Below are 72089 nucleotides of genomic sequence, written 5' to 3'. Positions count from 1 at the left end.
AAAGCAAGAAAGAATTCAAAGATGACTTTTCAAGGTGTTGATGAACCTGAAGAACCTGGATTATCACGATGAGAATGTGAAAAAAGGGGAGCTACACAGCAGGTATGGGGTTGAGAATGAACTTGTTTGTGTGATGTGAAGAGTGAAAGTGGGAGTGAGAGGCCCATGAGCAGGGAAAAGGAAATGCTGATGAAGGTGAAGTCCAGCTGTCATGGTTATAAAGGGACTGGGAATTAGATCCAAAACCTGAAATCATGCAATGCCTGGAGTATTTTTATACTACCAAAAAAAAAAAGAAAAAGAAAAAAAGAAAGAAAGAAAGAAAAAGAGGAAGAAAGAAAAAAGAAAGAAAGAAAGAGAGAGAGAGAAAGAGAAAGAAAATTTGCTTTTAAAAACTGAATTCAAAAGAGAGTTTCCCACTCTTAGGAGACTCAGGTGAGGACCACTCAACCTCTCTGGGTACACGTGCTTCTTAAGACATCAGAGGACTCTGGTGGGAATTTGGGTGGGAGTTCTTATCTTTTATCAAAGCCCAAGGTCTCACCCAAGACTAATGAGCAGGGAATTGAGTCGGTGATCTGAGGCATGAAAGAGGTTCATTATGAGGAAGTGGAGAGGGAAGTCTGGATGAACAGAAAGTTCCTCGGCCATTCTCTCCCCAAAGGCAGGGGGCACTGGGGTCAGTTACAGACTCCAAAACAGTCAGTAGTCTGTTCTGGAAACCTGAAGCTCCCCATTGAATAGTGTAATCTTTCCTCAAGAAATGGAAGAACCAGCACTAGTGAAGTCAGCCCTTCTTCCTAATCAGGTACTGGGGACAGAGGGGTGGGTGTGAGATGGGCTGCAGGCCTATGGTCATCCTAACATGAACCCTGGCCACTGAGATAGGAATACCCTTCTCATGAGCCCGGCCCTAATTCCTTCTCGCACCATCTGGAGTCTGTCAAATCCCTGGTGTAGCTCTGAGCAGGGCAGCCGTGAGGGTACATGGCTGGTGAGGTTACACAGGGCCTGTGCTTGGCTTAAGGGACTGACATGAGACCCCACATTTTATTTTGCACTGACCCTATCCCTGTAAAATATGTAGCCAGTCCTGATTATGAGAACTTCTTTTAGCAGCAGGTAAAACAACTATCATTCATCGATCAATCATGGGTAAATGGAAAAGGCTCTCTGGCTCCCCTAGGGCAGTTTAATGTCTTTGTGGAGTTCAGATTATAGAGCTAAAGAGGGCTTCATCAGGCATGGTGGTGCAGGCTTCAGCAACATTGAACACTGGCTGTGTCAGGCCAGTGAATCTCAGGCTGTGAAGTCCTGTCTGTGATTTCTACCAAATCTATTAACTTCGACGCAGAAATCAGCAGAGCTACTTCAGCAGAAACCTTGAGGTGACCCTCGTTTCAGACATTCACTAATGCTACACTTGACAAGATAACTGTCTAGTCAGATCCTTTTCCAGCCCCTTGACAAAGTGAATTAGCTTTTCCAAGGTCACACACTGTCCTTACCCTCACCCAACAAAGCCAGGTACAGTAGCCATTGCCTGATTTGCTGCAGTGGTGGAAACCCTGACTTACAGTTGCAAAGTCCTTGATAGAGAATCTGCTTAACTCTGAGCTTTTGCTGAATGTACCATCTTGCCCTAGCATAACATGTGAAGCCTTGACAGGAAGAAGTTCCCCCTATCCACCCCCCACCCCTTGCAGTCCCTTGTGCCCCTGAAAATCATACTTATAGTTGGCAAAATAATTCACCACAAGCAGGTTGGGCAGGAAGGGAACAAATTCAGCCTTCACCTTCGCCCTTAAATGGTGTTGGAATATGTAAGCATCTGTACCTCTCTCATATCTGTCTCTCTAGCATTGAGCACTAGGCCTGGCACTTGCCCACTCAGCTGAGGGGTGAACTTCTCAGGGGCTCTGCTCTTAATGAGTCACGTCTTGGGGCCCGGGTAAGGCCAGCTATACACAGACGGTGTCAGAACCCCCAGGCAGAATCACTCTCTACTTCAGCCCTAGTAGGTCCAGAAAAGCATCTCAGTGGAGTGTCTTTAGTGAATAAAAATAATGCATGTAACTGCTTTCAATGAATCCCTGGTCTTCAGGAAATGGAGTCTGCCAATACTTTTACTTAGGCTAAACAGCTTTCAAATACATGAGTGGGAAAATCAGCTTGAACACCGCATTACACTGATACCTTTTTCAACCTTCTTGAACACAGGGCAAAGTGGTATATGGAACAAATTGCTGCCTACCACATTGGCTTCCAAAGTTGACATTCCCAGCTGCTGGAATGAGGCAGGGCACCAGCTGGATGCAGAGAGCACTGTGAACAGTGGTTTGGATCCCCGGGGAGCAGCTGGAAATTGAAACCCATTGGAATGTGCTTTCAGTTAGCAGAGATGAACTTAAAACCACAGTCTGGCAGCAGAAAACTGCAATCTGCATGGCACTTGTGGCTGTGACAATGAGAGAGAGGAGCAAGCACTAGGCAATTCATGCTGGAGATTGGCCAGGTGTGCTCCTGCCCTCCCACGCAGCAGAGAGGACGGAAATTATGTGAATGCCAAGGGCAACTGAGAAAAGGAGTCATGCTTGTGGTTTTGATTTGTTAAGTGAGCTGAGTTGGGAAAATAAAGATATGAGAGAAGGAGAGGAAGAGAGACTATGAATGGTGAGGATGGTGAAGGCCAGCAGCAGCCTTCCACTGCTGGACTGATGGAAGCAGTGGGAGTTATCTAATGGACAGCCAAGACAGGCACTTTTCCTGGCTTTTATTTTACTGTCTTCACTATTTGGAGCGGTTGTGTGAAAGGTGGTCTACCAGAAGCAGACAAAGCCTGTTGCATCTTGCACTGCCCTTTGCCTCCATGATATTGGTGGAGGAGAGGATTTGAGCCTTATGTTTTATACTTACTGTAATCCCCAAGAAAGAATGGGGGGTCCCTAATTGGTCCTACAGAGTTCTCAACCCTGTTTCCTCATTAAAATCACCTGGGGAGTTTCTACAAAATTACAGATACTTAGGCCTTACTCTAACTAATCACTCTCTACATTTAAAAGAAAAACAAAACAGCTCTCCAAGGTTAAGAAAATCTGTAGCTTAAACTAATCAAACCTCAAGAATTCCAAGGTGGCCAGGTACAGTTTCTCTAATTGGAAGGTGGGCAGAGGCCCACTCACAGCAAAGTTAGAGATAGCTGGGCATGGATACTCATGTCTGTAATCCCAGCACTCTGGGAGGCCGAGGTGGGAGGATCACTTGAACCTAGGATTTTGAGACCACTCTGGGCAACATAGGGAGACCCCCATCTCTACAAAGTTAAAAATTTGTTAAAAGTCTAGCCAGGCATGGTGGTACACACCTGTGGTCCCAGCCACTCCTTAGACTGAGGTAGGAGAATCTCTTGGCCTGGGAAGTTGAGGATCGTGACAGTGCACATCAGTATTCTGGGTGACAGAGCAAGACTCTGTCTCAAAAAAAAAAAAAAAAAAAAACCGAGAAAGAAAGGTTAGAGAAAAATAATATATCTGCCTAAATGAATAGTGGCAGCAGTGGCTTTTCCCATGATCTCTCTTGCTGCTTGCCAAACTCTGTTCTCCATACAACAGCCTGAAATTTTTTTAAAGTAAAATCAAATCCTATGTTTCACCTACTTAAAACCTTTCTGTGGCTTCCCATTCCATTTACTATGCACTATAAACTGATCTCCAGCTCTCCCGGGCACTGAATGATCTGCTCAACTTTCCAACTCCTCATCACTTCCTTTTTACTCATGATGTCCCAAAGAGATCGACCTTCCTTCTATTCCATAAACAAGCAAAACTTTCTTGCCTCTGAATCTTCACATTTGTCATTCCCTTTACATAAAATGGTATTCCTCATCTTCTCATGGTTGGCTCTCTGTTGACATGTAGATCTCAGCTGAACTGTCACCTCCCTAAAGAAGTGAGACATCCCTGACTATCCTCTCCAAAATACGCTCTGCTTCACTCATCACATCATGTTGTCTCTCTCCTCCTAGCTCTTACCAAAACCTGCAACTAACCTCAGTTGTAGATTTTATTGTTTATCTGTACCCGCATAGGGACCTTAGGCAGTCTTGCTCCCTGCTACGTTCCCAAGAGCTTAGAATTATGCCCAATGTCATAGAGGGCCTCATAAATATTTATTAAATAAATTAATCCAGGAAGGCAAAGCTGGATCAAAATACATTAGCAGATCTGGAAAATTATAGCCATCCAAGGAGAAAAACAATGAGTTAGGATGGAACCCAGCAGCATGGGTCACTACCTAAGCCAACAGACCTGAAAAGTCTTCTATCATTCCTCGACTGGACACTTTCCTGCATGAACCCACACCATAGTACAGGTTCACTTTTGCCCAGATTAACCCACAGAGTCAAGAGCTGGGTCAAAAGAACATTAGCATGGAAAACATCAAAAGAGAAAGCAGTCCCAGAGCAGACTACCTGGTAATAACTTTTAAGGCCTATTTGCTTGACCCAAATATGTATATAGGGTGTCTACCACCACATATTTAGAGAGGAAAAATGAAGTATGGCCGTGCAGCTCTGCTTGCCTATAACTGCAATTCAGAACCCAGAATTAAAAAGAAGCGAACCCCCAAACTTTCAAAACAGCAGTCTCTTAAAAAATTAGTTCATAAAATGTGCGACTCAAAGCAGTCCCTTTGGTTCTTCTCAGAATAAAAGATCTTAAAAGGGCAGATCAGTAATGACTGAAACCATCATTGGATTATAATTTTTTGCACATCCCATATATCTCTAGGAAATAAGTATGGAACTTTGAACTCTGGAGAAAAGAGCTATACCTATAAAATGTTTTCCAACAGAACTCATGCTCTCTATCTGTTAAACAGAGCAGCACAGTCAAACCAGATGAAAGGAAAATATAAAGCAGGTGTTGTTAGAATACTTGGAAGAGTAGTGGATACTTTGGAGAATCATGGTCATTGAAAAGAAGCTCAGAAGTCTAAATTAGATGTCATTGTTAACGGGTTGATAAAAAGAAAAACAAAATTCACCATGCTCCCAGTGTTAGGCCTTAACTTTTTATGCAGGTGTCAAATTGTCTGCTGCATTGGTGGCTGATAATTCGAGGCCAGGGAGGGGTCTTTAATCTGGCAGCAAGGATGGAATGCTTGTGCTGAAAGTTTAGGGACATACTAAGAAATCACATATCTAGGGGTGACTGGCAGGCTGACACAGGAGTCACAGTTGCATTATGGGACAGGATGCCTAGATGACCATGCAACTTGAAGATGACCTTCAACACCCTTATTTGCATGGCAACGTGTGACTTGAAACAAAATGGAAGCTTCATGGTTTAAGCTGTTTTGTACTAGTATAACAAAATATACCAGATTGGATAATTTACAAAAAATAGAAACTTATTTCTAATGTTCCAGAGTCTGGGAAGTCCATGATCAAGGTGTCGGTAGATTCCATGTATGGTGAGAGCCCTGTGTCTCCTTCCAAGACAGCATCTTGTTGCTGCATCTTCTGCAAAAGGTGGACACTGTGTCCTCATGTGGCAGAAGAATGGAAGGGGTCAGCTAGTTTTCTGAAGCCCTTTTATAAGGTCACTTACTCCATTCATGAAAGCCCTGTCCTCATATGTTAATCACTTCCTAAAGGCCCCAGCTCTAAACACTATCACATTGGCAATTGAGTTTCAACATGTGAATCTGAAGGGGATACATTCAGACCATACAAGTTCATGAGATTAAAAAGAATATGAGACAAGAGTGATCTTGGTTTAGCTTAACTCATGCACTACTGCAAGGGACTTTGGGGATATTTTTTACTTTGAGTCACAGAGCCAAGGCCAGAAAGAGCAGAACAAGAAAGAACAGAGGAGCAAAGAAAAGCCTAAAATATTCTTTGTCACGACCTACAATGTTACAGGATTTTATGGCACATTGGCTAATGTCTATTCTGTGCAATGCACTGACCTCCAAAAAAAGTAGCAGAGTTTTCAAATAAGAGATTCAGGGACCCTGGAAGCAATTAATATTGACTAGTCCAGTTCTTCACCAGTAAATGAGAAAGGAGATATGTTTATTTTGGTCATATTGGATAGCTTTAGTAGATAGTTGAAGGCTTTCTCAATAAAGTACCACAGAGCTAAATGAATTGCAGAGATTAAAGTCTAAGAAATCTTCTCTTACCCAGCAGTCCCCAAGAACACGGCCTCAGACTGCAGGCTGACTCATGAAGAGCTGTCCCACCAGCCACGTCCCACAGTAAATGACCAAACCTAGGCAGACTTTGCTCTCCTCTGGCCTGTTCCCCAGCCCTCATACTCCTGTCATCCATCAGGAATCACCCTCATGGACAGTGGGACTTGATGACCTTTCTAGAACTTTACTCTTTGGAATTTCCCTTCTAAATCATAGAACTCTTTGTCAGATACCATCTTTCTTAGCCTCCTTCCATTTGTATTAAGTTCATAACTGTGGTCTCATGATTCTCCTCACATTAGAAACAGATAAGAACATTTCAGTATTAAATTGTTCTTTGTGGTTAAGTAAATAAATAAAAAAGCCTTGAAGATAAGACTTGAAATCAGAGAAAACATAAGTATGATAATGTCCACGCCTCCAAACACCCAATCAGAATCTTGCAAATCAATTTTTTTCATGCTTTCCTGCTTGTTAGTGATCACGTTGCAAAATTTCCCCAAGTCTCCTTTATTACAAGGACTTCAATGCAGGAGTAGTGTCCTGCTTAAGGTCATCTTTTCAACCATGAAATCACCAGCTGAGGACTTAAGGGAGTCATTAGAGATTGGTTTGTGGTAAGAGTGAAACAAATCACATGAGCATATGGTATTAAAACAATGTGGCATACAGACAATGACATTAGCTTACTTTACAAGAAAATGTAGTAGAAGCTCTCTTTGTATACATCTACCTGGTGATAACTGTGCTCCTGGACACATGTGGGTGTAATTTTTAAGTTCAACTTGGCTCAGAGGGCTACGTCAAAAATTCCAAGGGAAATAAGCAAGAATATTATCACAATAATACCAAAAAGCTGTTCTCCATTGCTCAGAAACATGGGAAAAGCAATGCCCACAGTAAACTGAAGAGATGCATATAAAAATCTCAGAAGAAATCTCTTCAATTCTGAAAATGTCTTACATTTGGAATGCAATCTGATAGACAGGCAAAAGACCTGAACAGACATCTGCCAAAGAAGATATATAGATTACAAAAAAAGCATATGAAAAGATACTAAACATCATATGTCATTAGAGAATTGCAAACTAAAACAAAAATACCCCTGCACACCTATTAGAATGGTGAAAATCCATAACACTGACAACACCAAATACTAGCAAGAATGTGGAGCATCAGGAATGCTCATCCATTGCTGGTGGGGATGCAAAATGGTAGAGTTTGTAAGGCAGTTTGGCAGTTTCTTATAAAGCTATACATATCCTTAACACATTATCCAGCAGTCATGCTCTATTGCATTTACACAAATAAATAAGCAACTATGTCCACACAAAAACCTACTTTTAGGTTAAATCTTTATAGCAGCTTTATTCATGATTATCAAAACTTGGAAGCAGTCAAGTCATCCTTCAATAGTTCAATGGATAGTGGAATATTTCTCAGTGGTAAAAAAATAAGAGCTATCAAGCCATAAAAAGACATGGAGAAAACATAAACGTATATTACTAGATGCAAGAAACCAAAATGAACAGGCTACATGCAGTGCGATTCCAAATATATGACATTCTGGAAAAGGCAAAACCTTGGAGACAGTAAAAAGTCAATGGCTGTACGAGTCAAGATGCACAGAGGGATGAATAGGCAGAGCACAGAGGATTTTTAGGGCAGATGATACTAAAATGGTGTTTACATGTCAGTATACATTTGTCAAAACTCAGAGAATGTGCAAGGCCGAGAGTAAACTGTGGACTTTGAGTGATAAAGATGTGTCAATGCAAATCAATTGATTGTACAAAATGTACCATTCTGGTGCAGGATGTTGATAGTGGGGGAGTCTGTGTATGTGTGGGAATGAGAGTATATGAGAACTCTCTGCACTTTCCCTCAATTTTGTTGTGAAGCTAAAACTGTTACAGAAAATAAAGTCTGTTTTAAAAATTAAATGAGAAAATATATGTAAAGTGTCATATATAGTAAATGACTCAATTAATATGTTAGAGCTCATATGTAGAGCTTTCTATATGCAAGGAGATGTCCCATATGACCTCTTGGTCTGATCTCAACTGATTTTTCCGTAAAATAAGTATCTGGGGTGGACTTGCTGGGTCAAGTGTGTGAAAGTTTAAAATATTTTGTCAAATACTCACCAGAAATTTGCATAAACTTACACTTCCACAAATAACATGCCTGTGTCCCCACATCTTCACCAACACATAGAAACTTCACTGTATCTAATATTTGCTAAACCACTTGTAGTTTTCAAACTGAGTTTAACTAAGAGTGAATGTTCTTTATAATGCAAGAGAAGTCCCCAAGGAACGAAGGTAGCTTGTTGAAAGTATGACAGTCTACCGTTTTTTTTCTTTTTTCCTTCTTTCTTTCTTTTTTTTTTTTTTTTTGAGATGGAGTTTCCCTCTGTCACCTAGGCTGGAGTGCAGTGGCACGATCTCGGCTCACCGCAACCTTCAGCTCACCGCAACCTCCACCTCCTGGGTTCTAGCAATTCTCCTGCCTCAGTCTCCCATTAAGCTGGGATTACAGGCACGTGCCACCATGCCCAGCTAATTTTTTTGTATTTTTAGTAGAGATGGGGTTTCACCATGTTGGCCATGCTGGTCTCACACTCCTGACCTCAGGAGATCCACCCTCCATGGCCTCCCAAAGTGCTGGAATTACAGGTGTAAGCCACTGCACCTGGCATTTTTTTTTCTTCAACATTGGAGTTCCAAGAGCTCTGGGATTGGCACAAAGTTCCAATTTCATCAGAAGACTCAATTGGGAAAATAACTACTTTCAAGCTCACTTACATAATTGTTGGAAGATTCACTTCCTCGAAGCTTATTGGACTGAGAGCCTCAGTTCCCCTTTGACTGTTGGCTGCCCTCAGTTCATTGCTATATTGTCCTCTCCAGCATGGCAGCTTGCTTCATCCAGCCCAATGAGAAAGAGGATGTGTAAAATCAAGATGGAAGTAAGGATCTTTTCTAACCTAATCATGGAAGTAACATCCAATCGTTTTTGTCTTGTCATATTGATTAAAAGCAAGTTACTAGGTTCAGCCCACACACAAGGGAATGAATATGAAGAAGTAGAAACCATTGGAGTCACCTTAGAGGCTGGCTACCATACCATCATTGTCAGCCTCTGGAGCACCTGGTTGAATGGCAGCTATGTGACCTTCCCAAAATAACCGAAAAACAGAGAATTAAGTAGGAGATGGAAAAGAGATTTTGTTAAAGACTTCTTCCTCACTCCAAAGGCCTTGCTGGGAAAGACAGCCAAGTTGAGCTCATATAAACCAAAAGCTCTGCCCCCAGCTGTCCTGTATGGTGGAGGGGATGACTCATTTTTCCCTACTTCTGAAAACTGGCTCTTCAAGTACTCTTCAAATACTACCTGGGACCCTACTCACATCCATGTTTTAGATAGGAGGAAAATTGCTTCTCCCTGGCAAACAGCTTTGGCCTGTTGATTGGTACCAGCCTCACATTAGTATGGAAAACTTTCTACTTTTTTTCATTTTTGTGGTCACTGTTCTCTTCTATTTCTTTTTATGTATTAGTTCATAAGCACTAAGTTTCAAAAGCACTAAGACATTCTAGAGTCCTTGATTGTTCACTCATCCTTCCTTTCATTTATTCAGTAAACATTTATTGAGCTTCTATTACGTGTCAGATGTTGTGCAAATTCTTATAGTGATTAAAAAGGTGTATGAGACACAGATACTTTATTGAGTCACTCAAAAATGTTTGAACATTTGCTCTGTACAAGGTGCTGAGGATTCATAAAGGCAGCAGTCCAATTTTAAGACAACACAACAAAAACAAACTCTTGACTCCACTGGCTGTAACACCTTTTTACTGAGATCTTCTTGAACAGGAGTTTATTAAGTCACTGTCTTCACATTTTTCTTCTATTCCTCAACACACAGATGAATTGTGTGTTGGACTTTCCAGTTGAACTTTCAACCCAACAGTTCCTGGAAATTTCTCTTACCAAATTACTTACGATGTTGTCAAAATCAATAATCAATTATTTTCCTGTTGCATTTGATGCATCAGCAGCATCCAACATAGTGGTCCACACTCTTCTTGAAATACTTTCTTTGCTTGACTTTTACAAGGCCATCTCCTAATTTTCCTCTTGCCTGCTACCAACTCCTACTCAGTACATTTAGCTGGTCCCTCCTTCTCTGTTCAACTTCTAAATATTGATATATCTGTTCCAGGATTCAGTCCAGGAACTTTCCCTTTTATCCATGAATATTCTTACCTTAGCTTATTTCCTCTAGTCCTGTGCCTTTAAAAATTATTCTACGCTACTCATGTCCAAATTGACCTCTCTAGGACTATAGCACCAGGGGTGTAATTATCCTAAAGTAACCAAGGAATTTAATAAGCTGGCCTAGAAGAGGGATTTCCTTTTCCCAACATGAGGGGCTGTGCCTACTATAGCTCCCTGTACAATGGGTGGCTTTATCCCCTAAGAAAAGGAAAACTCTTTGCATGAGGCCCAAGGACTCTAGGTGCTGGGCAGTTGAGTTTCACAATCTTGTGAACAGTTGGCACCTAAATCCAGACTGTTTCACGCAAACTGCCTGTGTATTCCTCCATTGTTAAAGCTGTGTCCTTCTGCTTACATGACAGAAAAAAAATTATAATAAGGGAGACTAGTGTTCCTACATTGGAATGCAGACTGCTGTTGTGAGCCCATCATTTCTTGACAATTTATGCATAAGCATAAAAAAGAGGATAGATAAATCATGCTGTCTATTCTTTTTCTGATCAGTAATCTTTGTGAGTTTTCCTAATATAGCATTTTTTTTTGGCCTAGCACAGACAGGGGACTTTATTGATGGTACAGGACAAGGTGGGGTTCCCTAGGCCCCTCCCTCTTTAGGGGTTCTGCATGGAAACTGTGAGGAGGGGAGATTCTCAATGTGCTGGGGGACTGAGTGTGGCAGAGACTCCCCAGCACCTGAGGGCCTCTCTTTTCCTCTCATGCTCTTACTGGGGCTGATGGTCCAGAGGTCTTACTCCTTGGAGGCCGTGTGGGCCATGAGGTTCGCCACTCTGTTGCTATAACCAAATTCATTGTCATACCAGAAAATGAGCTTGAGAAAGTGGTAACTGAGGGCAATGCCAGTCCCAGGATCAAAGGTGGAAGAGTGGGTGTCAATGGTTAAGCTGAAGTAGACAACCTAGTGCTCATTGTAGCACAGGATGCCCTTGAGGGGACCCTCTGATGCCTGCTTCACCACCTTCTTGATGTTATATTTGTCAGGTTTTTCCAGATGGCAGGTTAGGTCCATGACCAACATATTGGTGGTGGGTACATGGAAGGCCATGCCAGTGAGCTTCCCGTTCAGCCCATGGATCTCATTGCCCACAGCCTTGACAATGCAAGTAGATGCAAGGATGATATTCTGGAGAGCTCTGCAGCCATGATGCCACAGTTTCATGAAGGGGCATTCACAGTCTTCTGGGTAGCAGTAATAGCGCTGACTGTGGTCATGAGTCATTCCACTATTCCAAAGTTGTCATGAATCATCTTGGCTAGAGGTGCTATACGGTTGGTGGTACAGGAGGCATTGCTGATGTTCTTGAGGCTGTTTTCATACTTCTCATGGTTCACACCCATTATAAACACGGGGGTATCAGCAGAGGGGGCAGAGATGATGACCCTTTTAGCTCAACCCTGCAAGTGATCTCCAGCCTTTTCCATGGTAGTGAAGACACCGGTGGACTCTATGATGTACTCAGTTCCAGAATCACCCTATTTGATTTTGGTGGGATCTAGCTTTTGGACGATGGTGGTGGGATTTCCATTGATGACAAGCTTCTTGTTCTCAGCCTTGATGATGCCATGGAATTTGTCATAGGTGGACTCATACTGGAACTTGTAGACCATGTAGCTGAGCTCTGTGAAAGGGTGATTGATGGTAATAATATTCACTTTATCAGAGTTATAAGTAGCCCTGGTGACCCAGCACCCAATAAAGCCAAATCCATTGACTTAGGCCTTCATTTTCACCATGGTGCCTCAAGAATGTGGCTGGCTCTGCACGAGAGGATGACATTGTCTGTCAAATGGGAGAAGCAGAAAGTTAAAGCATATTATTTAACCCATAATTATCAAACTGAGAAATTCTTCACACGCTCAGATGCCAATAGGTGGTGACTCAGATGAGCATCACTTGATATAGCAGGCTGACATTCCCTGAGCATGTGGACAATTCAGTTGTCTCATTATCACTTGGTTAAAAGACCATGCTTTTCCCCATTGGATTTCCTACTGTTAAAATCAATTGGCCATATGAATCCAGGCCATTAACACAGACATAGGCAAAAATTCCCTTATAATAAATTATAGGCTTAAATTTAAAGGCTAAATTATACATCTCTTAGAAGAAAACATGGGTTAGCGTATTCATGATCTTGAATTAGACAAAAACTCAACTTTTCCTGGTTAAAAAAAGAGTTGAAAAATGAAACATGATCAAAACTAAAAATGTTTGCACTTAAAGACAACAATAAGAAAATGAAAAGATGACCCACAGACTGAGAAAAAAAATCAAATTATATGTTTGATAAAGGACTTATATCCAGGATATAAAATACACTTACAACTGAACAACAAAAAGATAAATAACCTAATTTTATAAATGGGCAAAATATTTAAATAGCCATTTCACCAAAAAGGTGTAGGAGTGACCAATAAAGTACATGAAAAGATAGCATCATTAGTGAGCAGGGAAATGCAAATTGAAACTACAGTGAGACACCACTTCTTACTCACTAGAATGCTATAATAAAAAAGAAGGACAGAAGCAACTGGAGGAAGTGAAAAAACGATGATGTGGAAAAATCAAACTACTCATGCACTGTTGATGGGACATGCAGCCATGTTGAAAACCAGTTTGGCAGTTTCTTAAAAATTTTAAAGATACATTTACCATATGACCTAGCACTTTCACTTCTAGCTGTTTACCCAAAAGAAATAAAAACCTATGTCCACACAACACACGAATGTGAATATTCATAGCAGCTTTATCCGTAACAGTCCATAAAGTAGAAACACATCAAATATCTATCAACAGGTGAGTGAACAAATGGAACTATCAATACAATTTAATAGGATTTGACACCTAAAAGGAATGAAACATTGATATGTGCTACAACATAGATAAAACACAAAAGTATATTAAGTTAGGTGAAAGAAGACAGATACAAAAGACCACATATTGCATGATTCTATTTATATGGGTCCCAGAAAAGGCAAATCTGTAGAGTCAGAAAGTCAATTAAGAGTTGCCTTGAGTTGGGGAGTGGGAATAAAAGGTGGCAACTGATAAGCATGAGGGATTTTTTTAGGAATGATAGAAATGTTGCAAAACAGGATCGTGGTAATGGTCACACGTGTCTAAAATTTTACTAAAAATAATTGAACTGTACACTTAAAAAAGGTGAATGTTATGGTATGTCAATTATACCTCAGTAAAGCTGTTTAAAAACAAACAAGTTTAGTAGTGTGGGCCCCATCTGTCTTGCCCTTTGTTTAATTTCTAAGTTTCTTTAGGGCTTATATTTATTGCTTCCACTCAGAGATTGCAAGAGAAAGCCCCCAATCTTAGAAAACAAGCAACATACTCTGAATTACACTTTGGTCATAGATGAACTCACAAGAAAAAATTTAAAACATCAGGAACTGAGTGATGATAACCCAATGCATCAAAATGTTGGATACAACTGACACAGTGCTTAGAGAGAAATTTACAATTTTAAATGCCTATAGTGGAAATGAACAAAAGAGTAAAGTCAATTATCTATGTTTTCATCATAAGAATACTGAAAAATGAGAGTAAAATAAACCCAAAATTAATAAATGTAAGCCAATAATAAAGAAAATCATGAAATAAAAAATAAGCAAACAATAGAGACAATCAATGGTCAATTTTTCTGTACTCCATGAACAAAACTTCATTTCAAAATGATTTTATATTTAAGTATATATCCAGAACCACAGAAATCTTACAAGAAAAAGTTAGGAAAATATGGGAATAAAATAAGAATTCCACAAGAATAAAAATCAGAATGTAGTTGCCTACCAAGTAGGTTGGGTACAGTGCAAAGAATTAACTAAGAACTTCTTTTCAAGAAGAAAATGGTCTCTGTTTTTTCGGATGGTACTTACATGGGCATACATAACTGTCAAGTTTCACTGAACTGAACACTTGAGATCTGGGCAGTTTAATGAATATAAATTACATTTTTTTAAGTAAAGAAAGTGTCTCAGGAGCTTATGGTGGGTAAATTTGGGCAGTTCTAATGCATAGGCTTCAGAAGCACTCACAGCATGTTCAGTTCAGGAGAATTTGCTGAAAATGGTTTTGCAGCCAAAAATATGGGATAAGTTCAAACATCTATGACAAGAGTCATTGGGGCAAAAAACTACACTCTCCACTCTTGTGGTACGGGCCATATTATTAAGCAGTTATCAATAGATACCTTCCCTTCAATGATGTTCTTCATCTAGTAACCCAGAGCTCTTCAGGGGAAAATTGCAATAATGGGCTAATGTGGATTTCCCTCCAAATATATTTACTGCACAAAGTTCACATTGCACTTGGAGATTTCTCCCAGTCTAGTTTAACTTCACAGATTGCAGATCCCAGACAGCTGGTATGAACTGACCAGCTTCCTGTTAAGGCTAAACCTAAGACTCTTTACCACACTCTTTTCCACAGACTCTTTACCACACACTTTACCACTTACTCTTTTTCGAAGAGTGGCCTTAGGATTGGATTTCTCTTCCTGTTCCTGGGAAGAATCAGAGATGTAACCTAAAGGTCACTATTCTTCTGAGAAAAGGGATGCTGGAGGAGGTGGGAGCAATGAGTTTGTGGCATGAGTTCAGAGTGATAAGGGGCAAGCCAGGAGCCACAGAGCATAAAGCTCCAGGGCTGCCTTAGGGGATGAAGTGACCAGCACCTCGACTCTTCTGTCCAGCCTTTTAACCATTTAATTAATGGTTAGAGCTTTTTCACTTTCTTTCAGCTACTCTTGGCAGCGGTGGGGACATGGAATTTTTGCAAACAATGGGGTGGAGGAAAGTAAGGCATCTGTGCAAGTCTATAACCATTTTACCACTGTTTTTAGTCCTCTCCATGGTCACCCTAGAAAAAGATCTACTCCCCAGGATCTTCTATTTCCTGGCAAGTGTTTCCTGCAATCTTGGATTGGCCATGATGGGCTGGAGCTGCCTTGTGACAGGAGCAGGAGGGTTTCTGGGTCAGAGGATCGTCTACCTCTTGGTGAAGGAGAAGGAGCTAAAGGAGATCAGGGCCTTGGACAAGGCCTTCAGATCAGGTTTGAGGGAGAAATTTTCTAGTAAGTAAACTTGAGTCATGGGTGTGTGGCTACATTTTAAACCCTGCATGGGTATGGGGAGGTGGAGCTTTTCTGGCAAGTTATGGAAAGTTGTAGGCAAATCTAAGCCAATCCCACATCCAAAGTCACCAAAAACAGAAAACTAAATAGCATAAAATGGCATAGTGTGAAAGATACTGGGCAGGCAGTCCAGAGACTGGATTCTGGCCCTGACCGAGAACTTGAGAGGCAGCCACCTCAGCCTCCAGGCCCCTTTCATCTAGAAAATCCCACATCAGTTCTCGTTCTTGTCTACAACTCTTTTATGCTCTGAAGCTTTTTGTCTTGGCAATTGCTTTGCAACATTCACAAAGGACAGCATTTACCTGGAGACCTCACCAGTGGGTCCCTGCCTCTCTAGACTGCCCCAAGCTTTGTTTTGTTTCATAGCATCCTCAGCATCTTTAGTGGAGGTAAAATAAAAGGAAGCGAAGGCAAAGATGAGTGTTTAAGTGTGTGTGTGTGCATGTGTGCATGTGTGCCTGTGTGTGCGTGTCAGAGAGTGAGAAAGAGAGAGAAAATGAAGGGGAGAGAAAAATCAGAGAGAGAAAATGAGAAAGATGGAGAATGAATGAGAAAGAGTGAGAGAGATAGCATCAGTGAGAGGGAGAGAGCACGCACAAGTGCATAGCACAGAGCAGAGACAGAGTAAGAGGCAGTATAAGGCCAGGCATGCCTCATTTTCATTTCTCATATATGGCTCTTTTTAAAACCATTTGTCTCTGTTGCTCAATACCCACCCCCTACCCCCACCCTGCAATGCAGAATTTGTTGTAGCAACTCTTGTGCAAATAATACTATGAGGAAGGTAGAAAAGGGGTGACATCCAAGTGGACAATGAATGCATCGAGGTCCAGAAACAAAGCGACTTGCAAAGGCCATCTGATTAATGTGTAGCAGAGCTCAGACCAAAGCTTCATCCAGGGGCTTCACATGGCCCTGGGGCTGATGCTTGGCAAGATGGGTCTTCAGTCTCTCCTTTTGCCTCCCTGTGTGTCCAATTCCCTGTCCTCCTCCCCATCCCATGGGATTGGGAGGACTGTGTGTCTACATATGAGCTCTGACTCTGCAGAGGGTCATGCGCTGCCCACAGAAAAGTCCCCACTTAACAGCACTCAGGGACCACACCCAGCACTCTACTCTTCTTTCGCTCTTCTCTGACCTCTTCTGATTTCCTCCACCCTCTGTTCTAATGGTGTCTTTGATAAATAAATATTAACACTTGATGAATTTTAAATGATTGTAATCATTATGTCTCACCAATATTTGTACTCTAACACGTAATACAAAGAAAAAGCAATGCTCAGCCTAGAGGAAAAATTCCCCTGTGGTGAAAATGCAGGGGGTATAATGGATGGGCAAAAGACTGTATGAAGATAAAAACAGAGAATCCTTTCAGTGTTTTTTCTGTGCCAGGCACTGTGCTACATGGTTTGCATGTGCCCACTCATTTGCTGCTCATAACAGCCCTATGAGGTTATTAATGTTATTAGCCTCCTTTCTTGCAGTTGAGGAAACAGAGAGAGGTTAATGAACTTGTCCAATGTTCCACAGTTAGAATATGGCAAAGCTGGATTTGAACCCCTGTATGTAGTCTAGTGCAGCATCTGTGCTCTTAAGCAGTAGTTCGTCTAGCAGCTTGAGGAAGGAGGGAGCTATGGCTCCATCCACAAAGTCCCCTTTCCTGGTCTCTCTAGTTCCCTGTGAACTCATAGGGGAAGAGTCACTTTCTCTTGGCTTTAGACTTCTTCAGCTTTGAAATGGTAATTCCTTTGAGCCAGTCTGAAGTTGGCAGCAAATGGGAAGCAGACGAAGGGAGCAGGAAGTACAGAGGTGGAAATGCAATCAGAGAAAATTCGACTCTCAGGCTGTCACCCACCTCTTCCCCAGCAGCCTCTTCCCCGCCTCCCCTATTGCAGGGCCTCCTTGGAGTTGCCTGACAGTGGGAAGGGGCTGGGAGTAGACAAAACAAGGCAGAGGCATCAAGAGAGCAAATGGTCCCACCTGTATCCCAGGAAGGAATTTCTCCAGCCTTGAATTTTTCACTCTGAATTTTACTCTCACTGTTCTTTGGCCTTTGTTGCCAATTTCAGTTAAACTGACTTATTCTTACTCTTTCTCAGAAAAGTTGATTCTAAGCAGCTATTCCTGCACCTGGTGCACAGGGTACAAGACTTAGAGGCGGGGTGGGCAACTTTGAGCCTTCACTAGAAACATGACCTTTAATCTGCCCTTTAACCTCTCTGAGCCTCAGTTTCTTCACCAATAAAATGGGATTCAGAATACCTACCTCATGAGACAGCTGTAAAAGGAAATAAGCAAGCTGTGAGCCATATGCAGATTATAAAGCAAAAATGAGTGTATTTATCTGAGCTCCATGTAGCATGGCGTTCATTTTGTGGGCTAATTCCAGGTGACAACTTTACTGGCAGCATCACTACCTCTGGATTTCAGAGGAGCCTGAAGACATTGATGTAACTGCTGCCCTGGGCTACACAGCTGGATGTTAGTTCATTGGTGACTAATTCATTTTCAGCGTTGGTACCTGCTTTTGATAATATCCAACAAGAATTTTCAAAAAAATTCATTATTTAAACTCTTCTGCAATTCCCTAGTAATGGCTCCACTCTCCTCCCTTTCCTCTCAAGCAGGAAACCATAGGGGTGATTTTGTCTTCTCCTTTTCCTCTCAGCCAAGATCCAACAGGTACCAGGACCTTCAAGGTGAGGTCTGAAGTTCCAGCCTGGTGTATCTCTCTCCTTCTCTGCTTCCACTGCTGGACCCTGCTTCCAGTCCTCATCTCAACTTTGGCACAGACATTCGGATTAATCTCTTGATCCCCTGGCTTTCTCATATCCCCTATACTAGTCCATTTTACATCCTTGAGGCAAGGTTAACTTCCTACACTACAATTCTGCTTCATTATTCTTTTTCTTTTTGAAACAGGATTTTGCTGTGCCACCCAGGCTGGTGTCCAGAGGCATGATCTCTGCTCACTGCCACCTTCATCTCCTGGGCTCCATCCATCCTCCTACCTCAGGCTTCTTATTAGCTGAGAATATAAGCATTCACCACTATGTCTGGCTAATTTTTGTATTTTTAGTAGAGACGGGGTTTCACCAGGTTGTCCAGGCTGGTCTCGACCTCCTGGAGGCAAGTGATCCACCTGCCTCAGTCTCCCAAATTGCTAGAATCACAGGTGTGAGCCACCACCCCTGGCCTGTTTCTCTACTTATTCCAAATATAAATAAGGGGTTTTCTGTGACATGGTGCTGGAGACCCAAAATCACGATTCTGCATTACCTACAGAATTAAATTCAAACTTTTCCTTCTTATACCCAACTCTCCACAATCACCCTACTCTCCTTAAAAATTTTGGTGAGTCTCCCGTGACCCTAGCAGTGCTTATATTCCAGGCACACCTGACAGCTCATTGCTCAGATTACTTTTCTGAAATGAGATGGGGTAGAAACAGATGTTTGCTCTTTCCCAAAAAATTGCTAAACATGCTGACCTCTGTGCCTTTGTTTACTTGTTCCTTCCATGGAATATACACCCTCCACTCTAACAACCCGACTCTAACCACCCTCAAACACCTATGTAACATCATCTTTATCAGGAAACCTCCCAGCCAGATTCAGAAACCCTTCCAATGACCTGACCTGTGTTCTTGCAGAGCTCCGGAACAATACCAAGCTGACAGTGCTAGAAGGAGACATTCTGGATCAGTCAGGCCCGAAGAGAGCCTGCCAGGACATCTCAGTAGTCATCCACACCGCCTCTATCATTGACATCTTTGGTGTCACTCACAGAGAGTCTATCGTGAACTTCAACACGAAAGGTACAGTAGCCTGAGGAGGAGATGGAGCAAGGTGGGGCAAACAAGGATCAGAAGGATAAACAATGAAGGAAGAGAAGTCCCTCCACTGAGCACCTGCTATGCTCTGGGCCAAGTGTCTTTGCTGATCACTACCAACTGGGGGAGTTCAAAGCTGCTACCTTCAGTTTTTTACATGAGAAGACTAGGGCTGAGAGATGGCAAGTAACTTGTCCAAGGCCCCCCAGATAAGTAAGTAAGTAGGAGAATGAGACTTTAAATGCACCTCTGTGTGACTCCAAAGGCTGTGGATGCTCTTTCTACTGTGGCTCCAATCAAAAGTCAACTAAACTCCGACTTCAGACTCTTGATATCCAGCCACCCCTTGCATCTGTGGCCCGAATCAAACCTTCCAGGTGCCACTATAGTCATCATTTTGAGTCTCGTGTGTACACTGATGAGAATGAAATGGGAAAAATCCCTTGTCCCCCTCACAGTGCATGTGATGGGGGTGTGGCTCCCTCCTTCAGTGCCCCTGCTCAGACCACTAGGGGAGCATACAGACGAGCAGGCTGAGGGGATCCAACTCCAAAGCAGCATCTAGGGGTGAATGTTCCCAGCTCCTGAAGCCCCAGTGGACATGTGTTACATGGTGCTCCTTTAGTTTTGATCTTTTAGTTTTGCCGTCTATAGGCAGCTTGTGTTAACCAGCTCAATTAGATCTTAGACCATCCAGCTTGTCACAAGGACAGAGGGCTTTCTGTATCCTGGGTTCTTCTCATAGTGTACCAGAAAAATTGAATCACACCTGAGCTTGGAGAATGAGTGCAAGCTTTTATTGAGTGGAGGTAGCTCTCAGTGAGATGGAGGAAGCCAGAAAAGAATGGTTTTCCCCTGGAGTCTGCTGCTCAGTGGCCTGACTCTTCCCTAACTGCTTGGCCAAACCCTGCATCCTTCTGCTGGTCAGTGCATCCCTCTCGACATCCAGCTGCTCTGTGTTCCTTCACTGATGTGCTTCCCTCAACATCTGGCTGCTTCTCTCTTCTTCCCCTGATCTGCTCCTCTTGACATCCAGCAGCTTGTGTGTGTCTGCTAGAATCTTGGGGCTTTTTAACAGGCACAGAGTTAAACATGTGTATTATACAAAGAAAGAATTTAGTGCCAAAGATTACAGAGACAAGAAGTAAAATATACTAACAACATTGTACCCTGAGCTGTTTCACCCTGGACTGGTTAAGTTTTAGAAGAGACATAACTGTTCTTGGCACATCTTTAGCAGTTAACAGATGCACCCCAGGAATTCTGGGGTTTGTGGGCTTGCACCAAGGCCATTAAAGCTTTTGGTTTTTTTCTGTATCTCCTCTTTCTTTCCTGGGCCTTTCTGTCTCTATTATGAAAGACTGAGATGGCCACATTCAGGAGCTCCTCTAATGTACTATCTGGTCCCAGAGCCTGTTTCTGCAACTTCCTCCTGATGATAGGAGCTGCCTGAGTAATAAATTTATCATTTAGATGTCTCTCAACTGAAGCAGGAGATAGAGGGGTGTGCTTTACTAAGACCTCGCTTAGCCTTTCAGTGGGATTTTCATTTTTGTGTTTTTCCTGTGGCTGTAGCATGACCCAATCTCAGTCAGATCCACTGAAGAATGTAGCTCGAGTCTATTACAACCACTGAACTTGGAAGTGGGGAGTGAGATACATGGATCTGTTCACGTGGTCGGCCCCCCTTAGGGATATTTCCTGACACTGACAGCATGCTCTTCATGGGCAGGTACCCAACAGCTGTTGGAGGCCTGTGTCCAAACTAGTGTGCTAGTCTTCATCCATGCCAGCAGCATACAGGTAGCCTGGCCCAACTCCTACAAAGAGATTTTCCAGAATCGACACGAACAAGAGCCTCTGGAAAACACATGGTCGGCTCCATATCCACACAGCAAAAAGCTTGCTGAGAAGGCTGTGCTGGTGGCTAATGTGTGGACTCTGAAAAATGCTGGCATGTTGTACACTTGTGCCTTAAGGTCAATGCATATCTATGGGGAAGGAAGCCCATTTCTTACTGCCAGTATAAATAAGGCCTTGAAAAACAAGGTGATCCTGTCAACTGTTGGAAAGTTCTCCACAACCAACCCAGTCTATGTGGGATGGGCCCACATTCTGGCCTTCAGGCCCTGTGGGGCCCCAAGAAGGTCCTAAGTGTCTGAGGACAGTTCTATTACATCTCAGATGACACACCTCACCAAAGCTATGATAACCCTAATTACGCCCTGAGCAAAGAGTTCGGCCTCTGCCTTGATTCCAGATGGAGGCTTCCTTTAGCCCTGAGGTACTGAATTGGCTTCCTGCTGGAAATAGTGAGCTTCCTGCTGAGGCCAATTTACACCTACTGACTGCCCTTCAACTGCCACATAGTGACATTGTCAAACAGCATGGTCACCTTCTCTTACAAGAAGGCTCAGCAAGATCTGGCATATAAGCCAATTTACAGCGGGGAGGAAGCCAAGCAGAAAACCATGGAGTGGGTTGGTTCCCTTGTGGACTGGCACAAGGAGATCCTGAAGTCCAAGACTCAGTGATTTAAGGATGACAGAGATGTGCATGTGGGTATTGTTAGGCGATGTCATCAAGCTCCACCCTCCTGGATTCATACAGAAGGTGACAAGGGCACAAGCCCAGGTCCTGTTGCCTCCCTTTCACACAATAGCCAACTTATTGTCTTCCTGTGTCATCAAAACCTGTGTAGTCACTGGCCCAACCAAAAGCTTTCTGTCCTAATCATATACCAGAGGACACACAATGTGATTTGCTGTTACCAAATCTCATGGGCTGATTCTGAACAATTTGGGATCTCTTTTAACTTGAGGGTCTCTTTCAACTACTATAGCTCCATTTCCCCTCTTAAGTGAGAAGGGATTTCTTTTCTTTTAAATCTCCTATTTCTTCACAGAGTTCAATTAAAAGAGTAATAAATGATTCAATGCTTAAAGTGGAGAAAAGTGTGGTTACTGTTAATATATACTTTTCTCCTTTCTCTTACAGTTCCAGGTATCACCATCTCTCATTTAGAAGAATAGGATGAAACAAGGGTTAGGAGGTGGGCAGAGCAGTGGGAGGGTCAGGGAGGGCTGATGAAGACTGAATGAATAAGCTCTACTATGTTTCACAGATGTACAACATGACCTATGACATATACTATCTCATTTAATACTCATCAGAAACCTATGAGGTAGAGTGACTATTTCCATTTTATCAGCAAGGAAACTTGTGCACAGTCACACTGATTAGTGACTAGGCCTGCTATGAGGGAGTTGGCATTGAAAGTCCTTATCTTTCCACCCAATTACACAGCCTGAACTGGTCTTGTCAGTGGTACAGCAGAGCACTGAAGCATGGGGTGCCGATTTATGGGAGAGCCCTGGCTACCTTGGATTACCTCCTTCCTCCCCAGTCCCTTGCAGGCGACTCTCTAGAACCCAGGAGAATGCTTGAGGAGTATCTGGAAGGGTTTGCATGCCTTAGCAAATGGCCCTGAGCAGGGGAGAGAGAAGCAAAAATGCATCCAGCCTCCATCTTCAGTGCCAATTTCCTTGAAGGTCTGTAAAACACACCTGGCTATATGTGTGTTGATCATTCTGGTTATTCATAACCCTGCATTTCACCCTTCCAATCACACAATGAAGCCACACCATGGGTTCCTGGGCAAGTAAAGAAAACAAGTGTGAACTTTCCCCAAAATATACCTTCTATTCAGCCCCAAAGTAGAAGTCTACTATCCCATATCCCCAGATTTAATGGTCTCTCTCTCCTTTCTCTTTTTCATTTTAAATTACATCTGTTCTTCCTTCATTCTTCCATCTCCTTAGCCACTTTCTTCTCTCTATCTCCCCTTTAATCACTGGTCTTCTCATTTGTCTCAATTTCCCTAAAGAGATAGGGCCAATCAAGAAAAGTTTGGGGACTTCAATGATGACATAGTTATTAAGCAATCAACAAAAACACAGTCAAAAGAAACACTGTCAGGGGCATCAGGGACAGAGTTGAACTGAAGCAGGTGAGGAGGTTGCTGTGGGTCCAGAGTGTGGGGATGGGAAGCTGTCTCCTCTGGACCTGGGTGTATCACAGCATGATTAGAGTAGTACCCAACATCAAGATGACTTTTTTCTTACACAGGAAATTTACAGGATATTAATCAGTTGAATTTGATTACCACAAAGGAATTAGTTTCAGTGTTCATCCTGTAGAGTAAAGGAAACCATATTCTGGCCCAGATGAACAGGTTTCCACCACCATCAAAACCACAAGGGACAGATGATCAGCACTAGCATCGGGGGGAGTGGCCCCAGGCAGTGGGGTAACATGGAAAATGGAACACTCATCCTTCCCCGGCCACTGCACAAAATGCAAGAGCCAGCATCTGTCCAGCTCTTGAAAGGCATGCACACCATCCATATGTTAGTGTCAAATAGAATGGGAAGAAAAGGAGAGTGGTGGAATCTAAGGAAAGAGCCCTTCCCCCTGGTTTTTCACCTTGTGAAACTCCACACCTATAAAACCACCAGGGCAATTTTCACAGGGAAGGTAAAGAAAAGGACGTATTTTCAACGGGCAGTGAGGGTTGCTTACAGAAAGAGACGAGGGAATTGGATGGGCCAGGATTCTCAACTGAACAAGCAAAAAGACCTTGTTTTGTTGTGGCCAACAAAATGTGCCATCACTTCTTATACCTGCGGGTGTGAGGCCGGCAGAGCTCCTGCACCAAGCTCTGCTGCACCTCACAAGACTCACCACACAGGGGCAGCAAAGTCTCGGAGGGAAGAACAAGGAAGGAAACCTGACCCAGCAGGGACTTTTAGGTGTCTTTTCTCCACCTGGGTGGCTCTGCAGGGTACCTGGCAAAGGAATGAATGAAAACACAGGCAAGTGCTCAGCCACCAGCTGAAGGGCTTAGGTATACGTGAGTACAGAGAATGGAGCTGAGCTGAAGTCACTGGGAAAAGCCACAGGAGCCAGTGGGGCTTGAAGGAGGCCTTGGATTCCTGGTTTCAGGCAGGGGGCACAGCTTGGGCAGTGGTGAAGAGGAGGACGAGGGACATGAGGAAGCCCACCCGCCTTCTGGAAAACGTGTACAGAGGGCAGATGAGGAGGTCAGGTGCAAGACTCAGCCACGGACCCGACAGGCAGGCTCCCAGGCCAGGGATGGAGGGGGGAGCCCACAATGGCCTGGAGAGATCTCGCAGAAAAGTGGCCAAAGGCCAGCTCCTATGTGAAATATTTTCATTTCTAAATATTAGTGACTGACCCTAAATTTGAAAAAGCAGTGTGAAGACCAGCTCCAGGAGAGGGATATGTGGGCTAGTGTTCAAACTGTATGTGTAATATCTTGTATCTTAAAAAGTGGGCGGCGAGGTGTCAGCAGCAAATCTGTCCATTCTTAGTGATAAGTCCCAAATATACATTATTATATAATATTCTCAGCTTTTCTGTATGTTTAACACAGGTCATGATTTTTTTAAAAAATTAAATTCTATGAGGGAAAAATATGCAAATTAACAAAACACATACAAAGGTTGGTCCCAGGCTTAAGGCCTCCGATTTTCCACTTCTGCTCCTGGTCTAGCTGTCCAGTGGGGGAGATAAAATATGAGACATGTTAGGTGCTGTGCACAGTAAATGTGTAGAGTGTCATAAGAGAGGATAGTGCTTCTGGAGGATCCATTCCCCTGGGGATTCATGGGGTCCTTGCATTTGTACTGGATATCAAAAGATGGATAGGATTTCAACAGACAGGAATGTGAGTAAAGGTATTCCAGGCAGAGGCAATGCAGTGTGCAAAGACCCAGGTGGGAAAAGGGGTCACTTTTAGGCAACAATGAGACCAGTCCAGAGAGCACAAAGCCAGGGGAGAAGTGGAAGATGCACCTGGAAAAAAATGATAGGCACAGACCATGATCACTCATGATCACCCCTGGAGACACCCTGCCTCCTTCCTTCAGTTGCCTTCAGAGTAGGAATTCTGTGGCCCCCCCTTAAAGACCACTTGACATTCAATTCCTTCACATATAACATGCCTCATCTTCTCTCAAAAATTGAACTCTGAGGAAAAAGAATGTCTCCTCTAGCTATGAATATTGATGGTGATACTAAAAGATGGGACATCATTCACTATGCAATGGGAATTGTTCAGCTGTCCCTGGAAAATTATGATGGCAGTATTTTGTAGGATGGACTGAAAGAGATGATGAGGATACTTCAAGGATATAGGTAAGAAATGAAGGCCTGCTTTATATGTTGGTAACAAAATGGAAGGCAAGGGCAACTGAGGCAGGCCTGAGGCAGAATGGCCACTAGTTTAGACAGCACTGGGTGTGGGCACAAAACTCTCATGCAACCACTTTCTCAAGCCAGAAACCTAGATGGCAGCCCCCGACTCCTACCACCTATCATTCAGCGCTACCAATTTTACCTCCACAACACCTCTTGAATGTGTCCTCTTCCTCCCTGGTAATATCATTCCTACTTTTACACCCCATAGGCCTCCCTGTCTTGGAGAGTCACCCGTGAAACGTATCCTCAGCAGTGCTGCCAGAGTTGTCTCTCCAAACTAGTCTCACCATGTCATGCCCTTCCCTAAAACCAACCACTGGGTGGAGCCCCAGGACTGTCAGGATGAGCCTGAGAGCCTTAGCATAACATAGAGGGCCTCTGAAGCCCTGGGCCCTGCCCAATACCGAAGACTAATTCTCACCAATCCCTGCCCTATCCCCGAGTTCTCCTACTTTGTGCCTCAACAATTTTCCAAACTCAACGCTTCCCGCATGCAGCATGCTTTTACATCCACCCAGGCCGGTGCACAGCATTCCTTCTGCTTAGAGGGTCCCCAGATCTCTTGCCAGCACATCCTTCCCAGCTCCTTATTCACCATCCAAAGCATCTCTTTTTACAGCCTCTGTGCCTTGTGCATATCTAATTGCACTGCTACTGATTTTTCATTTATATATCCTGTTGCCCACCCCTACGCTGCCATGTCATGAGGACAGTAATTCATCATGTCATCTCTGTGTCCCCAGTGCCTGATGCAAAATAGGCACATGGGTGGGCAGATGGATGGATGGACAGATGGACAGACAGATGGATGGATGGATGGATGGATGGATGGATGGATGGATGGATGGATGGATAAAACACAAGCAAACTCAACTGTTAGAATGGAGTGAAGAGGTGCTGGGGAATCAAGGAACAGAATGCTTTGAATGGTAAAGTAAGAACGAATTCAAAGATGAATTTTTAATGTGTCAATGAAGCTGAAGAAGCTGGATTATCATGTTGAAAACTGGAAAAAAAGAGAAGACACATGGGGGGTATGGGGCTGAGAATGAACTGATTTGTGTGATATGAAGAGTGAGTGGGGTTGTGAGAGGCCCATGAGCAGGGAAAGGGAAAGGCTAATGAAGGTGAAGCCCAGCTGCCAAGGTTATAAAGCGACTGGGAATTAGATCCAAAACCTGAAATCATGCAATGCCCAGAGCATTTTTATACAACAAAAAAAAGGAAAATCTGCTTTTGAAAATTGAATTCAGAAGATAATCTCCCACTCTTAGGTGATACAGGTGAGGATCACTCAACATCTCTGGTTGCATGTGCTTCTTAAGACATCAAGGGACTCTGGTGGATATTTGGAGGGAGTTGTTTTTCTTTATCATGGCCCCAAATGCCACCCAAGGGTAATGAGCAGAGAATGGAGTCTGTGTTTTGAAGCATGAAAGGAGATTGTTATGAGGAAGTGGAGGGGCAAGGCCAGATGAACAGAATAAAATGGCTTGGCCACTCTTTCCCCAAAGGTAGGGGGCACGAGGGTCAGTTGCAGACTCCAAAACAGTCAGTAATCTGTTCTGGAAACCTGAAGCTCCCTATTGAACAGCACAATCTTTCCTCAAGAAATGGAAGAACCAGCACTAGTGAAGTCAGCCCTTCTTCCAAAACAGATGCCGGCGATAGAGAGGTGGGCATGAGATGGGCTGTGGGACTATTATCATCTTAGCATGAACTCTGGCCACTGAAGTAGGAATGCTCTTCTCATGAGCACAGCCCTAACTCTCTCTCACACCTTCTGGAGTCTGTGAAATCCCTGGTGTAGCTCTGAGCAGGGCAGTTCTGTGGGCACACAGCTGGTGCGGTCATCCAGGGCCTGTGCTTAGCCTAAAGGGCTGCCATGGGACCCCACATTTTATTTTGCACTGATTCTATTTCTGTAAAATATGCAGCCAGTCCTCATTATGAGAACTTCTTTCAGCAGCAGGCTGAACAGCTATGGCCTGAGATCAATCGTGGGTAAATGGAAAAGGTTCCCTGGCTCCTCAAGGGCAGATCAATATTTTTGTGAAATTCAGATCTTTTAACTAAAAAGACTTCATTAGGGATGGTGGGGCATGCCTGTAGTCCCAGCTACTCAGGAAGCTGAGGAGTGAGGATCACTTGAGCCCAGGATTTCAAGGCCAGCCACAACCTCATCTCTAAATTTTTTAAAAAAGTTAAAACTTAAAGAAGGCTCTAGAGACATTTACTTCAGCTTTTAGCTGTGGACTCATTTCGTTCTTCCATTTACCAGTGAGAAAACTGAGACCTGTGAAGCGAAGTGACTTTCCAATAGTCACTGAAACCATCAGTTCCGGAGCTGAACTAGAACCCCGGTCTCTCCACTCTGCTACTTTAAAACATGCTGGAATCCACATGGTAAAGAAAGAAGAGTCTGTGGCAAGCGTCCTGGGTCCAGAAGACACACAGATTTCAGAGCAGAAGCACAGCACAGCCTGGGGGAATTATAGACTTCTGCCACAGCTCCCAACACCACCTGCACACAACCAGCCACACCAAGATTCCACCATGGCTGCTTCTGTCTGCAACATGTCCCATCCCCTTGGCACCCTTTCCTCAGCTGACTCCTCCTCATGGTCAGGCTGCACCTTTCCCAGGAGGTCTCCGGCCTTCCAAGGACCAGCAAAGGGTCCGTCTGCTAGAGACCACTTCCAGTACAATGTGAGTGCCCACTAACTTGAGTTGACGGAGGGAGGGAGGAAGGGAGGGAAGGAAAAAAGGAAGGAAGGAAGGAAAGAAGGAGGAAGAAAGGAAGGGAGGGAAGGAGGGAAGAAGGAAGGAAGGAAGGAAGGAAGGAAGGAAGGAAGGAAGGAAGGAAGGAAGGAAGGGAAGGAAGTTATTTCTCAAAGAAAGGAACCCTAGACCAGAATAAATGAGATCTTAGGAAATGATCTAAAGGCTGTTGAAGTATGAGTGTTTCCTAAGGAAGACAAACTTGGACTCTATTCTAACCTGCAGTGGTGACCCAGTATTTGCTAACCCTAAGCTGAGAAGGCAGGTGAAGCCACAGAGCCAGGAGGTTGTCCTACCAACATATGTATTAAGAAAAAAAAAAAAAAACTGGAATGAGACATTTGAAAAGAGGGCAGAAGGCAAGCCTACCAACCAGCCAGCTGCCTAAGTCATCTGCCTGGCTCAAACAGCCCATCTCCCACCTCAACATCAGCCTGCAGGATGAGAATTCTGCATGAATGGAGATAGGCAGGTACTTCGTGGTATAGAAATAAAAGTAGCTGGGGTGACTGAGACTAAGGAAAGGGGGAGAGGATGGCAAAAAGAAGCCAGTATTCTTTCATTTTAGAAACAGAAAATTTCTGCAAATGAGAGTGAAGGGTGCAAATCCTGGGTTCTCATTTCAATTTTGCCATCGAAGTTAAGCAAATCTCTTCACGTTCTTGCGTCTGTTTCCTTTCCTGCAAAATGAAGGCTATGGCTCATTTCTAAGGTCTGTTGCCAGTGACATTGGGCTGTAAAAGTGTAAGATGATTTGCATACTCTGGCACCTGCACACCTCTGCAGCTAAACTTCATAATAACACAGGCCTCTATGTGCTTTTTTGTTTGTGTGAAGCCAAAGCTATTTAAGAAAGTGGTTTCCCAGCCCTTCCCTGGGTCTAGTGGCACCTGGCACCTCACTGGGCATGGGGCATCATACTTCCCATAGGGATGTAAAAGATCAAGAAGTTGAGCCAAGTAGGAACCGATTCCCTCCCTCCCTGATATCTGATGACCACTGAACTGCAGAACTTAATGCTGACTTAAATATGGTCTCTTGTTTTTGCATTTAGCTATGGACGTTTCCCACGTAGGTTTTAAAATTCTTAGACAATCACTAGACATAAAAGTGGGCAGAGCCAATAGAGACAGTGCCTACTGAAAAGGAATCAGAAACCCAGAAAAGTCATGCCTTGCTCAAGTCCACTGCCAGTTAATGCCAAAGCTCTGCCCTGTACACTCCACGCACAGCACACCCTCAAAGGGAAAGCAGAACTAGTTCCTTCTTTCTTCCTGTTCTCAGGAAAGGGAGGCCATGCCTTCTCACTCCCTCATCACCCTGCCCCAGGAGCTGGAAATCCCAGAGGACACAGGTCACACACACAGCAACTGCCTCTCTCCTCCTTCTCGGCTCCCAGGAGCTATGACACAGGACTTTAGGATGCCCCTCAGCAGCCCCTTCTCTGCAGCACTGGGCACAACCACCCGGTAACCACCTTGCTTCCTAACATTCACACAAGCCCCTGAATCTTAAAAGAGCCTTCATGTTTTTCATTTTGTTTGATTTCCTCACACCTTATACCTGCATCTTTCCACTGCACAGATGAGGCCAAGATCAAGAATACCTACAGGGCTTCGTCTGGGCTGCAGCAACATTGAACAGTGGCTGTGTCAGTGCGGTGAATCTCAGGCTGTGAAGTCATGTCTCTGATTTCTACCAAATCTATTAACTTCAACAGAGAAAGCAATATAGCTACTTCAGCTGAATTCTTGAGATGATACTCATTTCAGACATTTGCTAATGCTACCCTTGACAAGAGAAATGTCTTGCCAGACCCTTTTTCAGCCTCTTGCCAAAGTGAACTAGCTTTTACAAGGTCACACACTGTCCCTTTCCTTGCCCAACAGAGCCAGCTAAAGTGAATATTACCTGATTTGCAGCAGTGGTGGGGACACTGACTTATAGTTGTAAAGTCCTTGGCAGAGAATCTACTTAATGCTCTGCCTTTGCTGAATGTACCATCTTGCCCTAATATAACATGTGAAGCTTTGACATGCAGTTCCCCCTGTCCACCTCCCACCCCCTGGATCTTCTAGTGCCAATCCCTAAAGTAATACTTAAAGTTGGCAGAATAATTCACTACAAGCATGTTGGGCAGGTAGGGAACAATATCAGCCTCCACCTTCACCCCTAAATGATGCTGAAATGTGTAAGCATCTCTATCTCTCTCATGTCTGTCTCCCTAGCATTGAGCATTATGCCCAGCACATGCCCACTCAACTGACAGGTGAACTTCTTAGGGGCTCTGCTCTTAATGAGACACAGCCTTGGGGCCTGGAGTAGGCCAGTCATACACAGATGGTATCAGAACACCCAGGCAGAGCCACTCCCTACTTCAGCCCTAGTAGGTCCAGAAAGGCGTCTCAGTGGAGTGTCTTCAGTGAGTAAAAAGAATGCATGGAACTGCTTCCAAAGAATCCCTGGTTTCCAGGAACTGGAGTCTGTCATTCCTTTTACTTAGATCAAACATTTTTCAAATATATGTGTGGGAATGCCAACATGAACACCACACGTACACTGACACCTTTTTCAATCTTCTTAAACACAGGGCAACTTGGTATATAAAACACCCTACCGCCCACCTCACTGGCTTCCAAAGCTGAGCATTCCCGACTGCTGGAATGAGGCAGGGCACTGGCTAGATTCAGAGAGCATTGTGAACAGTGGCCTGGATCTCATGGGAGCAGATGGAAATTGAAACCCATTGGAATGTGCTTTGGGTTAGTGGAGATGACCTTGAAAACCAGAAAACTGCAATCTGCATGGCACTTGCGGCTGTGATAGGGAGACAGAGGAGCAAGCACTAGGCAATTCATGCTGGAGGCTGGCCAGGTGTGCTCCTTCCCTCCCACCAGGGGCAGAGAGGATGGAAATTATGTGATTGCTAAGGGCAGCTGAGAAAAGGAGTCATGCCTGGGGTTTGCTTTGTTAAGTGTTAAGTGAGCTGAGTTGGGGGAATGAAGATCTGAGTGAATGGGAAGAAGGCAGACTATGAGTGGCGAAGACAACGGTGAAGGCCAGCAGCAGCCTTCCACACCTATTCCATTGTTATCTGATGGACAGCCAAGACAGGACTTTTCCTGGCTTTTACTTATTATATTGTCTTCACTATTTGGAGCAGTTGTGTGAAAGGCAGGCCTACCAGGAGCAGACAAAGCCTGTTGCATCTTGCACTGCCCTTTGCCTCCATATCCCGTGGCAGAGGAAAGCATTTGATCCTTCTGTGTTATACTTACTGTAATCCCCAAAAAAGAAACGGGATCCCTGTAAGAGTTAAAGAAAGAGGAAAGTAATATGAAATGTGGCTCAACAGTCAAAGACAGATGTATTTTAGAGAAATAAACCAGAGAGGGTCTTCTGGCCGATTTCAGTCAGGAGCATTCTCTCTTACAGACTAAGCATATATATATTGGTTTTAGGGTGAAGGAGCTTATCACAAGGTTGGAATGTTTCTGTGTGGGGGAGAAGTTTATGTCAGGGTTGGAATGTCTTTGGGTGGAGGGGAGGTTATCTTGGGGCTGACGTCTTTCTGGCTGGAGGGGAGGTTATCTCAGGGCTGGCATGTCTCTCGTTGGGGAGGGGTTTGGAGTGTTTCTGGTAAGAGATGTTGACGGGATGTTGCTGACCTTAGCCATTAGGCTGATGCCCTTTGGATTTAGGCAGTTTAAAATGACAGTGCTTGTCCAAGATGGCGATGCCCCTGCTCTGTCAATCCCAACCCTACAGTTATAAAAAGGGTGAGGGGCGATGTGTTCTTTCTGGCTACCTCCTGCCGATGAGGAGACAGAGAGTTTTCTGGTCTCAGATTGACTGTAGGAGCAATGCCTTCTGTGGATGTTTTTGGGTAGTTGTTTGTGAAATGGCCATGATCCTGTCAGTTAAAAATCTTTGAAAAAGGTTAATTAGGCAGGGTAAAAACATTAGTCCTAGGCATATTATTAGGAGAGGGCCCAGGAATGGGATGGTCCATGCTATGATTTTGTTCCCAAACAAAGGATCTATTTGGTTGTTTTGGTATTCCAGCTTTTTCTTTTCTTTTCTTTTCTTGTTTTGTTTTGTTTTTTTTGTTTTTTAGCAGCATCTCTTACCAGGCCCAATTGGTTGAGATAGAAACATTCCTCACCTAATGAGAGGCAGAGGCACATGTTTGGAAAAGCCCATGTGTTATTTTCTGTTAGTAACCATTATTCCTGCTATGAAGATAATAATTAAGCAAAATGCTATGGTAATTGAGTTTCTCTGATATTTACCTGAAGGATGCTGCAGTATATAGTCCTACTGCAAATAGTAGAGTGAGTAAAGCAATTCCCACAAGGGTGGCATAGTAATAATTACCATTTGAAAGTTTTAATATTTGGCTTAAAAGGAGAGGTAGGAATGACAAAAAGTATTTGATGAGGTAGGGGTGAGACTGAGTAAGATGAGTAATTCTCACTTGGTTACTTACTTTTTTATGATTTTTGGCTTAAGATTTCCTATTTCTTTGTTTCCTCGTGTGAGGGTCGGGGTCCTAGAGGCAGTGCCTGCTGAAACATCTGGTTTTCAGTTTATAGGGTTTAAGAAAGCACAGATTATTTTGGAAACTTGTAGCCTGAAAAATTAGAATTTAATTTAAACAGTAGAAAATAATAAGAATTGAAAAACATTAGGCAACACTAGAATTTAACAACAGGTATGCTACAGTTTTTGAAACATAATTTTGTCTCTTCAGTTTCCCATTTTTATCAAAAGACAAATCATGGTAGGACTGATTTGCTTTATTATACTTGGCTTAATTATTTGCATACAGTGCAGCAAGAATAATTATTTGTTACATAGGCCTTTTAAACTGGCTTTGATGGAACTTTGTTCCATAGAAGGAATATGAGATAAAACCTTTTTAAAGCCAAGCGCAGCCATGGATTTGTACCATTAAATAACTACGAGTTTGGTGAATTCCTCTCCTCTTGAGGTTCCAAATAAGTTGGGCCTCCTAGCCTGTCAGAAAGTGACATTCATTACTTACCACAGATCAGAAACCCTGTACAGGGACTGTGTACACAAAATATGAGGCCAGTTTCCCAAGGGCTTTATTGGCTTCATAAGTCAAGTTTGATTCCTTGAAGGAAAGCACACCATTCCAGTCAAAGCCTTGCTGAAATAACCAATTTCTCCAATTGTGTCCTGCTACAAAAGAAAACAGATTCTTATTGCACTTATGCAAATAACTATATTGCCATAACTTAAGAATACTCACAGTTTCCAAATTCTGGAGAAAATCAGGTAGAGAGAAACAAGTATACTCCAAATTTTGTTAGTGCTTTATAGCTGACTATAAAACCACCTTCTAAAGAGGACCTAAACAAGACAACAATTGTTTATGGATGATACAAAGTTTTAGGGTAGCCATAGTTAAAGGCACAATTGATAAGGATATCTGTTACCTCTGTGGCACACAATAATTTTAACATAACAATTATGATTATTACTGATAACATACACTGAGATATATCAGAAATATAGGAGTCTCCCATAACTTTGGAGCACATACCAATAACGTATTTATACAAATATAGCCCAAAGAAATCCAAACACCATTTTATATTTTACAATGCTTCCTGTATGATTTTATACCAAATAAGCTAAATTTTACCTTTATATTAGTGTGCTATTAATGTTAAACTCAATTGTTAATAAAACCTTGTAGACGCATTTACCCAATTTTAATATAAGATTTTTAGACACTTTTTAACCCTTTATAATTTTTGTTAAAGAGCAGGTTAGTGCTTTAAGAGAAACCCATTGTGCTTTTATTTTAATGCTCAATTTACAGAAAAACTAGATGATACCTCTTCAACTTTAGCCAATATGTTTACACACAGAATTTCCTGTACAATTAACCTTCCAAAATTTTCTTAAACCTTCGAAAAAATTTTTAACCTTTTAATCTAGGTAAAAATCCACACTGTCATGCCTCCTTAAAATCTTTTTGTCAAAAGTATTTGCAAACTGTTTTTTCAATAGTATTACATGCATGTTACACTGTTAACTTTTAGCAACCTTTACTTTTGTTTGTAAGTTTGGGATTTTAATTATGTACTAGATGTAGATTCTAGGACCTAGACAGAAATGCAGTTAAGGTCTGGCTTATTCCAGCATTTAACTCCATGTGTCCTAGGTTTTACCTAGCTACAAATGAGGCAATTTGTATGGCTAACAGTTATAGTGACATTTCATAAAGTATTCAGGAGGCCTACTCACTTTTAAATTGTTCAACATTTCTTACACAAATTCCCTTTATAAAATTTTTCACGACCTTCACAGACAATCTCAGACATGCCTCGACTTTCTGAATTGTTGTAAACATTTCTTTCTTTAAACAACCAATTAATTTACTTTAGGAAAAGAATTTACCATATAAGATTCATTTTTATATAAATTCTCTTCTCTTTAATATTAAAGATGATAACAGTCCTTTTCCCAAACAAACTTCCTTCATGGCTGTGGACAAGACTGCCTAAGGCCATAAAATTAGAGGTCAGGGCATTTTACTAAATAGTTCAAGATGTGGCTATCTTCATTAAACCAATATTAATGTTTCACTTATTAAAAAATTACACAAGCAAAGATTATTCTGTTTGGGCTGAGTTATAGTTTTGTAACCTCTATGTCAAATTTTGACACCTTATAATACTTGGCAGAAATAAGTATGAAATTTCTTGATCAATAAATGCAAACAAAAATGTATGATGGCAACTCTTAAGACATTTCTAATCTTACTGTACCAGCAAGTTTTAAAGATTAAAGTCATGTGAACTGAAAGGTCCCACAGCTTTTACTTTTCCCTTAAAAATATTTAAGTGCTTATTTTTCTTAGGTCAATTAATTAGAGCTCTTTTAATAGACATTGCATGCATAACACATATATATCCAAACAGACAATCAGAAGTAGATTCAGTAGTTATAAGATATTTTTTTTTTTTTTTTGCTAATTTCCCAATTGGATTATTGGCCTTTGGGTGAGGCTCTTTAAGAACAGGGCTAGGAAAACAGTTTCCAGGGCCTAATAAACAAGCATAGCTGGAAGACAAAGACTGATTTTGAGAGGTACTTATTCACCTTTAATTCCAGGGGATTTGTGGAACCTTTTGTGTTTTCCCAAGGAGTCCCAGGCCATCAGAAGTCATTTTAGGGTTTTTCATACATGCACCAGGAGTGGCAAGAGGGAGTGGAGAAAAGTAATTCAGTTAACTGAGAAAAAATCTTTTCCAGGAAAACAAGATATAAGAAGAAAAAAACATAAAGGCCTTTTGAATATACTCATAGTTTGAATATCCATTTTAATTAAGCTCAGCACTCTTTTTTACTGTGTTATGTGCAGGAACTCCCTGCGCTAATGAGAGGGATTTTTAGGGAAAGATCGTAGGCACTGCTTGATGTGCGACAGATCACACATGAAAAAAGGGACATGAACGCAAGCAATGCCTTCAGCCCCAGCCACTTCCCAGAGAGGGAGAATAGCAGAGGTGGTTTTTGAACGTGTAACAGGTGGAGAAGGAGGAAGAGCAGGGTTTGCAGCTGAAGGCTTGGGGACAGGAGGGGCCACCAGGGCAGAGGGTCCGAACAGGCAAGTAGCAGATGTAGGTGGAGGAGAATACAGACAGGTTCATCTGCAGGGTAAAAAGGGATTTCAGAGGAAGAAGAGACCAGGGGAGGGGTTTTATTAAGAAGAAAGATTTCATGAGGGGCGCAAGCTTGACACAGGGAGGGTTGGGATCTAACTAGAAGCAGAAGAAAGCCTGAATATAGAGAACCTCTTGCCATTTGACATTACTGGTTATAAAGTTGCCAAGGTTCCTGAGAATTTGGAAGTTAAAGGTGCCATTTTCAGGCCATCTGCTGTCATTATGCAATTTGTATTGGGGCCAGGCCATGTTGCAATAAAAAACTAAATACATAAGCCAACTTTAGAGAGGTTATGAAGGAGACAGCACAGTGGAGAGGGCATATGAATGTGGGATTGTTTGGCACCCATGTGGACTGGTGAGAAAAAGCCAAGGGTGTCTGTTTTTTTCTAGGTGTTCCCAAGATTTCCTCTAGCTTAGTCCCACTGGTCCTCCAAGGACCAGGATGGCCGACCTGACTTTCCTGGGTACCGTGAGAAAACCAGGGGAGGGCAAATTTTACCAGTCAGCTGGATTACTGTCTGATGCTAGATGTTCCAGTTAGAATTGGCAAAGGGCCTCTTAGACTGCAGCCGCACAAGGGAGAAAGAAAGAGAGAAAGAGAGAGAGAGGAGAGAGAGAGAGGTTGAGGGAGGAGGAGGGGAGAGAGTGAAATACACATTGCCAGTGGTTGGAGGTGGATTCCCAAGGCTGAGGGTTTTGAATACTCTAGGGAGTAGCCCTGGCCAGAGCCTCACGGTTCCCTTCAGGTTACTTGTCCTCCTCATGCAAATTGCTCAAAAAAGTGAAATAGGAGAAAAGACACGGCAGGTGGCCAGAGACCCTCAGAATCCAGGAGTTAGCTCAGGATGAGCTGCCATTGCCCACTGTTTCCTGGGTTTCAAGAGAGCTCTGCCCTCAGCACTTGTCCTGGGTTTTGGCACCAAATGTAAGAGTTAAAGAGGAAAGAAACACGGAATGCGGCTCAACAGTCAAAGACAGATTTATTTTAGAGAAATAAGCCTGAGAGGGGCTTTTGGCCAATTTCAGTCAGGAGCATTCTCTCTTATAGACGAAGAGTATACATTGGTATTAGGGTGAGGGGGCTTATCACAAGCTAGGAGTGTTTCTGTGTGGGGGAGAAGTTTATGGCAGGGTTGGAATGTCAGGCTGGACGGAAGGTTATCTTGGGGCTGACATATTTCTGACTAGAGAGGAGGTTATCTCAGGGCTAGCATGTCTCTCGCTGGGGAGGGGTTTGGAATGTTTCTGGTAAGAGATGTTGATGGGATGTTGCTGACCTTAGCCATTAGGCTGATCTGCTTTGGGTTTAGTCAGTTTCTGATCAAGGTGAATTTTAAAATGCAAGTGCTTAGCCAAGATGGTGAGCTCCTGCTCTGTCAGTCCCTAATTGGTCCTAAGGAGTTCTCAACCCTGTTTGCCCATTAAAATCACCTGTGGAGTTTCTACAAAATTACAGGTACTTAGGCCTCACTCCAATTAATTGCTCTTTACATTGAAAAGACAAACAAAAAAAAAGCTCTTCAAGGTTAAGAAAATCTATAGCTTAAAATAATCAAACCTCAAAAATTCCAAGTTGACCCAATACAGTTTCTCTTATTGGAATGTGGGCAGAGGCCAACTCAAAAGCAAAGTTAGAGATAGCTGGGCATGAAGACTCATGTTCATAGCCCCAGCACTCTGGGAGGCTGAGGCAGGAGGATCACTTGAGTCTAGGAATTTGAGATCACTCTGGGAAACATAGGGAGACCCTGTCTCTACAAAATTAAAAATGTGTTAAAAGCCTACCTGGGCATGGTGGTGCACACCTGTGGTTCCAGCCACTCCTGAGGCTGAAGTAGTAGAATCACTTGGCCTGGGGAGTTGAGGATCATGCCACTGCACTCCAGTACTCTGGGTGACATAGCAAGTCCTGTCTCAAAATAACAAAAAACAAGTAAAAAAGTAGGTTAAAAAAAAAAAAAGAAAGAATATCTAAATGAATAGCCTCAGCACTGGCTTTTCCCATTCTGTGGCTGTTTACCACATTCTGTTCTCCATACAACAGCCTCAGACATGTTTTTAAGTAAATTCAAATTCTATGTCCCACCTATTTAAAACCTTTCTGTGGCTTCCCATTCCATTAACTGTACACTCTAAACTGATCTCTAGCTCTCCTGGGCACTACATGATGTGCTCATCCTTCCAACTCATTTCCTCATCACTCTCCCTTTTACTCACAATGCCTCAGCCAGACTGGCCTCTCTTCTCTTCCATAAATATGCAATACTTTCTTGCCTCTAGATCTTCACATTTATCATTCCCTTTATATAAAATGGTGTTCCTCATCTTCTCATGGTTGGCTCTCTGTTGACATGTAGATCTCAGTTGAAATGTCACTGCCCTGATGAAGTGAGACGTCCCTGATCATCCTTTCCTGAATATGCTCTGCTTCACTCATCACATCACACTGTTTCTCCCCTCCTAGCTGTTAAAACAATATGCAACTAACTTCTCAGTTGTAGATTTTATTGGTTATCTGTACCTGCATAGGGACCTTAGACAGTCTTGCTCCCTGCTACATTCCCAAGAGCCTAGAATCATGTCCAATGTCATAGAGGGCTTTATAAATATTTATTAAATAAATTAATCCAGGAAGGCAAAGCCAGATCAAAATACATCATCACATCTGGAGAATTATAGCAGTCAGAGGAGGAAAACAGTGAGTTAGGATGGAACTCAGCAGAATGGGTCACTACCTAAACAAACAGACCTGAAAAGTCTTCTATGATTCCTCAACTGGACACTTTCCTGCATGAACCCATGCCACAGTAAAGGTCCACTTTTTCCCAGATTAACCCACAGAGTCAAGGGCTGGGTCAAGAGATCATTAGCATAGAAAATGTCAAAAGAGAAAGCAGTCCCACAGCAGTCTCCCTGGTAATAACTTTGAAGGCCTATTTGCTTAACCCAAATATATGTATAGGGTGTCCACCACCCTATATTTAGAAAGGGAAAATGAAGTTAAGTCATACAGCCTGCTTGCCTATAACTGCAATTCAGAACCCAGAATTAAAAAGAAGTGAACACCCAAACCTTCAAATAAGTAGTCTGTTTAAAAAACAAATTCATAAAGTGTATGACTCAAAGGAGTTTCTTTGATTATTCTCAGAACAAAAGATCTTAACAGAGCAGATCAGAAATGACTGAAACAGCCAGTGGATTATAATTTTTTGCACATCCTTTATACCTCTAGGAGATTATTATGGAACATTGCACTCTGGACAGAAGAGCTATACCTATAAAATATTTCCCAACAGAAATCATACTATCTATCTATTAAACAGTACAGCACAGAAAAACCAGATTAAAGGGGAAAAAAAGCAGGTGTCATTAGAATACTTGGAAGAATAGTGGATACTTGGGGAATTGTGGTCATTGCAAAGGGTTCTCAGAAGGCTACATTAGATGTCATTGTTAATGGGTTGGTAAAAACAAAAGGAAAATTGATCACGATCCCAGTGTTAGGCCTTAACTTTATATTCAGGTCTCAAATTGGCTGCTGCATTGGTGGGTTGATAATTTGAGGCCAAGGAGAGGTCTTTGATCTTGCAGCAAGGATGGATTGCCCGTGCTGAAAGTTTAGGGACATATTAAGAAAGCACATGTCTAGAGGCAACTGTCTGGCTGACACAGCAGTCACAGTTGCATTGTGGGACAGGATACCTAGATGACCATGGGCCTTGAAGATGACCTTCAAGACCCTGATTTCTGTTACATGTGACTTGTAAAAAATGGAAGCATCATGGTTTAGTCTGTTTGTGCTAGTATAATAAAATATATTTGATCAGATAATTTACACATAAAAGAATGTTATTTCTCATGTTCCAGAGGCTGGAAAGTCCATGATCAAGGTATCAGTATGTTCCATGTCTGGTGAGAGCTCACTGTCTCTTTCCAAATGGGTTCTTGTTGCTGCATCCTCAGCAGGAGATGGACAATGTGTTTTCATGAGGCAGAAGAATGGAAGGGGCCACCTACTTCCCTCAAGTTCTTTTATAAGGTCACTACTCCCATTCATGAGGGCCCTGTCCTCATACATTAATCTGTTTCTAAAGTCCTCAGATCTAAATACTAATGCATTGGCAATTAAGTTTCAACACATGAATTTGGAGGGAACACATTCAGACCATACAATTTCACAAGATCAAGAAGAAATATGGGACAAGGGTGATCTTGGTACAGCCTAACTCATGCACTGCTGCAATGAACTTTGGCCATTATTTTTACTTTGAATCACAGAGCCAAGGCCAGAGACAAGAAGGAATGGGAAGAAAAAAATACCCTAAAATATTCATTCTCATGACCTAGGATGTTACAGGATTTTATGGCCCATTGGCTAATGGCTATTCTGTGCAAAGCACTGACCTCCAAGAAAAGTAGTAGAAAGAGAGTTTTCAGATAAGAGATTCAGGAACTGTCAAAACAAATTAAAATTGACTAGTCCTGTTATTCCACAGTAAATGAGAAAGGAGATATCTTTATTCTAGTCATATTGGATAGCTTTAGTAGACAGATGAAGGCTTTCTCAATAAAGTACAGAAGAGCTAAACTAATGGCAGAGATTAAGTCTAAGAAATCTCTTACCCTGGGGTCCCCACGAACATGACCTCAGACAGTGGGCAGACTCATGAGAGAGCTGTCTCACCAGCCACATCTCATAGCATATGACCAAACCTAGCAGACTTTGCTCTCCTCTGGCCTGATCCCCAGCCTTCACACCCCAGCCATCTATCAGGAATCAGCCTCATGAACAGTGGGACTTGGTGCCCTTTCTAGATGTTTACTCTTTGGAAGTTCACTTCTAGATCATTGAACTCTTTGTCAGATACCAGTTTTCTCAGCCTCCTTCCATTTGTATTAAGTTCATAACTGTGGTTTCATGATTCTCCTCACATCAGAAAAAGATAAGAACATCTCAACTAAATTGTTCTTTGTGGTTAAGAATATAAATAAATAAAGCCTTGAAGATAAGACTTGAAATCAGAGAAAAGGTAAGTAGCATAACGTCCACCCCTCCAAATAGCCCATCACAGTCCTGTAAATCAATTTTATTTCATGCTTTCCTGCTGGCTGGTAATCACATTGCAAAAATTCCCAAAGTGTGTGTTTTTTTTGTTTGTTTTTTGTTTTTTGTTTTTTGTTTTACAGGCACTTCAATGCAGGCATAATGGCCTGCGTAAAGTCATCTCTTCAACCCTGAAATCACCAGCTGAGTACTTGCGAGAGACATTACAGATTGGTTTGGGCTAAGAGTGGAACAAATCACATGAGCATATGGTATTAAAGCAATGTGGTATACACACGATGATGTTAACTTACTTTATAAAAGAATATAGTAGAAGCTGTCTTTGAATACAGCTATCTGGTGATGACTTTGCTCCCAGATACACATGTATGTAATTTTTTAAGTTGTCTCTGGGCTTAGAGGTCTAGATCCAAAATTACAAGGGAAATAAGCTAGAATATTATCAAGATAATATCAAAAGGCTGTTCTCCATTGCTCAGAAACATGAAAAAAGGAATGCCCACAGTAAACTGAAGAGGTACATATGAAATCTCAGAACGAATCTCTTAACTTCTAAAAATGTGTTACATTTGGAATGCAATCTGATATAGGTATTCACAAAAACTGAGCAGACACCCCGCCAAAGAAGATATATAGCTTAAAAAAAAGCACATGAAAAGATACTAAACATCATATGTCATTAGAGAATTGCAAACTAAAATGAAAATGAGATACCACTGCACACCCATTAGAATGGTGAAAATCCACAACACTGACAACACCAAGTGCTAGCAAGAATGTGGAGCATCAGGAATTTCATCCGTTGCTGGTGGGGATGCAAAATGGTACAGATACTTTGTAAGGCAGTTTGGCAGTTTCTTATAAAACTGAACGTATCCTTACCATATGATCCAGCAATCATGCTCCATTGCATTTACACAAATAAATAGGAAACTTATGTCTACACAAATACCTATTTTTAGGTTTGATCTTTATAGTAGTTTTATCCATGATTATCAAAACTTGGAAGCAGCCAAATTGTCCTTCAGCAGGAGAATATACAAATAAACGGTGGGACATCCAGACAATGGTATGTTATTCAGTGCCAAAAAATAGCTATCAAGCCATAAGTAACATGGAGGAAACTTAAATGTATATTATTATATGCAAGAAGCTAATATGAACAGGCTACATGCAGTGTGATTTCAACTATATGACATTCTGGAAAAGGCAAAACCATGGAGACAGTAAAAAGATCAATGGCTGTCAGAGTCAGGGTGCACAGAGGAATGAATAGGCAAAGCACAGAGGATTTTTAGGGCAGATGATACTAAAATGGTGGTGACATGTCATTACACATTTGTCAAAACTCAGAGAATGTGCAAGACCAAGAGTAAACTTTGGACTTTGAGTGATAAAGATGTATCAATGCAGGTCAACTCATTGTAACAAATGTACCATTCTGGTAGAGGGTGTTGATAGTGGGGGAGGCTATGTATGTGTTGGGGTGGGAGTATACGAGAACTCTCTGCATTTTCCCTCAGTTTTGTTGTGAAGCTAAAACTATTACAGAAAATAAAGTCCATTTTAAAAGTTAAATGAGATAATATATGTAAAGCACCTGATACATTGTAAAGGACTCAATTAATATATTAAAGCTCATATGTGGAGCTTGCTATGTGCAAGGAGATGTCCCACATGACCACTTGGTCTGATCTTAACTGATTATTCTTTAAAATAAATTTCTGGAGTGGACTTGCTGGGTCAAGTGTGTGAAAGTTTACAATATTTTGTCAGATACTCATTGGACATTTGTATCAACTTACACTTCCACAAATAACATGCTTGTCTCCCCACATCTTCACCAACACTTGGTAACTTCAGGTATTCTAATATTTGCTAAATTACTTGTGGCTTTCAAACTGGGTTCAATGAAGGGATAATGTTCTTTGTAATGCAAAAGAAATCCCCAAGGAAAGAAGGCAGCTTGTTGGAAATATGACAGTCTACCTCTTTTTTTCCCTTAAACATTGGGGTTCCAAGAGCTCTTGAATTGGCATAAAGCTCTGTTTTCACCTTAAGATTCCAGTGGAGAAAGGTCTACTTTCAAGTTCACTTATACAGTTGTTGGAAGATTCAGTTCTTCTAAGGTTATTAGACTGAGAGCCTCAGTTTCCCCTTGACTGTTGGCTGCTCTCAGTTCCTTACTATATTGTCCTCTCCACCAGGGCAACTTGCTTCATCAAAGCCAGTGAGAAAGAGCAACTGTAAAACAAGTTGAAAGTCACAATCCTTACTAACCTAATCATGAAAGTGGCATTCCATCATTTTTGTTATATTATACTAGTTAAAAGCAAGTTACTAGGTACAACCCACACAGAAGGGTACAAATATCAGGAGGTAGAGATCACTGGAGTCACCTTAGAGGCTGGCTACTATATCATTACTGTTAGCCTCTGGAACTCTTGGTTGAAGGGCATCTATTTGACCTCTCCTCCAAGATAATTGGCAGACCGAGTAATAAGTAGGAGATGGAAAAGAGATTTTGCTAAAGTCTCTCTTTTCCTCTCATACTATCCCTGGGGCTGGTGGTCCAGGGGTCTTATTCCTTGAAGGCAATGTGGGCAATGAGGTTCACCACCCTGTTGTCATAGTCAAATTCATTGTCATACCAGGAAATGAGCTTGATAAAGTGGTCATTAAGGGCAATGCCAGTCCCAGCATTGAAGGTGGAAAAGTGTGTGATGCTGATAAAGTTGGAGGAGACAACCTGGTGCTCAATGTAGCCCAGGATGCCCTTGAGGGGGCCTGCCAATGCTGTTTCACCACCTTCTTGATGTCATCATATTTGGCAGGTATTTCCTGATGGCTGGTCAGATTCATGACCAATGCATTGGTGGTAGGGATACGGAAGGCCATGCCATTGAGCTTCCTGTTCAGCTGAGGGATGACTTTGCCCTTAGGCTTGGCAGTGACAGCAGATGTAGTGATGATGTTCTGGAGAACCCCATGTCCATTATGACAGTTTCCTGAAGCAGACATCCACAGTTTTCTGGGTGGCAGTGATGATATGGACTATGGTCATGAGTCCTCCCATAACATCAAAGTTGTCATAGATGACCTTGGCCAGGAGTGCTAAGCAGTTGGTGGTACAGGATGTATTGCTGATGATCTTGAGGCTGTTGTCATAGTTCTGATTGTTCACACTCATCACAAACATGGTTACGTCAGCAGAGGGGGCAGAGATGATGACCCTTGTGGCTCACCCCTGAAAGTGAGCCCCAGCCTTCTCCATGGTGGTGAAGACACCAGTGGACTCCACTACATACTCAGTGTCAGCATTACCATATTTGATTTTGGTGAGATCTACCTCCTAGAAGATGGTGATGGAATTTCCATTGATGACAAGCTTCCCGTTCTCAGCCTTGGCAGTGCCATGGAATTTGCCATGGGTGGAATTATACTGGAACATGTAGGGCTTGAAGTTAAGGTCAATGAAGGGGTCATTGATGGCAACAATATCCACTTTACCAGAGTTCAGAGCAGCCCTTGAGACCAGGAGCCCAAATATGGCCAAATCCATTGACTCCAGGCTTCACCTTCACCATGGTGTCTCAGGGATGCAGCTGGCGCTGCATGAGATGTGGCTGTCTGTCGAATGGGAGAAGCAGAAAGCTACAGCATATTATTTAACCCATAATTATCATATCGAGAGATTCTTTGTGAACTCTGATGCCAATAGGTGGTGACTCAGATGGGCATCATTTGACATAGCAGGCTAACATCCCCTGAACATGTGGACAATTCAGTTGTCTCAGTATCACTTGTTTAAAAGACTATCATTTTCCCTCATTGAATTTACTTTTGTCAAAATCAATTGGCCATATGATTTTGGCCATTAACTCACACATAAGCAAAAGTTCTCTCAAAATGGGTTATAGGCCTAAATTTCAGCGGTAAACCATATACTTCTTTGAAGAAAACATAAATTAACATGTTCATGACCTTAAATAAGGAAAAAAATCTTTTTCTGCTAAACAAAAAAAGTTAAAAAATGAGACATGATCAAAACTAAAAACGTTTGCTCTTTAAAAGACATCAATAAGAAAATGAAAAGATAAGCCACGGAATGAGAAAAAATATCAAAACATATATTTGATAAAGGACTTCTATCCAGAATATAAAATACAATTACAACTAAAGAACACGAGGATAAATGATCCAATTTTAAAATCAGCAAAATATTTGAATAGTCAATTAACCAAAAAGGTGTAAGAATGGCCAATAAAATACATGAAAAGACAGTCAGCATCGCCAGTCAGCAGGGAAATGAAAATCAAAACTACAGTGTGACACCACTTCTTACCCACTAGAATGCTATAATAAAACAGAAAGACAATAACAATGGGAAGAGGGGTGGAGCCAAGATGGCTGAATAGGAACAGCTCTGGTCTACAGCTCCCAGCATGAGTGACAGAGAAGACAAGTGATTTCTGCATTTCCATCTGAGGTACCAGGTTCATCTCACTAGGGAGTGCCAGACAGTGGGAGCAGGACAGTGGGTGCAGCGCACCACGCCTGAGCAGAAGCAAGGCGAGGTATGGCCTCACTCGGAAAGTGCAAGGAGTCAGGGAGTTCCCTTTCCTAGCCAAAGAAAGGGGTGACAGACGGCACCTGGAAAATTGGGTCACTCCCACCTTAATACTGCGCTTTTTCAATGGGCTTAAAAAATGGCACACCAGGAGATTATATCCTGCATCTGGCTGGGAGGGTCCTATGCCCATGGAGTCTCGCTGATTGCTAGCACAGCAGTCTGAGATTAAGCTGCAAGGTGGCAGCGAGGCTGGGGGAGTGGCGCCCACCATTGCCCAAGCTTGAATAGGTAAACAAAGCAGCCGGGAAGCTTGAACTGGGTGGAGCCCACCACAGCTCAAGGAGGCCTGCCTGCCTCTGTAGGCTCCACCTCTGGGGGCAGGGGCACAGGCAAACAAAAAGACAGCAGTAACATGCAAGTTTAAATGTCCCTGTGTGACAGCTTTGAAAAGAGTAGTGGTTCTCCCAGCATGCAGCTGGAGATCTGAGAACCGGCAGACTGCCTCCTCAACTGGGTCCCTGACCCCTGAGCAGCCTAGCTGGGAGGCACCCCCCAGTAGGGGCAGACTGACACCTCACATGGCCGGGTACTCCTCTGAGACAAAACTTCCAGAGGGACGATCAGGCAGCAGCATTTGGGGTTCACCAATATCTGCTGTTCTACGGCCACCGCTGTTCTGCAGCCACCGCTGCTGATACCCAGGCAAACAGGGTCTGGAGTGGACCTCTAGCAATCTCCAACAGACATTCAGCTGAGGGTCCTGTCTGTTAGAAGGAAAACTAACAAACAGAAAGGACATCCACACCAAAAACCCATCTGTACGTCACCATCATCAAAGACCAAAAGTAGACAAAACCACAAAGATGGGGAAAAAACAGAGCAGAAAAACTGGAAACTCTAAAAAGCAGAGCACCTCTCCTACTCCAAAGGAACACAGCTCCTCACCAGCAATGGAACAAAGCTGGACAGAGAATGACTTTGACGAGTTGAGAGAAGAAGGCTTCAGATGATCAAACTACTCCGAGCTACAGGAGGAAATTCAAACCAATGGCAAAGAAGTTTAAAACTTTGAAAAAAAATTAGACTAATGGATATCAAGAATAACCAATGCAGAGAAGTCCTTAAAGTAGCTGATGGAGCTGAAAGCCACGGTTGCAGAACTATGTGAAGAGTGCAGAAGCCTCAGGAGCTGATGTGATCAACTGGAAGAAAGGGTATCAGTGATGGAAGATGAAATGAATGAAATGAACCAAGAAGGGAAGTTTAGAGAAAAAAGAATAAAAAGAAATGAACAAAGCCTCCAAGAAATATGGGACTGTGAAAACACCAAATCTACGTCTGATTGGTGTACCTGAAAGTGATGCGGAGAATGGAACCAGTTGGAAAACACTCTGCAGGATATTATCCAGGAGAACTTCCCCAATCTAGCAAGGCAGGCCAACTTTCAGATTCAGGAAATACAGAGAACACCACAAAGATACTCCTTGAGAAGAGCAACTCCAAGACACATAATTGTCAGATTCACCAAAGTTGAAATGAAGGAAAAAATGTTAAGGGCAGCCAGAGAGAAAGGTCGGGTTACCCACAAAGGGAAGCCCATCAGACTTATGGCAGATATCTCGGCAGAAACTCTACAAGCCAGAAGAGAGTGGGGGCCAATATTCAACATTCTTAAAAGAATTTTCAACCCATAATTTCATATCCAGCCAAACTAAGCTTCATAAGTGAGGGAGAAATAAAATCCTTTACAGACAAGAAAATGCTGAGAGATTTTGTCACCACCAGGCCTGCCCTAAAAGAGTGCCTGAAGGAAGCACTAAACATGGAAAGGAACAACCAGTAACAGCCACTGCAGAAACATGCCAAAATGTAAAGACCATCAAGGCTAGGAAGAAACTGCACCAACTAATGAGCAAAATAACCAGCTAACATCATAATGACAGGATAAAATTCACACATAACAATATTAACTTTAAATGTAAGTGGGCTAAATGCTCCAATAAAAAAACACAGACTGACAAACTGGATAAAGAGTCAAGACCCATCAGTGTGATGTATTCAGGAAACCCATCTCATGTACAGAGACACGCATAGGCTCAAAATAAAGGGATGGAGGAAGATCTATCAAGCAAATGGAAAACAAAAAAAGGAAGGGATGGCAATCCTAGTCTCTGATAAAACAGACTTTAAACCAACAAAGATCAAAAGAGACAAAGAAGGCCATTACATAATGGTAAAGGGATCAATTCAACAAGAAGAGCTAACTATCCTAAATATATATGCACCCAATACAGGAGCACCCAGATTCATAAAGCAAGTCCTGAGTGACCTACAAAGAGACTTAGACTCCTGTACATTGATAATGGGAGACTTTAACACCCCACTGTCAACATTAGACAGATCAACGGGACAGAAAATTAAAAAGGATACCCAGGAATTGAACTCAGCTCTGCACGAAGAGGACCTCATAGACATCTACAGAACTCTCCACCCCAAATCAACAGAATATACATTCTTTTCAGCACCACACCACACCTTTTCCAAAATTGACCACATAGTTGGAAGTAAAGCTCTCCTCAGCAAATGTAAAACAACAGAAATTATAACAAACTGTCCCTCAGACCACAGTGGAATCAAACTAGAACTCAGGATTAAGAAACTCACTCAAAACCGCTCTACTACATGGAAACTGAACAACCTGCTCCTGAATGACTACTGGGTACATAATGAAATGAAGGCAGAAATAAAGATGTTCTTTGAAACCAACGAGAACAAAAACACAACATACCAGAATCTCTGGGACACATTCAAAGCAGTGTGTAGAGGGAAATTTATAGCACTAAATGCCCACTAGAGAAAGCAGGAAAGATCTGAAATTGACACCCTAACATCACAATTAAAAGAACTAGAAAAGCAAGAGCAAACACATTCAAAAGCTAGCAGAAGGCTAGAAATAACTAAAATCGGAGCAGAACTGAAGGACATAGAGGCACAAAAAACCCTTCAAAAAATTAATGAACCCAGGAGCTGGTTTTTTGAAAAGATCAACAAAATTGATAGACCACTAGCAAGACTAATAAAGAAGAAAAGAGAGAAGAATCAAATAGACGCAATAAAAAATGATAAAGGAGACATCACCACCGATCCCACAGAAGTAAAAACTACCATCAGACAATACTACAAACACCTCTATGCAAATAAACTAGAAAATCTAGAAGAAATGGATAAATTCCTCGACATATACACCATGCAAAGACTAAACCAGGAAGAAATTGAATCTCTGAAAAGACCAATAACAGGCTCTGAAATTGTGGCAATAATCAATAGCTTACCAACGAAAAAAAGTTCAGGACCAGATGGATTCATATCCGAATTCTACCAGAGGTACAAGGAGGAGCTGGTACCATTCCTTCTATAACTATTCCAATCAATTGAAAAACAGGGAATCCTCCCTAACTCATTTTATGAGGCCAGCATCATCCTGGTACCAAAGCCTGGCAGAGAAACAACCAAAAAAGAGAATTTTAGACCAGTATCCTTAATGAACATTGATGCAAAAATCCTCAATAAAATACTGGCAAATCGAATCCAGCAGCACATCAAAAAGCTTATCCAACATGATCAAGTGGGCTTCATCCCTGGGATGCAAGGCGGGTTCAACATATGCAAACGAATAAATGTAATCCAGCATATAAACAGAACCAAAGACAAAAACCACATGATTATCTCAATAGATGCAGAAAAGGCCTTTGACAAAATTCAACAATCCTTCATGCTAAAAACTATCAATAAATTAGGTATTGATGGGATGTATTTCAAAATAATAAGAGCTATCTATGACAAACCCACAGCCAATATCATACTGAATGGGCAAAAACTGGAAGCATTCCCTTTGAAAACTGGGACAAGACAGGGATGTCCTCTCTCACCACTCCTATTCAACATAGTGTTGGAAGTGCTGGCCAGGGCAATTAAGGAGGAGAAGGAAATAAAGGGTATTCAAATAGAAAAAAAGGAAGTCAAATTGTCCCTGTTTGCAGATGACATGATTGTATATCTAGAAAACTCATCGTCTCAGCCCAAAATCTCCTTAAACTGATAAGCAACTTCAGCAAAATCTCAGGATGCAAAATCAATGTGCAAAAATCACAAGGATTCTTATACACCAATAACACACAAACAGAGAGCCAAATCATGAGTGAACTCCCATTCACAATTGCTTCAAAGAAAACAAAATACCTAGGAATCCAACTAACAAGGGATGTGAGGGACTTCTTCAAGGAGAACTACAAACCACTGCTCAATGAAATAAAAGAGGATACAAACAAATGGAAGAACATTCCATGCTCATGGGTAGGAAGAATCAATATTGTGAAAATGGCCATACTGCCCAAGGTAATCTGTAGATTCAGTGCCATACCCATTAAGCTACCAATGACTTTCTTCACAGAATTGAAAAAACTACTTTAAAGTTCATATGGAACCAAAAAAGAGCCCACATCACCAAGTCAATCCTAAGCCAAAAGAACACAGCCAGAGGCATCATGCTACCTGACTTCAAACTATACTACAAGGCTACAGTAACCAAAACAGGATCGTACTGCTACCAAAACAGAGACACAGATCAATGGAACAAAACAGAGCCCTCAGAAATAATGCTGCATATCTACAACCATCTAATCTTTGACAAACCTGACAAAAACAAGCAATAGGAAAAGGATTCCCTATTTAATAAATGGTGCTGGGAAAACTGGCTAGCCATATGTAGAAAGCTGAAACTGGATCTCTTCCTTACACCTTATACAAAAATTAATTTGAGATGGATTAAAGACTTACATTTTAGACCTGAAACCATAAAAACCCTAGAAGAAAACCTAGGCAATACCATTCAAGACATAGGCATGGGCAAGGACTTCATGTCTAAAACACCAAAAGCAATGGCAACAAAAGCCAAAATTGACAAATGGGATCTAATTAAACTCAAGAGCTTCTGCACAGCAAAAGAAACTAGCATCAGAGTGAACAGGCAACCTACAAAATGGGAGAAAATTTTTGCAACCTACTCATCTGACAAAAGGTTAATATCCAGAATCCACAATGAACTCAAACAAATTTACAAGAAAAAAAACAAACAACCCCATCAAAAAGTGGGCGAAGGACATGAAGAGACGCTTCTCAAAAGAAGACATTTATGCAGCCAAAAAACACATGAAAAAATGCCCATCATCACTGGCCATCAGAGAAATGCAAATCACAACCACAATGAAATACCATCTCACACCAGTTAGAATGGCCATCATTAAAAAGTCAGGAAACCACAAATGCTGGAGAGGATGTGGAGAAATAGGAACACTTTTACACTGTTGGTGGGACTGTAAAATAGTTCAACCATTGTAGATGTCAGTGTGGCAATTCCTCAGGGATCTAGAACTAGAAATACCATTTGACCCAGCCATCCCATTACTGGGTATATACCCAAAGGACTATAAATCATGCTGCTATAAAGACACAAGCACATGTATGTTTATTGCGGCACTATTCACAATAGCAAAGACTTGGAACCAAACCAAATGTCCAACAACGATAGACTGGATTAAGAAAATGTGGCACATATACACCATGGAATACTATGCAGCCACAAAAAATGATGAGTTCATGTCCTTTGTAGGGACATGGTTGAAACTGGAAACCATCATTCTCAGCAAACTATCGCAAGGACAAAAAACACTGCATGTTCTCACTTGTAGCTGGGAATTGAACAATGAGAACACATGGACACAGGAAGGGGAATATCACACTCCGGGGACTGTTGTGGGGTAGGGGGAGGGGGGAAGGATAGCATTTGGAGATATATCTAATGCTAAATGAGGAGTTAATGGGTGCAGCACACCAACATGGCACATGTATACATATGTAACAAACCTGCACATTGTGCACATGTACCCTAAAACTTAAAGTATAATAAAATAATAAAATAAAATAAAATAAAATAAAAATTAAAAAACAATTGGAAGAAGTGAAAAACAATGATGTGAAAAATTGAACTACTCATGCAGTGCTGATGGGACATGCAGCCACACTGGAAAACAGATTGCCAGTTTCTTAAAATGTTAAATTTACATTTACCTTATGATCTAGCACTTTCACTCCTAGCTATTTACCCCAAAGAAACAAAAATTATGTCCACACAACACATGAATGTGAATATTCACAGCAGCTTTACCCATAATAGTCCATAAAGTGGAAACACATCAAATATCGATCAACTGATGAATGAATAAACAAATGGGAGCCATCCCTACAATTTAATAGGGTTTGGCACCTAAAAGGAGTAAAATACTGATACATGCTACAACATAGATGAACCACAAAAGAACATTAAGCTGGCCAGGTGTGGTGACTCATGCCTATAATCCCAGCACTTTGGGAGGCCAAGGTGGGTGGATCATTTGGGGTCAAAAGTTTAGATCAGCCTGGCCAACAGGTGAAATCCTGCCTCTACTAAAAATACAAAAATTACCCAGGCATGGTGGCAGGTGCCTGGAGGCTGAGGCAGGAGAATCACTTGAACTCGGAGGTGGAGGTTGAAGTGAGCCAACATCACACCACTGCACTCCAGCCTGGGCAACAGAGCGAGACTCTGTCTCAAAAAACAGAAAAAGTGTATTAAGCTAAGTGAAAGAATAGAAATACAAAGACCAAATATTCTATGATTCCATTTATATAATGTCTAGAAAAGGCAAATCTGTAAAGTCAGTGAGTCAATTAAAGGTTGCTTTGAGCTGTGAGTAAGAGTAAGGAATGGTGACTGATGAGCACGAGAGATTTCTTAGGAATGATAGAAATGTTGGAAAACAGGATTGCAGTGATGGTCCACACAAGTATAAAATTTTACTAAAAATAATTGAACTGTACACTTAAAACAAGCAAATGTGATGTCAATTATACCTCAGTAAACCTGTTTAAAAATAAAAGAAAGTTGGTAGTATGGTTCCCAATCACTCTGGACCTTTGTTTTATTTCTCCCTTTCTTTAGGGCTTATATTTATTGCTTCCACTCAGAGACTCCAAGACACATGAGCTGAAATCTACCAGCCTCCAGAACGTTCAACAGCTGAAGGAAAGTCTGGCCGCACCCTGAAGGCAATGGGGGGATCTGTAAGGTGCGCTCCAGCACCTGCTACAGCAGGCAAAGGCATGCGATGCACCTAGGTAGTTTCAGATAGTGCTCCACAAGTCTCAGCAAGACCCAGGGCCTGTAGATAGTTCTGATAGTCTCAGAGAACAAGCTGCTACATCCTGTAGCACAAGGCCAACGTTTCCTAGGCAAGTGGTTTTGAAGCATTGGTAGTGAGGTCCAAAGTAGAAGATGAATGTCTACAACATGGAGGAGGGCAAGACCCAGGGTGGGGTGTCAAACTAAATCATTTGTACAGTATTACTTTCAACAACTGCAGAAAGCATTCTTTTCAAGTGCTTATGGCATGTTCACCAATGTAGACCATATGCTGGACCATAAAACAAATCTCAGTAAATATCCAAGAATCAAAATCATACAGTGTATATGCTCTGGCCACAGTAGTATTTAATTAGAAATCCATAACAATGAGATATCTAGAAAATCCTCAGTTTTAGAAAACAAGCAACACACTTCTGAATAACACTTGGGTCAGAGAAGAAATCACAAGACAAAATTTTAAATGTTATTAACTGAATGATGATAACCCAATACATCAAAATGTTGGATACAGCTCACATAGTGCTTAAAGAGAAATTTACAACTTTTAATGCCTATAGTGGAAATAGGAAAGGAGTAAAGACAGACAATTTTCTATGCTTTTATTATCAGAATCCTGAAAAATGGGGCTGGGTGAGGTGGCTCACACCTGTAATCCCAGCACTTTGGGAGGCTGAGGGGTGCAGATCACGAAGTCAGGAGTTTGATACCAGCTGGTTAACATGATGAAACCCCCCCCCTACTGAAAATACAAAAATTAGCCCAGTGCAGTGGTGGGCAACTGTAATCCCAGCTACTTGGGAGGCTGAGGGGGGAGAATTGCTTGAACCCGGGAGGCAGAGGTTGCAGTGAGCTGCGATGGTGCCCCTGCACTTCAGCCTGGGTGACAGAGCAAGACCCCATCTCAAAAAAAAAAAAAATCTGAAAAATAAGAGTGAAAAAAAAACAAAATTAATAAATGTACGCCAATAATAAAAATAATGAAAATCATGAAATAGAAAAATAAGAGAGACAATCAACGGTCAATTTTTCTGTACTCCCTGCACAAAACTTCATTTCAAAATAATTATATATTTAAATATATATACAGAACCACAGAGATCTTAGGAGAAAAAATTAGGGAAATATAGAAATAAAATGAGAACTGTGGGAATAAAAATCAGAAAGTAGTGGCCTATGAGGTAGATTGGGGGAAGGGCAGGGAATTAACAGGGAACAGGCAGAAAACAACTTTCTGGAGTGAAGGAAATGGTCTACATTTTTTTGGGGGTGGTACTTACATGGGCATATATGACTGTCAAGGTCCACTGAACTGAACACTTAAGACCTGGGCATTTTAATGCATGTAAATTATATTTCAATTTTTTTAAGTAAAGTGTCTTGGGAAGCTTATGGCGGTAATATTTGGGCAGTTCTGGGGCATAGGCTTCAGAAGCATTCACTGCATGTCCAGTTCAAGAATTTGCTGAGAATCGTTTTGCAGCCAAAAATATGGGATAAGTTCAAATATCTATGATAAGAGTCACTGGGGCATAAAACCACAAATCCCCACTCTTGTGATACAGGCCATATCATTAAGTGGTTATCACCAGATAGCTTTCCTTCAGTGATGTTCTTCACCTAGGAACCCAGGGCTCTCCAGGGGAAAATGATCATTGAGGTTTCAGATATATTGGGTAGGAAAGAAAGTCACCTCACATAAAACTAAGTGATTGGAGCTGTCACCATTGCAAATTTCTAAATTTTGCAAGACAGCAGCAATATTTCAAATGATAGTCTGAGAGAGGAGATAATGGGCTTACATAGATTTCCCTCCAGATGGATTTACTGAATAAGGGCACAATTCAAATTGCACTTGCAGATTTCTCCTGGTCTAGTTTAAGTTCACAGATTGTGGATCCCAGACAGCTGGTATCAACTGACTAGTGTCCTGTTAAGGCTAAACCCAAGACTCTGCCACACAGCAGCATTAGGATGGGACTTCTCTTCCTGTTCCTGGGAAGAATTAGAGATATAACCCAAAGGTCACTATTTTTCTCAGATAAGGATCCTGCAGGAGGAGAGAGCAATGAGTACGTGGCCAGAGATCAAAGTGATAAGAGTTGGGCCAGAAGCCAGTGCATAAAGCTTCAGACCTGCCACAGGAGATGAGGTGACAAGTACGTCCACTCTTCTGTCCAGTTTTTAACAACCTAACTAATGGTTAGAGATTTTTCATTTTCTTTCAGCTACTCCTGCAGTTGTGGGGACACAGAATGTTTGCAAAAAAATGGGGTAGAGGAAAATAAGGCATCTGTGTGAGTATATAACCATTTGACATCTCTTTTTAGCCCTCTCCAGGGTCACCCTAGAATCAGATCTGCTCTTCAGCATCTTCTGTTTCCTGGCGAGTGATTCCTGCTACTTTGGATGGCCATGACAGGCTGGAGCTGCCTTGTGACAGGAGCAGGAGGGTTTCTGGGACAGAGGATCATCCGCCTCTTGGTGAAGGAGAAGGAGCTGAAGGAGATCAGGGTCTTGGACAAGGCCTTCAGACCAGAACTGAGGGAGGAATTTTCTAGTAAGTAAACTTGGGTCATGGGTGTGTGGTTCCATCTTAAACCCTGCATGTATGTGGGGGGAGGTGGACCTTGTCTAGCAAGTTATTGAAATTTGTAGCCAAATCTAAGCCAATCTCACATCCAAAGTCATCAAGAAATAAATATTAAATAGTATAAAATGGCATAGTATGAAAGATACTGGGTGGGATTTCCAGAGACTAGATTCTGGCCCTGACCTGGAACTTGAGAGGCAGCCGCCTCAGCCTCCAGGACTCTTTTCTTCTCATCTAGAAAATCCCACATCAGTTCTTTTTCTTGTCTGCAACTCTTTTATGTTCTGAAGCTTTTGTCTTGGCAATTGCTGTACAACATTCATAAAGGACACCATTACCCTGGAGACCTCACCAATGGGTAATTGTCTCTCTAGACCGTGCCAGGCTGTGTTTTGTTTTGTAGCTTCCTTAGTATCCTTAGTGAGGGCAATATAAAAGGAAGTTAAGGTAAAGATGAGTGTATAAGGGGGTGTGTGTGACAGAGAGAGAGGAAAACAATAAGGGGGAGAGAGGGTCAGAGACAGAGACAATGAGAAAGAGAAATAATGAGAAATATATAGTGAGAGAGAGAGAGCATCAGTGAGAGAAAGTGTGTGTGCACAGTGCACAGCACAGAGCAGAGACAGAGTAAGAGGAAGTATAAGGCCAGACATGCCTCATTTAGATTTTGCATATATGGCTTTAAAAAAAAAAAAACCATTTACCTCTGTTGCTCATCATCAAAAAGAAATTGACTGCAGAATTTGCTGTGGCAACTCCTTGTACAAATGGCCCCATGAGGCAGGTAGAAAAGGGGTCACATCCAACTGGACAATGAACACATCAAGGTCCAGAATCATAAAGCAACTTGCTAAGGCCGTCTGATTGATGGGTAGCAGAGCTCAGACCAGAGCTTTATCCATAGGCTATTTCACTTGGCCCCAAAGCTGATGCTTGGCAAAGTGGATCTTCAGTCTCTCCCTTTGCTCCTTGGTGTGCCCCAAAACAATTCCCTGTCCTCCTTCCCAACCCAGGGGATTTGGGGGACTGTGTGTCTACATGTGGGCTCTGGCTGCCCAGAGGGTCCTGCCCTGCCAACAGAGAATCCCCCACTTGACAGTACTCAAGGACCACATCCAACACTCTACTTTTGCTCTTCTCTGACCTCTTGAAATGTTCGATTTCTTCCACTCTCTGTTTTAATGGTGTCTTTGATAAACAAATATTAAATGCTTGTAATCCTTGTGTCTCAGCAATAATTGCAATTTAACATCTGAAGCCAGAAAAAAGCAATGCTCAGCCTAAAGGTATTGTTCCCCTATGGTAAAAATGCAGATCATGTAATAGATAGGCAAGGGTCTGTATGAAGATAAAAACAGAGAATCCATTCAGTGTTCTTTTTGTGTCAGGCACTTGGCCAAAGGTTTGCCAACTCATTTGCTCCTCATAACAACCCTATGAGACCAGTAATATTATCCTCCTTTTTTAAAGATGAGGAGATAGAAACAGAGAGGTCAGTTAACTTTTTGAAGGTCCCACAGTTAGCATATGGCAAAGCTGGATGTGAACCCAGACAGACTAGTGCAGCATCTGTGCTCTTAAGCAGTAGTTTATCTTACAGCTTCTCTAGGCCTTCCTCTAGCCAAATTTATACCATAAAAGCAACTCCATTTAGTCTACATAAAACACTTGCCAAGTCTACAGTGCCTTGGAGAAGAGGGGAGCCATGTCTTCATCAACAAAGTCCCCTTTCCTAGTCCCTCTAGATCCCTGGGAACTCATTGGGGAAGAGTCCTTTTCTCTCAGCTTTGGACTTCTTCCACTTTGACACTCCTTTGAGCCAGTCTGTCTGAAGTGGCAGCAAAGAAGAAGCAGAGGAAGGCAGCAGGAAGGGCAGAGGTGGAAATAGAACCAGAGAGCATCCCACTCTCAGGCTGTTACCCACATCACCACCAGCAGCCTCTTCCCTGACTCCCCCCACTCCAGGACCTTCTTGGAGTTGCCTGACAATGGGAAGAGGTTGGGAGTAGACAAAACATGGCAGAGGCATCAGGAGAGCAAGTGGTCCTGCTTGTACCCCAGGAAGGAATTTCCCAGCTTCAAATTTTTCACTCTGAATTTTGCTCTCACTGATCTTTGGTCTTTGTTGCCAATTTCAGTTAAACTGACTTATTCTTTGGAAAAGAATGATATTAAACAACAGAAAAGTTGATATTAAACAGCCAGTCCTGCACCTGGTGTACAGGGTACAAGCTTGGAGGCAGGGTGGGCGTGTTTAAGGCTTCACTAGAAACGTGACCTTATAACGTGACCTTATATCTGTCCCTTAATCTCTCTGAGACTCAGTTTCCTCACTGATAAAGTGGGACTCAGAATGCCTACCTCATGAGATAGCTGTAAAAAGAAATAAATATCCTGTAAGTCGCATACAGATGATAAAGCACAAACAAGTGTAGAGTATTTATCCAAGCTCCATGTAGCATGATATTCATTTTGTGGGCTAATTCCAGGTGACAACCTTACTGGCAGTGTCATTTCCTGTGGGTTTCAGAGGAACCTGAAGACATTGATGTTGTAACCACTGCCTCTGGCTAGACAGCTGCAAAGTTAGTTCATTGGTGGTTAACTCATTTTCAGCATTGCTACCTGCTTTTGATGATATCTGATAATAGTTTTTCAGGGAAATTCATCATTGAAGCCCACCCACAATTCCTGAGTAATGACTCCACTCTCCTCCCAGTTGCCCAAGCAGGAAACTGTAGGGGTGATTTTATCTTATCCTTTTCCTCTCAGCTCAGATCCAATAGGTACCAGGACCTTCAAGGTAAGGTCTGAAATTCAAACCTGGTATATCTCTCCCCTCCTCTGCTTCCACTGCTGGACCCCAGTTCCAGTCTTCATCTAAACTTTGGCACAGACATTCTGATTAATCACTTGATCATCAGTCTTTCTCAAATCCCCTATACCAGTCCATTTTATATCCTCAAGCCAAGATTAACTTCCTACACCACAACCCTGCTTTTGTTCCTTTTTTTGTTGTTGCTTGTGTTTTTTTTGTTTTGTTTTGTTTTGTTTTGTTTTTTGTTTTTGTTTTTGTTTGAGACAAGGTCTTGCTCTACCACCCAGGCTAGAGTGCAGAGGTGTGATCTTGGCTCACTGCCAGGAGCCAGAGACCCCCCAACCTCTATTTATCCTCCCACCTCAGCCTGCAGAGTAGCTGGGACTGCAGGCAGGCACATGCCACCATGCCCAGCTATTTCATGTATTTTAGTAGAGATGGGATTTCCCCATGTTGTCCAGGCTGGTCTCAACCTCCTGCGCTCCAGTGATCCATCCATCACAGCCTCCCAAAGTGCTGGAATAACAGGCATGAGCCATGGGGCTTGGCCTTTTTGTCATTTTATTCCAAATATAAATAAGGGGTTTTTTTTAACATGATGCTGGAGTCCCAAAATTATGATTCCATACATGATTTCTCATTACTTACAGAATTAACTTCAAACTTTTCCCTCATACTCTCTACAATCACACTACTCTCCTTAGAAAATTTGATGAGCTTCCCATGACTCCAGCAATGCTTATATTCCAGGCATACCTGACAGCTCACTGCTCAGATTACTTTTCTAAAATGAGATGGGAGGGAAACAGGTGTTTGCCTTTCCCAATAAATTGATACACATGCTGATTTATGTGCCCTTTTTACTTGTTCTTTCCATAGAATGTACACCCTCCACTCTAACACCCTACTCTAAACATCCTTGAACACCTGTGTAACATCACCTTTATCAGAAAACTTCTCAGCCAGATATAGAAATCATTCCAATGACCTGACCTGTGTTCACACAGAGCTCCAGAACAAGACCAAGCTGACAGTGCTGGAAGGAGACATTCTGGACGAGCCATTCCTGAAGAGAGCCTGCCAGGATATCTCGGTCGTCATCCACACCGCCTGTATCATTGATGTCTTCGGTGTCACTCACAGAGAGTCTATCATGAATGTCAATGTGAAAGGTATGGCAGGCTGGGGAGGAGATGCAGCAAGGTGGGGAATCAAGGATCACAGAGAAGGACAGGAAGGGAAGAGAAGTCCCTCCACTGAGCACCTGCTGTGCTCTGGGCCAAGTGCCTTTGCTGATCACTACCAACAGGGGAGTTCAAGACTGCTACCTTTAGTTTTTTAGATGATAAAACTAGGACTGAGAGAGGGCGAGTAACTTGTCCAAGGTCCCCCAGGTAAGTAAGCAAGTAGGAGAGTTAGACTTTAAACTCACCCCTGTGTGACTCCAAAGGCTGTGGAAGCTCTTTCTACTGTGGTTCCAATCAAAAGTCAACTAATTTCTGACTTCAGACTCTTGATATCCAGCCACCTCTTGCCTCCCGGGCCAGAAGCAGACCTTGCAGGTGCCACCATAGTCACCATTTTGAACCTTGTGTGTAGGCTGATGAGAACATTCAGAGCCCTCCTGCCCACCTCAAAGAAGAAGTCCTCTTGAGAGAACTAGCAAAGCTGGTTCACAAGGTCTGTCAGGACAGAATTATCCAGCACATGCCTTCCCACAATATTTTTTTAACAATAAGATTTTTCCAGTATCAAGAATACAATCTCTTCAGCTCACCACAGGGCCTACTATTCCAGAGCCATTTCCAGCCAGGTGCCCAAAGTGGACCCTCATTTAATCTTCATCCCTTAAATGCTTGGGGTTTCCTTTCAAAGTATGGCTTTCTAACTACCTTAAATTCAGACACATTTCCTTAAGGAATCTTCTCAGAAATCTCACCCTCTTATCTCCAGAGTCCAGTCTCTTCAGCACCATAGCACCCCAAACCCCGGCCTGGCCCTCCACATTCAGTCTACTCTGACTCTTTTTCCAAAGCAACCAATTGCTTTTGAGTCTCCAGCACCATAAAAGAAAAAAAAAAATTCCAGTTTCTACTTACCCATACTTCTAAGTACCCCTGCTGTGCAAGGAGGGTGCTAAGAGTAACCAGTTTTTAATTTTAATTACTACTCTCAACAGCTCCCAAAAGGAGGGGATATGAAATGACAGGGGAAGTGTTAGAGGCATCTGTTTGCTAAAACCATTTTAACTCCCAGGCTTAGAAAATACTTCACAATGTAGGTCATTTCCCCCTTGAAGGTAAACTAACTCCAAATTTTCTCTGCCACAAGATTAATTTTTGAACACACGAGACTGTCTCTCCAGAAACTGAAATTGCACAGAGACATTAAAAGGGCTAAGAATACAAAAATTTGTAAATAAAAATGATCCTTTCCCTAGGAAATTCCTTCCTTCTTCAAGGGAAGGCACTATGGGTACCTCCATGAGCTTTGCTTCTACACAGCTCAGGGGAGGCTGCAAGGTCCTCCCAGTGCAGGTGTTACCAGCAGAGGGCACACTTCTCTCCCCAGTCCTCCACCAGGCTCCACAGGAAACGCCAGGGCAGGGTTTAAAGGAAGGTTTATCACCCCCACTTTACATAACTGGGTAAAGAGAGTAACAGCCAGAATTGGAAGCAGCTTTCCCAGGGAACACACAATCAGGAAGAGTGTAGGTTTCCAGCATCTCCCCACAACCGACTGTTTGCTCAATGACTCCAGGATGGTCCTTGTGACAAAGTTTTATTAGAGCCCAGAGAAATGAGAAAAGTACCAGCAATTTCATATATATTGAAGAGTTTATATTGCCTATATACAACAGTGTACATGTGTGTGTGTGATGTGAATTCTTCAACTGCCCATTTTGCCTAAGGACTGGAACTGTCCATATTCACAGAGTAGAGCCTCCTGATTTTTTAGATTTTAAATGATCTGACTTTAATGGTACTGATTACAAATCATAATTTGTCAATACCCTTACTTAGCAAAATAAAAAGTGATAACCCTAGGTCCCTTTCCAAAATTAAAGTACACACACACACACACATCCATGAAACCCAAAAGTCTATAAATTCTTACTCTCCAGAACCCACATGTCAGTTTCTCTTCATTTTGGTATTTTTCTTATGGCTGTAATATGACCAAATCTCAGACAGAACCACAGAAGAATGTACCCTGAGTCTGTTACAACGACTATATTTTGGAGTGGGGGGTGGGGCACATAGATCTGTGCTCGTGGTTGGCCCCTCTTACGGATATATCCTGACACTGACAATATGCTCTTCGTGGGCAGGTACCCAGCTCCTGTTAGAGGCCTGTGTCCAAGCTAGTGTGCCAGTCTTCGTCTACACCAGTAGCATAGAGGTAGCCGGGCCCAACTCCTACAAGGAAATCATCCAGAACGGCCACGAAGAAGAGCCTCTGGAAAACACATGGCCCGCTCCATACCCGTACAGCAAAAAGCTTGCTGAGAAGGCTGTGCTGGCGGCTAATGGGTGGACTCTGAAAAACGGCGGCACCTTGTACACTTGTGCCTTACGACCCATGTATATCTATGGGGAAGGAGGCCCATTCCTTTCTGCTAGTATAAATGAGGCCCTGAACAACAATGGGATCCTGTCAAGTGTTGGAAAGTTCTCCACTGTTAACCCAGTCTATGTTGGCAATGTGGCCTGGGCCCACATTCTGGCCTTGAGGGCCCTGCAGGACCCCAAGAAGGCCCCAAGCATCCGAGGACAGTTCTACTATATCTCAGATGACACGCCTCACCAAAGCTATGATAACCTTAATTACACCCTGAGCAAAGAGTTCGGCCTCCGCCTTGATTCCAGATGGAGCCTTCCTTTATCCCTGATGTACTGGATTGGCTTCCTGCTGGAAATAGTGAGTTTCCTACTCAGGCCAATTTACACCTATCAACCCCCCTTCAACCGCCACACAGTCACATTGTCAAATAGTGTATTCACCTTCTCTTATAAGAAGGCTCAGCGAGATCTGGCGTATAAGCCACTCTACAGCTGGGAGGAAGCCAAGCAGAAAACCGTGGAGTGGGTTGGTTCCCTTGTGGATCGGCACAAGGAGAACCTGAAGTCCAAGACTCAGTGATTTAAGGATGACAGAGATGTGCATGTGGGTATTGTTTGGAGATGTCATCAAGCTCCACCCTCCTTGCCTCATACAGAAAGTGACAAGGGCACAAGCACAGGTCCTGCTGCCTCCCTTTCATACAATGGCCAACTTACTGTATTCTTCATGTCATCAAAACCTGCGCAGTCATTGGCCCAACAAGAAGCTTTCTGTCCTAATCATATACCAAAGGAAAGACCATGTGATTTGCTCTTACCAAATCTCAGTAGCTGATTCTGAACAATTTAGGGTCTCTTTTAACTTGAGGGTCGTTTTGACTACTAGAGCTCCATTTCCCCTCTTAAATGAGAAAGGATTTCCTTTCTTTTTAATCTTCCATTCCTTCACATAGTTTGATAAAAAGATCAATAAATGTTTGAATGTTTAATGTGGAGGGAGGTGTGAGTTATGTTAATACATACTTTCCTCCTTTCTCCTTCTTTTCCAGGTATTGCCATCTCCAATTTAGAAGAGTAGCATAAAACCTGGGTTGGGGAGAGGGCAGAGTAGTGGGAGGACCAGGAAGGGCGGATGAAGACTGAATAAGCTCTACTACCTTTCAGGCATGTACAACATGACCTACATATGACATATATTATCTCATTTAATACTCATCAGAAACCTATCTGGTGGGGGTGACTAATCCCATTTTACCGCTGAGGAAACTTGTTCACAGTCACACTAACTGATTAGTGGCTATGCCTGCTACCAGGGAGTTGGCCTTGAAAGTCCTTATCTTTCCATGGAATCACGCAGCCTGAACTGGTCTTGTCAGTGGTACAGCAGAGCACTGGAGCATGGGGTGCCAATACGTGGAAGAGACCCATCTCCCTTGGGTTACCTCCTTCTTGCCTAATCCCATGCAGGGGACTCTCTAGAACCCAGGAGAATCCCTGGGGAGCATCTGAAAGGGTTTGAATGCCTTACTAAATGGCCCTGAGCAGGGGTGAGTGAAGCAAAAATGCCTCCAGCCTCCACCTTCAATGCCAATTTCCTTGGTCTCTAGAACACACCTGGCTATATGTATGTTAGTCATTCTGATCATACATAACCCTGCATTTCGCCCTTTCAAATCACACAGTGAAGCCACACCATGGGTTCCTGGGCAAGTAAAGGGAACAAGTTTAAACTTCCCCCAAAATGTGCCTTCTATTCAGCCCAAGAAATAAAAGTCTACTGTCCCACATCCCCAGATTTAACTGCCTCTCTCTTCTTTCTCCTTCTCTTCTTGAGATCATATCCTTTCCTCCTTTATACTTTCATCTCCTTAGCCTCTTTCCTTCCTTCCAAATCCCCTTAAATCACTGGCTCTCTCATTCTTCTCAATTTCCCTGAGGAGAGGAGGCCAATCAAGACAAGCTTGGGGACTTCGATGATGACATAGTCATTGACCAACCAAAGGAGCAGCAGTCAAAGAAAAAACATAAACAAAAAAACAAAAAACACTGTCAGGGGCATCAGTGACAGAGTTGAACTGAAGCGGGTGAGGAAGTTGCTGTGGGTCCAGAGTGTGGGGAGGGGAAAATTATCTCCCTCTGGACCTGAGTGTATCACAGCCGTGATAAGAGTCACACCCAACTTCAAGATGGCTTCTTTCTTACACGGGAAATTTACAGATTATTAATCAGTTGAATTTGATTACTGCAAAGAGATAGTTTCAGGATTCATTCTGAAGGGAAAAGGTAAGCACATTCTGGTCCAGAAGAACAGGTTTCCACCACCATCAACACCCCAAGAGACAGATGATCAGCACGAGTATCAGCACGGAGTGGCCCCAGGCAGTAGGGTAACGTGGAAAATGGAACACTCATCCTTCCCTGGCACTGCACAAAATGCAAGAGCCAGCATCTGTCCAGCTCTTGAAAGGCATGCACACCATCTATATGTTAATACAAAATAGCAGTAGAAGGAAAGGAGGGTGGTGGCATCTTGGAAAAGGGCCCTTCCTCCTTGTTTTTCTGCCTAGTGAAACCCCACACCTATTAATCCACCAGGGCAATTTTCACAGGGAAGGGAAGAAAGAGGATTTATCTCCAACAGGCAGTGAGGGGTGTTTGAAGTAAGAGAACAGAAGACTGGATTGGCCAACGGTCTCAATAGAACAAGCACAAAGGCCTCAGAGTCTTGTGGCTAACAAAATGTGCCATCCATTTTTACACCCGCAGGTGCCAGGCGGGCAGAGCTCCTGCGCCAAGCCCTGCTGCACCTCACCTCATGCACCACATGGGGGGCAGAAAAGGCTTGGAGGGAAGAACAAGGAAGCCTGACCTGGCAGGGACTTTTGGGTCCCTTTTCTCCAGCCGGGTGGCTCTGCAAGGTACCTGGCAAAGGAATGAATGAAAGCACTAGCCAGCACAGCCTGAGCTTTTGCTGAATGTACCATCTTGCCCTAGCATAACATGCGAAGCCTTCATATGAAGACATTCCCCCTGTCTACCTCCCACCCCCTGCAGCCTCTGGCCCGAAATTCCTAAATTCATACTTATAGTTGGCAAAATAATTCACCACAAGCAGATTGGGCAGACAGGGAACAAAACCAACCTTCACCTTCACCCTGAAATGGTGTTGGAATGTGTAAGCATCTGTACCTCTCTCATATCTGTCTCCCTAGCATTGAGCACTATACCCAGCACTTGCCCACTCAGCTGAGGGGTGAACTTCCCAAGGGCTCTGCTCTCAATGAGACACAGCCCTGGGGCTCAGGGAAAGCCAGCCATACACAGATAGTATCAGAATACCCAGGCAGAACCACTCCCTACTTCAGCTATAGTAGGTCCAGAAAAGCATCTCAGTTGAGTGTCTTCAGTGAATAAAAAGAATGCATGGAACTACTTTCAACGAATCCTTGGTCTTTTACTTGTGTTGAACATTCTTCAAAGATACATATGGGAATGCCAGCTTGAGCACAGCATGTACACTTATACCTTTTTCAAACCTCTTAAACAGAGGGAAACATGGGATATGGAACAACTTGCTGCCCACCTCATTGGCTTCCAAAGCTGAGCATTCCTGGCTGCTGGAATGAGGCAGGGCACAGCTGGATACAGAGAGCACTGAGAACAGTGGCCTGGATCTCAGGGGAACAGCTGACAACTGAAATCCATTGGAATGTGCTTTGGGTTAGCAGAGATGACCTTGACACTGCAGTCTGGCAGCAGAAAACTGCAATCTGCATGGCACTTGAGGTTGTGACAGGGAGACAGGGGAATAAGCATTAACAGCAAAGTTAGAGATAGCTGGGCACTAAGGCTCATGTCTGTAATACCAGAATTCTGGGAGGCCAAGGCAGAAGGATCACATGAGCCTAGGATTTCAAGATCACCCTGGGCAACATAGGGAGACTCCATCTTTACAAAATTAAAAATGTATCAAAAGCCAATCAGGGCTTGGTGGTGTGCATCTGTGGTCCCAGCCACTCCCAAGGCTGAGGTAGTAGAATCACTTGGCCTGGGAAGTTGAGGATCATGCCACTGCACTCCAGTACTCTGAGTGACAGAGCAAGACGCTGTCAGAAAATAAGAAAACAATAAAAAAGAAAAAAAGATTAGAGAAAAAAAAGAATGTCTAAATGAATAACGTCAGCACTGGATTCCCCATGATCTTTTGCTACTTGCCACACTCTGTTCTCCATACAACAGCCTGACATGTTTTTAAGTAAATTCAAATCCTATGTCCCACCTATTTAAAACCTTTCTGTGGCTTCCCATTCCATTTACTATATGCTCTAAACTGACCTCCAGCTCTCCTGGGCACTGCATGATCTGCTCATCCTTCCAACGCATTTCCTCATCACTCTCCCTTTTACTCATGATGCCTCAGCCAGATTGGCCTCCCCTATATTCCATAAACAAGCAAATTTTTCTTGCCTTTGGATCTTCACATTTATCATTCCCTTAACATAAAATGGTATTCCTCATGTTCTCATGGTTGGCTCTCTGTTGACATGTAGATCTCAGCTGAACTGTTAAGGATGAAGTGAGACATCCCTGACCATCCTCTCCTGAATACGCTCTGCTTCACTCATCACATCACCCTGTTTCTCCCCTCCTAGCTGTTACTGCAACCTGCAACTAACTTATCAGTTGTCTATTTTATTGTTTATCTGTACCTGAATAGGGACCTTAGACAGTCTTGCTTCCTGCTACATTCCCAAGAACCTAGAATCATGCCCAATGTCATAGAAAGCCCCATAAATATTTATTAAATAAATTAATCCATGGAGGCAAAGCTGGACCAAACTACATCAGCACATCTGGAGAATTACAGCAGTCAGAGGAGGAAAACAGTGAGTTAGGATGGAACCCAGCAGAATGGGTCACTATCTAAGCCAACAGACCTGAAAAGTCTTCTATCATTCCTTGACTGGACACTTTCCTGCATAAACCCATGCCATTGTGCACGTCCACTTTTGACCAGATTAACCCACAGAGCCAAGAGCTGGGTCAAGGAAACATTCGCATGGAAAACACCAAAAGAGAAAGCAGTCCCACAAGCAGTCACTCTGGTAATAAATTTTAAGGCTATTTGTTTAACCCAAATATATGTATAGGATGTATACCACCCACAAATTATAAAGGAAAAACAAACTACCATTGTACAGCTCTGCTTTCATATAACTGCAATTCAGAACACAGAATTCAGAAAAGTGAACATCAAACTTTCTAATCAGCAGTCACTTAAAAAAATTGTTTTCCATAGTGTCTGACTCAAAGCAGCTCCTTTGATTCTTCTCACAACAAAAGATCTTAAAAGAGCAGCTCAGTAATGACTGAAACAGCCAGTGGATTATAGTTTTTTTCACATCCTTTATATCGCTAGGATATAACTATGGAATGTTGCACTCTGGACAGAAGAGCAATACTTATAAAATATTCCCCAACAAAAATCATACTTTCTATTTTTTATGTTTTTTTTTATTATACTTTAAGTTATGGGATACATGTGCAGAATGTGCAGGTTTGTTACATAGGTATACACGTGCCATGGTGGTTTACTGCACCCATCAACCCGTCATCTACATTAGGTATTTCTCCTAATGCTATCCCTCCCCTTGTCCCCCACCCCCCGATAGGCCCTGGTGTGTGATGTTCCCCTCCCTGTGTCCATGTGTTCTCATTGTTCACTTCCCACTTATGAGTGACAACATGCAGTGTTTGGTTTTCTGTTCCTGTGTTAGTTTGCTGAGAATGATGGTTTTCAGCTTCATCCCTTCAAAGTTCCCTTCAAAGGACATGAACTCATTCTTTTATGTGGCTGCATAATATTCCATGGTATATATATGCCACATTTTCTTTATCCAGTCTATCATTGTTGGGCATTTGGGTTGGTTCCAAATCTTTGCTATTGTAAATAGTGCAGCAATAAACATACATATGCATGGGTCTTTATAATCTTTCGGGTATATATCCAGGAATGGGATTGTTGCATCAAATGGTATTTCTGGTTCTAGATCCTTGAGAAATCACCACACTGTCTTCCACAATGATTGAACTAATGAACACTCACACCAACAGTGTAAAAGTGTTCCTGTTTCTCCACAACCTCTCCAGCACCTGTTGTTTCCTGACTTTTTAAAGATCACCATTCTAACTGGAGTGAGATGGTATCTCATTGTGGTTTTGATTTGCATTTCTCTAATGACCAGTGATGATGAGCTTTTTTTCATATGTTTATTGGCCACACAAATGTCTTCTTTTGAGAAGTGTCTGTTCATATCCTTCGCCCACCATTTGATGGGGTCATTTATTTTTTTCTTGTAAATTTGTTTAAGTTTCTTGTAGATTCTGGATATTAGCCCATTGTCAGATGGATAGACTGCAAAAATTTCCTCCCATTCCATAGGTTGACTGTTCACTCTGATGCTAGTTTCTTTTGCTGTACAGAAGCTCTTTAGTTTAATTAGATCCCATTTGTCAATTTTGGCTTTTGTCACAATTGCTTTTGGTGTTTTAGTCATGAAATCTTTGCCCATGCCTGTGTCCTGATTGGTATTGCCTAGGTTTTCTTCTAGGGTTTTTATTGTTTTAGGTCTTACATTTAAGTGTTTAATCCATCTTGAGTTAATTTTTGTATGAGGTGTAAGGAAGGTGTCCAGTTTCAGTTTTCTGTATATGGCTGGCCAGTTTTCCCAACACCATTTATTAAATAGGGAATCCTTTCCCCATTTCTTGTTTTTGTCAGGTTTGTCAAAGATCAGATGGTTGTAGATGTATGGTGTTATTTCTGAGGCCTCTGTTCTGTTCCATTGGTCTATATACCTCTTTTGGTACCAGTACCATGCTGTTTTGGTTACCGTAGCCTTGTAGTGTAGTTTGAAGTCAGGTAGTGTGATGCCTCCAGCTTTGTTCTTTTTGCTTAGGGTTGTCTTGGCTATACAGACTCTCTTTTGGTTCCATATAAAATTGAAATCAGTTTTTTATAATTCTGTGAAGAAAATCAATGGTAGCCTGATGGGAATAGCATTGAATCTATAAATTACTTTGGGTAGTATCACCATTTTCAGGATATTGATTCTTTCTATCCATGAGCATGGACTGTTTTTCCTTTTGTATGTGCCCTCTCTTATTTCTGTGAGCAGTGGTTTGTAGTTCTCCTTCAACAGGTCCTTCACATCCCTTGTAAGTTGGATTCCTAGGTATTTAATTCTCTTTGTAGCAATTGTGAATGGGAGTTCACTCATGGTTTGGCTCTCTGTTTGTCTGTTATTGGTGTATAGGAATGTTTGTGATTTTTGCACATTGATTTTGTATCCTGATGCTTTGCTGAAGTTGCTTATCAGCTTAAGGAGTTTTTGTACAGAGATGATGGGGTTTTCTAAATATATAATTATGTCATCTACAAACAGAGACAATTTGACTTCCTCTCTTCCTATTTGAATGCCTTTATTCCTTTCTCTTGCCTGCTTACCTGAGCCAGAACTTCCAATACTGTGTTGAATAGGAGTGGTAAGAGAGGGCATCCTAGTTTTGTGCCAGTTTTCAAAGGGAATGCTTCCAGCTTTTGTCCATTCAGTATGATATTGGCTGTGGGTTTGTCATAAATATCTCCTATTATTTTGAGATATGTTCCATCAATACCTAGTTTACTAAGTGTTTTTAGTGTGAAGGGGTGTTGAATTTTCTCTAAGGCCTTTTCTGCATCTATTGAGATAATCGTGTATTTTTTGTCATTGGTTCTGTTTATGTGATGGATTACATTTATTGATCTGTGTATGACGAATCACCCTTGCATACTGGGGATAAAGCCAACTTGATCATGGTGCATAACCTTTGGAATATGCTGCTGGATTCAGTTTGCCAGTATTTTATTGATGACTTTTGCATCGATGTTCATCAGGGATTTTGGCCTGAAATTTTCTTTTCTGTTGTTGTATCTCTGCCAGGTTTTCATATCAGGGTGATGCTGGCCTCAGAAAACTAGTTACAGAGAAGTCCCTCTTTTTCTGTTGTTTGGAATAGTTTTAGAAGGAATGGTATTGGCTCCTCTTTGTACTTCCAGTAGAATTCGGCTGTGAATCCGTCTGGTCCTGGGCTTTTTGTTGGTAGGCTATTAATTACTGCCTAAATTTCAGAACTTGTTATTGGCCTATTCAGGAATTGGACATTTTCCTGGTTTAGTCTTGGGAGGGTGTATGTATCCAGGAATTTATCCATTTCTTCTAGATTTTCTAGTTTATTGGATAAAGAATCAAGACCCAGCAATGTGGTGTATTCAAGAAACCCATCGCATGTGCAGAGACACACAGAGGCTCAAAATAAAGGGATGGAGGAAGATCTACCAAGCAAATGGAAAACAAAAAAAAGCAGGGGTTGCAATCCTAGTCTCTGGTAAAACAGACTTTAAACCAACAAAGATCAAAAGAGACAAAGAAGGCCATTACATAATGGTAAAGGGATCAATTCAACAAGAAGAGCTAACTATCCTAAATATATATGCACCCAATACAAGAGCACCCAGATTCATAAAACAAGTCCTTAGAGACCTACAAAGAGACTTAGACTCCCATAAAAGAATAATGGGAGACTTTAACACCCCACTGTCAACATTAGACATGTCCATGAGACAGAAAGTTAACAAGGATATCCAGGAATTGAACTCAGCTCTGCTCCAAGCGGACCCAATAGACATCTACAGAACTCTTCACCCCAAATCAAGAGAATATACATTCTTCTCAGGACATTACACTTATTCCAAAATTGACCACATAGTTGGAAGTAAAGCACTCCTCAGCAAATGTAAGAGAACAGAAATTATAACAAACTGCCTCTCAGACCACAGTGCAATCAAACTAGAACTCAGGATTAAGAAACTCACTCAAGGGGGGTGGAGCCGAGATGGCCGAATAGGAACAGCTCCAGTCTCCAGCTCCCAGCCCGAGCAACACAGAAGACTGGTGATTTCTGCATTTCTGCTTGAGGTACCAGTTTCATCTCACTAGGGAGTGCCAAACAGTTGGTGCAGGACAGTCAGTGAAGCGCACCGTGCGTGAGCCGAAGCAGGGCGAGGCACTGCCTCACTCGGGAAGCGCAAGGGGTCAGGGAGTTCCCTTTCCTAGTCAAAGAAAGGGGTAACAGACGGCACCTGGAAAATCGGGTCAGTCCCACCCTAATACTGCGCTTTCCCAACAGGCCTGGAAAACGGCACACTAGGAGATTGTGTCCCGCACCTGGCTCAGAGGGTCCTATGCCCACGGAGTCTCGCTGATTGCTAGCACAGCAGTCTGAGATCAAGCTGCAAGGCGGCAGCGAGGCTGGGGGAGGGGCGCCCGCCATTGTCCAGGCTTGCTTAGGTAAACAAAGCAGCCAGGAAGCTCGAACTGGGTGGGGCCCACCACAGCTCAAGGAGGCCTGTCTGCCTCTGTAGGCTCCACCTCTGGGGGCAGGGCACAGACAAACAGAAACTCGGCAGGATCCTCCAGAGATTTAAATGTCCCTGTCTGACTGACAGCTTTGAAGAGAGTAGTGGTTCTCCCAGCAGGCAGCTGGAGATCTGAGAACAGACAGACTGCCTCCTAAAGTGGGTCCCTCACCCCTGAGCAGCCTAACTGGGAGGCAACCCCCCAGTAGGGACAGACTGACACCTCACTCGGCCGGGTACTCCTCTGAGACAAAACTTCCAGAGGAACTATCAGACAGCTGAATTTGTGGTCTCATGAAAATCCGCTGTTCTGCAGCCATCACTGCTGACACCCAGCCAAACAGGGTCTGGAGTGGACCTCTAGTAAACTCCAACAGACCTGCAGCTGAGGGTCCTGTCTGGTAGAAGGAAAACTAACAAACAGAAAGGACATCCACACCAAAAACCCATCTGTACATCACCATCATCAAAGACAAAAAGTAGATAAAACCACAAAGATGGGGAAAAAACAGAGCAGGAAAAC

General features: G+C 42.5%; 1 protein-coding gene and 3 pseudogenes across 2 annotated transcripts; 2 read left to right on the top strand and 2 right to left on the bottom strand.

Annotated features, from left to right (window-relative positions):
• Positions 1 to 11236: 11236 nt before the first annotated feature.
• LOC100606912 lies at positions 11237 to 12240 on the bottom strand (annotated as a pseudogene).
• A 3208-nt stretch (positions 12241 to 15448) lies between these two features.
• LOC100607257 lies at positions 15449 to 22022 on the top strand (annotated as a pseudogene).
• Positions 22023 to 43906: 21884 nt separating this feature from the next.
• LOC100607608 lies at positions 43907 to 44912 on the bottom strand (annotated as a pseudogene).
• Positions 44913 to 55277: 10365 nt separating this feature from the next.
• Positions 55278 to 63098, top strand: LOC100607955 (3 beta-hydroxysteroid dehydrogenase/Delta 5-->4-isomerase type 1). Of its 2 annotated transcripts, none has more exons than XM_030824762.1 (4): positions 55278 to 55287; positions 55466 to 55695; positions 59554 to 59718; positions 61878 to 63098. In XM_030824762.1, the coding sequence occupies exons 2-4, from the start codon at positions 55545 to 55547 to the stop codon at positions 62687 to 62689; spliced, it is 1128 nt and encodes a 375-aa protein (XP_030680622.1). In that variant the 5' UTR covers positions 55278 to 55287; positions 55466 to 55544; the 3' UTR covers positions 62690 to 63098. The 2 variants fall into 2 exon arrangements, with proteins under 2 accessions (XP_030680622.1, XP_030680621.1); XM_030824761.1 differs by having other exon boundaries at positions 55285 to 55337.
• The last annotated feature ends 8991 nt before the right edge of the window (positions 63099 to 72089 follow it).

This window comes from Nomascus leucogenys, chromosome 12, assembly GCF_006542625.1.
Source record: "Nomascus leucogenys isolate Asia chromosome 12, Asia_NLE_v1, whole genome shotgun sequence".
NCBI lineage: Eukaryota > Metazoa > Chordata > Mammalia > Primates > Hylobatidae > Nomascus > Nomascus leucogenys.
Note: the sequence above shows the minus strand (reverse complement) of the source record. Positions and strands in the feature narration are given on the sequence as shown.

Excerpts from the sequence above, each read along its gene's own strand:
- LOC100607955 (XM_030824762.1), top strand. The coding sequence starts at position 55,545 with ATGGCCATGACAGGCTGGAGCTGCCTTGTGACAGGAGCAGGAGGGTTT. Across the intron at positions 55,696-59,553 it reads ACTGAGGGAGGAATTTTCTA|AGCTCCAGAACAAGACCAAG; the intron begins GTAAGTAAACTT and ends GTGTTCACACAG. Across the intron at positions 59,719-61,877 it reads CATGAATGTCAATGTGAAAG|GTACCCAGCTCCTGTTAGAG; the intron begins GTATGGCAGGCT and ends CTTCGTGGGCAG.